Raw genomic sequence first — 60,948 nt, 5'->3', positions numbered from 1 at the left:
TCACACTCAGAATCTCATTCCCCTCAACCGGCCAGTCCATAAAATAAACTCTAATCAGATCATGTCCTGCACCTACTTTTAGGATAATGTCTGCAGTCATCATAAAATCATTCCTACAGCACACCTTTGTGTCCACTCATCTGCTCGGGCACAACAGTTTAATATTAATTCTCTTATCAGCTGTATGGAGGCCTATTGGTCAGTCAACCATAGGATAATGGAATCTTGTTTTATAGCCAATGGTTGGTAACAGATCTGTGATGAACTTATTTACCCTACTTGAATGAAAATGAAACCAAAGCTGATGTTCCTTATGTATGAACATGTAGGGGATAAGAGGAAAGAGTGCACCTTCTTCTTTTGAAGCCGGAGAGTGGAGTTAAAAAGTGCACTTTGGGTCTGTCCGAGAAGTTAACATTTTCTAAGATATATTTCCATAACCGAATAAAATAACTTTCCTCACAGAAAAATGGAGGGCCCACAGTTTTGTTTAGAGACACATTTTGGTGTCAAGTTTGGTTCCAGGTGCCTAAAGAATTATTTAGAATTATTCAAACACTAAAAATTACATGTAGAGCTAGTACATTTTGTAAAGGATCTGCAAACGTAAAAAAGAAAATCCCCCTCCGCTGAAACTGCATAGTGCCCCTTTAAGCTTGGAAAACTAAGGTGTCTGTCCTTTCCTTTGCAGGCTTTCAGTATGGCTGAGAGGACACTGGAGCCGACCTCCGTCAGCATCCCCATGGAGGAGACCAAACTCCCTGGTGGAGCGCCTCCGGAGGCCCCGCTGCTCACCCACTTGAAGAAGGTGGAGAACCACATCACTGACGCCCAGCGCTTCTCCCACCTCCCACGCCGCTCTGCTGTGGACCTGGAGTTCAATGATCTCTCCTACACCATCCGCGAGGGCCACTGGTGGAGAAGGAGAGGTACTGCACACTCAGTTCACATAATAGTAGCAACCATGATGGATGAGCAAGCCAGCGCCACCCATGGTGATCAATATCCCAAGTGCAGAAATATAACAGCGGAGAATTTCAAAGCCTTGGTGACATTTAAGAAAAATATTGTTTCCTCAGGGTTAGTTTGTCTCCCTCACCTCGCTCTGTTGTTCTGACATGTGTATAGCCCAGCCCAGACCGCACACACACACCCACACCCACACACACAGACTTCCACCATGTCGTACACCAAGCTGTGTTCCTGTGAGCATTGCTGCGCTCAGCAGAGTTTAGACATAGTGAATAATTTACACTCACAGGTTGGCACACTGCTTGCCTCTCTTTTCCCTGCGTTGTCTGACAGTAGGCGGTGGCAGTGAGTCCGGCCCTCGATTGATCGGCTCAAGACAAATGAACAGCGTTTAAAACTCAAAACCCTTAGCTTGTCAGCTAAACCACCCTCTGTAAACCCAGTCTCTTGTTATGTTCAGTAATATTTAGCAGGGTGAGGTTGACACAGACTTCAGAGGAATCCTTTGTTTACATTCTCCCCATTGGAAAGGCCCTACATGACGCACTGCAGGTTGCATTGGGTTATTTAGTCTCTTGTCTAATATTGATGTGCATTATGAAAGCCTGTCAGAGGAGTGTTTGTTGTTCCTTTGTGAAGCCTAAATGCATGGAGAGTATCCATGGCGGGGATCACGGTTGGAAAGAGGAACAGCCAGGGACTCCTTGAGGAGTGGTCAGTAAACCAGCTTTTGTTTGTTCACTGGTGCACCACCATGCACGTGTAGGCTCATCTAAATCAACCTGTGGTTTCTGCTTTTCTTTATTTTGTCTCTTCAGGGCGCTTGCTTCCGCTAAGCAAGCTGATGAGGAGTGAACAGGAAGTGTCTCAGCTTTAAGTAATGAAGCGGGGCCTTTCATAAAGTGGCTCGCACATAATATTAAACAGAATATGGCTCCTAAACCTGCAACTTTGCTCTCTTTCCAATCTCACCTCCCGTCACATACATCCTATACGCCCTTATAACCTCTCCAATAACCTCTGCCCCTCACATAAAATATCAAGCCACACCCAACTTCATCATCAGTGTGCTGCCTTTATTTGACATGTGCTATATTTCATTCTTGGAGGGGCTTGGTGGTGTGTGTGTGTGTGTGTGTGTGTGTGTGTGTGTGTCTTGTTTAACAAGCTAAGCGCCGAGCTCTCTGCAGTCCCTGTCTGCCTGATCAAAGCTGTGAAACAGGTGTAATCACAAAGAGCTTAAGGCGGTTGTTCTGCCGTGTGCTTTTGTACTCAGTGATTAGTTGTTCTTAGAAAATGGCTAAGGCACACCATTTAAAGTGGTGTCTGCTGAATTTAAAGAGCAGGTAGAGAGGAGAGAAAGGAAGGAGGAGAGAAGGGAAGGAGGATGATGAGCAGCATGAACCATGAGGCTCGGACATGTGACGTAATTTCTTAATAACCGAGACACTCCCTGTGTTCCAAGTTACATACTGTACTTTTTCTCTTTACAATACTATATACTAAAGCAAGCTGGGTTGCATACTGCGAAATGCAATGGGATGTATTACGGCATCTGGGTATTTTTGGCATACTGCATTTGACACACATGTATTGGGACCTATCCTCAATCTTTTTCTTGCATACTACATAGTATGGAAGCATGGGTATATCGAAAGGCAGGGACACTTCTGAGTCATTTCCTAAAGTGTCCAATGAGATAAGCAAGCGGAGGACACTGTTAGTGCAGTAAATGAAGAGTTGTTTCTTTTAACCCATTGATGACGGCTGCTGCGCGATGCCACATTGGCTCTCCTGCCTGATGCCGCATCGTGCAGCATTATTACTTTATCTAATTTTCATGGCATTCCCAGCATTGAATGCACTGTCATTGGTTCAAATACACATGAGGTGGGTTTTGTTGATTTTTTTAAGACCACGTGACCACCCAAAAGTTGTGTGGTTTGCCGAAAATCATGTCAATCAAAAAAATTAAAAATTAAAAAAATAATAAAAAAAATACGCCAGCTATGTCGGCGACAGAACAGTTAGTGGCGTTTGGTGCGCAGAATCAAGGTCTACTATAGACTACTGACGAAAATCACACAACACATTGCATCTATTTATTAACAATATTTAATAATTTTTTAATTCATCTAATTTTGACGATTTTTAGAAATATTTGTTTGTTTGTAAGCGCTAAGGGAGCGTGTTTAAATAAAACATGTGAACCTTAACTTTTAAATGTATTTTATTTCATGTTTCTATGTGCTACACAGGCTTAGATATTAAGGTTTTGGTAGACTTGACAATTCGTACTATTTTTTCAGAAAACCCTCAGGCATTAAGGACATGCATCCTAGATTGCCATAGTCATCAATGGGTTAATGTAAAGGGGTTCAGGAAGGTTAGGTGATGCAAGAGCTTCCCTCTGTCTGCATTTGCTATTCTCGCCTCGGTGAGGGCAGCCTTTTATCCCTGCTAGGATAACGCTTGTGTCACCTGCTTCCATGTGGAGGGTGTTCTCCTCCTGTGTAGGTGCTCTCCTGGTGAAACACTAGCCCAGCAATGAAAGGGGGGAGGACAGGAAGAGGGGCGGAGGGAGAGAACGGAAATGTGCACAGCACAATGCCTCTGGGTGATTTCAGCTCTGAATTTTGTTGTTTACTGCAATTGTGTCAATTGTGCAATGATACTCTTTTTGTTCTGAGGAAGAGGAGTGATCAGACAAATCACATTTTACACTACATGCTTCTCTTACCAGACTCCTTTTTCAGTGGGAGATATAACTAAGTGCATTTACCTTACAAAATCGATTAATAGATTGACAGACAATCAGTTGGCAGTGGTTTTGTTAATCATTTAAGCCATTGTTCTCAATGCAAAAACATTTCAGTGTTCAAGCTTCAGAAATGTGAAGTTACTTGAAAAAGACCATTTTCAACCAATAACTTACATTAATGCATGAATAATAATATTCTATTGATGTAATAAACAGAGTATTTTAACAGTGTGGTATTAGTATTTTTACTTAAGGAAATTATCTGAATGCCTCCTCTCCCACTGCACCTTTTAAAATGGATCACCACGCACAAAATGTACGACCAAGAAGGAAGGTAATCCATGCTGCTTCTCCATTAACGTTTCTTAATTTTATTGCGGATTGATTGTGAAAATTTATGATACCGTTTAATCAGATTGGAAAAGGAATTCTGTACACACAGCTGACAGTGATGCGTAGCAGCATTTATCCTGCTGTGTTGTAAACTTCACAGTCAGACAAGACATCAGAAAAAAACTGTTATCAAAGCATTGCACTATGTACTGTTTGTCATATGATTGATGGTAGCCATTTATGAGGGGTTTGTCTTAGTAATATGTGTAAAGTTTGATAAAGTGATGTCACTTGAATCAGCAAAGTTTGAAAATGAAAAAAAACTTGCGATGTGTGGAATCAGAAAGAAATAAGTGTAACAGATGTCTGTAGCCCGCAGCCTGCCTTTATCATTAGCATACGGACACAAAAATTCTGAAATAAATAAATGTACAAAATACACTGTATATACAAGAGGGCTGGATGCGCAAGGCTACATTAGCCACAACTAAAACACCCAAAATCTTGACTAAACAATCAAGTTGCATTATTGGTAATGTAGGCAACAGATTTTGACAGAGAAGAAGAATGCATGTAGTGTTGTTTTTGTCAACAAAATGTATGACTAAATATCGTCGTCAACTAACCTTTTTCACGTGACAGTGACGAGACTAGACGAAAATAGTCACAGATAATATTGACTAAGAGAAGACAAAAATGCTCAAGACATTTAGTCGACAGAAACTTGACTAGACTTAAAGAGTTTTAACGTGACTAAGACTAATAAAAACTAAAATTAAAGTTTGACAAAAAGACTAGACTAAAACTAAAATTAAAACAGGCCGCCAAAAACAACACTAGTCTTCCGTGTCTGGAATTGCATGTATTCTTGAGTCTATAAGGTAAAAATAATATAATAAGATAAGATAACCTTGTTTGACTTGTGAAATGGGGGACTTAAAGAACATTTTGATTTTGGCTGTACTATACTAGGTACTTGTACTATATTAACTGGGTTAAATATAATTGCATTACTAAAAAGACTAAAATACAAATGTTATTGACTAAGACTAGACTTAAATGTCATCAGTTTTTGTTGACTAAGACTAGACGAAAATAGTCCCAGATAATTCTGACTAAGAGAAGACTAAAAAGCTCAAGACTTTTAGTCAACTTAAACTTGACTAGACTAAAAAGAGTTTAAACGTGACTAAGACTAATAAAAACTAAAATGACAGTTTGACACAAAGACTGGACTAAAACTAAACTTAAAACAGGCCGCCAAAAACAACACTAAATGCATGTAATAAAAAGAATGATATCTCCTGAAAGATAATGAAAGTAAAAATAGAAAATGTCGATAACAACCTAATAGTAACATTGATTAAGTGTGAGGGTATTTACTGTATTTTCTTCAGCTGATACTATGGAAAGAGAGAATTGAGTTGTCATCTGTGTCTCAGGCTCCAATTGAGGCAAGCTATGAGATGATGCTTGAATCCCAGAGCAAAAACTGTCAGATGCTGTTAAGACGGTGTGTGCGCTTTGTAGTCTGGGGCTGTCATGAGACTGGGAGGGTGATCAGGATATGCTTGCAGCCTCTCACAGATAAGACCATTACTATGCGCGACCTACAGCGCCGGGTTACATCATCAGTATGCACCACATGCCAGAGCAGGGCTGCATCACTGACAGCAGGCTGCTCTGCTGTCTAAAAGTGGAGGCTGTCTGTTGTAACAACACAGACAGGGATGAGGGGGCACTGCCATTAGGCTACTTGACTCATAGAATAAGGGGTTTGAGCTTGAGACAGGAAGAAGCATTGCTGCAGACAGTGGAGAAATCGGTGAAGCGAGGGAGACAGGGGCGACAACATGACAGGATACTCACGGCCCTTTTCAACTTTCCAATTGTCGAAGCTTTCAGAAATTCTGTCAGTTCTAAAACTGGTCGTTTTACTGTTTCCACTGAATACCTCAAACACCACAACGGTTAAGAGATGCATTATTCAAAATACTTGAGCTATCTTTATTAGGAGGACAAACGATTACAGACACTTTAAAAACCACTGATGGGAAATAAGGGCTGTGGTTTTTCTTTTGTCGCCCCTGAGGGCACCTGACAATAACTTCCCATTTCCAGCATTTTTAGTGGAATTTTAGGATTATCATCATATTATTATTGTATTTTTTAAAGTTTGTGGCTGTAGTCTGTTCAGCCTGCTACTACAGATTATTTAAATATATGTGACAACACATTTGCTTGACCACTCATGATCAACAACGCTGCTGGCTCTGCCTGAGTGTCTCGGCTATTCAGATTCTGTAGCCTGTGACTGAGATTAGAATTGCAATCAGCATAACCCTCTGTGAAACAATTAAAGAGTCAGTTAGACTGACAACATGGCTCCATGGGTTCCAAATGCAGAAACGGGTTCTTCGCGAGTGTATGAAGTTGTTACAAAAGATTCATAATTGATCAAGCTGGGGGCACCCTTAGCTCAGTTGGTAGGGCGTCCCCCCCATGGGCCTCGGCCAGCAGCGGACCCGGGTTCGATTCCAGCCCGCAGTCGTTCTCTGCATGTCACTCCCCTCTCTGCCCCATTTCAACTCTGTCTCTACACTATCAATAAAGCATAAGAAATGCCAAAAAAAATATCTTTAAAAAAAAAATGTATCAAGCAGATCAATTCTGATTAAAGAAAAACACTGAATTAAAGATGTAAAATAATTGCATGTCTGCAAAATGGTTAGATCTTATTGTTTTTTGAAGAGCACACATCAGTTGCTTTTGCATGTTCATTTTTTTCTTCAATTTATTTTCACAGGAGTAGCACTTTCAATAAAAACTTTTCTTTCTTGGTCAGGCTACAAAGCGCTCCTCAAGTGTCTGTCGGGAAGATTTAACAGCAAAGAATTGATTGGCATCATGGGGCCTTCTGGAGCTGGGAAATCCACTCTGATGAATATCCTCGCGGGATACAGGTGAGATTTGGAACTGAATGGGCTTTGTGAAGATTTTTTAAAAGCTGATATTCTCTTACGTCTTTGAAAAATATACATGTTTAAATTGAATTTAGAGCTTAGAAAATTGCTACAATATAGTTTAAATAGTTTTTGTTTCTGTTGGGAAACAGGGAGACGGGCATGAAGGGCCAGATCCTGGTAAACGGTCGACCCAGGGACTTGAGGACTTTCAGGAAGATGTCCTGCTATATCATGCAGGATGACATGCTGCTGCCACACCTTACTACGAGGGAGGCCATGATGGTGAGGTCATCTTGAAAGAAACAACAACAAAAAACCACTCACATTAAATCATTAAACCTCAATGTTCAATAGTACTGTGCCGACTTATGTCTGTCTTTCAGGTTTCTGCCAATCTAAAAATGAATGAGAGCTTGCAAGTGAAAAAGGAACTTGTGAGTCTAAATATATTGATTGAATTACACTTATATGTTCACAATTATGTTATGGCTTGGGGATTGTCAGTTATGTGTGTTATCCTGTGCCCACATTCATCCTCTCTTTGTGTCCCAGGTGGAGGAGATACTGACTGCTCTGGGTCTTCTGGACTGTGCTGAGACACGTACCAGCTGTCTCTCCGGGGGCCAGTGTAAAAGACTGGCCATCGCCCTTGAGCTGGTCAACAATCCTCCTGTCATGTTCTTTGACGAGCCAACCAGGTAAGAAATTAGGCCTACTTAATAATTAGTTTGAATCGGCAAAACACATAGGCTACATCCAATATTAAAGGTCACATATTATTCTTATTTGTATAACGTTAATACGGGGACCCATATTGATGTTGAAAAAAACATGAAAAAGTGCATTTTGCATGCAAGGGTACCTTTTTAAAGGTGCAGTGTGTAATACAGTGGCGGCTGGTGAATTTTCTTTTAGGTGGGGCTGACATTTTATAAACCAAAACCATGTAGGGGGGTCTGGGGGGATCCTCCCCCAGAAGATTTTTTTGTGTTTTTCACATACAAATGAAGCATTCTGGTGCATTCTGACAAAATAATAAAGACAAAATAGAACATTTCCTTACAAAGACAAATGGGGCAGGGGAACTAGGTTTTAACTTAATTTATTTGCCTTGTAGAATTCAGCAAGATTAAAAGTGCAAATAACAATTGAGAATTATACACAAGTTAACATTCTCTCTCTCTCTCTGGCGTTAATCGGTATCACACCCAGAAGTACAAGCCTTCAAAGACTGAATAAGAGATAATAAAAGTTGAAATTTAAATCATCAGCAAGTGCTGGGAAACAAGTGATTATGATCACTGATAAAATTAATACATAAACACAAATTGTGACCATATGTCTTGTGTGCGTCACACCACCATAGGTTTGCAGAGAACTAAATATACAATATGCACACTAAAAGCATGATGCAAACTTAGGCAATAGGTGAGGTTCTAGTGTGTTATGAACGTGACAATCGCATAAACAACGTGATAATGGTAAGTCTAGCAGTAATCATATCATACATGCTCAAAGTTTAAAAAAGCACTGCATAATATTTTGAGTTGCACTACTCATAGACTGTAGAAGAGGGAGGGGGGGGGGGGGGAAGCTGCTACTACAACTGCTAATAGGGATGCTAACGGAACATGAGCAGAGAGGTGTGTGTCTCCTGCTCTGACCGCAGCTGAGAGGGACTGGTGCGAAAAGGACCGGGCCGCCGCCTATCAGTGCTCTGTGACGGGGAGGGGCCGGGGAGTCTCCCGCTGCTTGTTGAGAACAGTTAAAAGTGATACTTGCCTTGGCGAAAAAGTCCCAAATAACACCAGAAAAAAGCTAGATTTGTCGCTTGTCGCTGTTTTGAAAAAAAAGTCGCCAGGGGGGTAGAAAAGTCACTAATATAGCGACAAAATCACTAAGTTGGCAACACTGCACGCGACTCCGCGAGCAACCGGTAGTAGATCCGAATGTTGTTGTTTTTGTTGCCAGGTAACCAGTTACAGGGCGCCAATGCCTAGCGCCCCAAACCCTCCGTTAAAACTGAATGGTAATAGAAATTGATAGGGCCACTCTGAGTGAACGAGGGTTTGGGGCGCCGTGAACTGGCGCCCGTAGAAGTCAAATTAGTCAGTTTAGAGCTTGAATTTCGCCATGAAATATAAATACAGTGCCATAATATAAATTCAGTGTGCATTCTTAAGTAAAATTAAATAGTTTAGTTGCCTCAAATTAATAAAAAAATAATAATTTTATTTTTTATTTTGTTTGGGGTCGGAGGAGGGGGGCGGCGCCCCAGCGCCCTCTATGGGCCAGCCGCGCCTGGTGTAATATCTGAATATTTAGTGGCACCTAGTGGTGAAAGTTCTAGCATGCAACACTCCCTGGGTATCCCCTCCCTTCGAATAATATCAAGCAGTGGCCCTTCAAGGACAAGAAAACGAGTTACTAAAGATGTCATTATGCACCATTGCCTCAAGTCTTTCCACAATATCAAGTGATGAGGAGAAGATGTATTTAGTTATTTATTCTATGGTACTTCTTCTTTGTCTTCCGGTGCATTTCCCCAGGACGCCCACCTTAAAAAGGCATATGGCCATTAAAGGTGGGGTACGTGATTTCTGATTGGTCAAAATTAACATGAGCGGTACACTTTGACCAATCAGAGCGAGGCTCCGATTAAAAAAAATAAATAAAAAATACGATTCTCTGTTCTTATGGGACTGTCAACTGTTCAAATCTCTATCCTAACTGCTATTTTCTCCCCAAATTCTCCACCCCAGCTTTAAGTTTGTCCATTCTGTGCTACTGTAGATTCATGGCAATGCAAAATTATGGCCTCCACCTTTTAATTAAAGCGATTATACATGAACTAAACATACTTTTGAATATTATATTCCATTTCTACCAAGTCTGTTCTTAAAAATATCAATAAACTATACACACTGCACCTTTAAATAGAACATATGTCTCTCTGTCTCATTCTGTCTGGTCTTGTGTCCCGTTCCAGTGGTCTGGACAGCTCGTCTTGCTACCAGGTTGTGTCCCTCATGAGGTCTCTGGCTCAGGGAGGACGGACAATCATCTGCACCATCCACCAGCCCAGTGCCAAGCTCTTTGAGATGTTTGATAAGGTAACTTGAGGCCATATAGAGCTGGACCCTCCATTAGCACGCTGTTAAGCCCGCCCCCCCCCCTCCCAAAAAAAAGAAAGAAAGAAAAAAGGTCGGAATGGCGGTAGGCTACTAAAAGGTGTCGGAATGGGGGATTGTCGTAGTGGCGGCATGTCGGAATGGCGGCATGTCGGAAAGGGAGCATGTAACCTTAGCATGATTAATTTCATCCAGCGGACAAAGCAGCGCAGCAGTCGATACCCAGGCCTGTTATTTTGTAGGTTGTTCATATATTATTCAGAGAGTCAGTGTGTTGGAAACTATGTTGATTACTGCGTACCTGTGTCCCTCCACCAGCTGTACATCCTCAGTCAGGGTCAGTGCATATACAAGGGCACAGTCCCTTACCTCATCCCTTATCTGAAGAACCTAGGCCTCCACTGCCCGACGTATCACAACCCTGCTGATTTCAGTAAGTCGTCCAACTCCTTTTAATGAATGAATGTGTCCTTGTGTGTCAATGTGTATGTACTTACTGGCTTGTCCTCTCTGTCCCCAGTCATTGAGGTGGCGTCGGGTGAGTATGGGGATCTGAATCCAAAGCTGTTTGAGGCGGTACAGGGTGGACTGTGCTCCGAGGAAGGCAAGAAGAACTCCAGAGACAAAAATGACTCTTCCTGTCCTTCTCAATTACACAGTGTGAGTGACGCAAGCCCCGACACCTTGATCCACAACCGTATGTCTTACATTTACAGACGTCACATCCTAACATTAAAGCGGGAGTGAGCTATTCTGGAGAACGCTCGTTGTCAAAATCACTTTTTGTCAAAATCTGCGAATATCTCTTCATGATCCACAATGGTAGAGATGGTGGGCACCTTAGATGTAATATTATCCAACACTATAGTTTTACAACTAACACCCTCCTGTCAGGTGCCAGGGATCAAACCAGCGGCCTGATGTTTACTGATCGGCCCCTTTTTCTTTAGGCCATCCTACCACCCAGCATCGTAGCTAGTAACAAGCCTGTTTACAGAATATAGGCTATGTAAAAACACTGGATTTTTTTCTTCCAGCGCACACACAGTATGGACGGGTAGAAGATTATGAGGAGATATTCACTGATTTTGACAAAGTTATTTCGACATCAAGCATTCTCCAGAATTGCTGACTCCACCTAAACGTGACAAAATGCAAGCACTAAAACCAGAGAACACTGAAAATCTTCCTTAAATCCTCTTTTCTCAAATAATTTCCTTAATTAGAATAAATGCATTAATCCAGCAATAACTGAATTTAATTATAAGTGATTCCCCCCGAAACCATTCCTCTCCGCTCCATCGATCCGTCTCCTCAGCCTCTCTCCGGCTTTCTCTCACTCCCTCAATCTCAGTCTCATAAGTCGTTTCCTGATAAAAGTGCCAACAAAATGCTAATACTGCAAATATAAACCACCAACAGCTCACTGTTACACCATTACTCCCGCACGGTGCACCGTGCAGCTTTTCACTTCTACTCCTCAAACATTTGATCAGTTTATTGATTTCCTCTGTTGCCCCTTTTCTATCTTCTTCTGTGTTCGTCGGTGTATGCATCTGTCAGTAACCTTTACCATAGACAAAGAGATGATGGAGTTTTTTTTATTATTCTTGTATTTTCACATCTGCATATTCAGGGTATACTGCATCCCAACTTTAATCTTCCTCGATCATTATTGGAGCTAAAGTGACCTTTTGCATTATCTTCTCATTGTCAACTCAAAATATCTCTTCATCACATGCTCCTGTGTTTGGTTTGATTAGATTGAGTACAAAATGTACATCTATACTGACATCATGCCATTGTTAAGAGAAAGTTAACTGTCCTTTAAACATTAATTTGGAATCATACGCTCAAGTTACGATTAAAAAAAAATCTAATCAAATAAACAATCAGACAATTTGTATAGTTGTACTCTTTAGACCTGTTTAAACCGGATATATTTGCAACATGCAGGACATAGGATGAAAGAGTAAGATTTATGTTGTTTTTTAATGGTTGTCGTGTATGAACGCTTTTTTCTCACGGTCTTCTTCCACAGGGACCAGGGACCCTTGAGAAACATAGCTTTGCCACCAGTTCATTCAACCAGTTCTGCGTCCTCTTCAGAAGAACCTTCACTACGATATGCAGGGACACGGTAAAAAAATATTCCATGAACTAATACTCTGGTTTAATTTGATTCTTGGTATCAGTTCGGGGCATTAGAGTTAAGTTGATGTTTCTTTTCTGTGCCTTCAAGGTGCTGACCCACCTCAGGGTGATGTCCCATCTGTGTATTGGAGTTCTGATTGGCCTACTTTATTTCAAAATTGGAAATGATGCCAGCAAGGTCTTCAACAACACTGGCTTCCTCTTTTTCTCCATGTTGTTCCTCATGTTTGCTGCCCTGATGCCGACCATCCTCACCTGTAAGATGCTAAGTGTAGTGAGGGAATGGAAACATTGATTTGCTGTGTTGTTGTTCTCCTGGTTGAAGTCTTTTTACGCTGCGGTTTTTTCCACAGTTCCTCTGGAGATGTCTGTGTTTTTAAGGGAACATCTCAACTACTGGTACAGCCTGAAGGCCTATTATTTGGCCAAAACCGTGGCTGATATACCGTTCCAGGTATATGTTTGAATGATTGAGCACACAGTGGTTTGGACATGTATAGTCCATAGTGTATATTTCAAATAAAAAACACTACAACATTTCTTTTACAGGTCATCTGTCCAATCATGTACTGTAGTATAGTGTACTGGATGACTGAGCAGCCTGCAGAAGCGAGTCGCTTCCTGCTTTTCATGGCTTTGTCCACATCCACAGCCCTGGTCGCCCAATCCCTAGGTTTGCTTATAGGGGCTGCATCCACGTCTCTGCAGGTAGGAAACCTTAGAGTCCCCCTTGTCTACAAAAAATGTTCTTTAAGATGAGACTACAAGGATTCTTTTATATTTGTGTATATGAGTTTAAGACGTGTTGGTACAAGCTGATTTTGTGACATCTCAACAAGGAAAGCAATCATAGTCCTTTAGGCATCTTATACAAGTGTGATGAGGAAACCTCCAGTGCACAAACACTGAGAATGGGATGTTAAGTGAAGTAAGATACTTGTTTCAGTAGGTACATTTATACTTCTGGATTTTTCAGGGGGGGTTTGAAGTTGTTGAAGTTTTCAAAGTAAAAACGTCTGGGGCTGCGGAGCAGTGTTGGACAGTAACACACTATTTTCTTAGCCACTACCAAAACAGAAGAGAAACAACCCCCGATTACTCCAAAATTATCTTTTTTAGATGGTGTCTGTCTAGTTTTGTTTCGGTAGGGGCACTCCATTTTTCAAGTTACTCTTATGTAAGTGCAACGCTAAATCGGAAGAGTTCTCTTCTAAAGTTAAGGTACAGTGTGTAAAGTGAATTAGAGTTTTTCACAACAGACTTAGTAGAACGGGAATATAATATACTGCATAAGTATGTTTAATTAAGTGTATAATCCCTTGAATATAAATGTTGTTCATTTTATTACTTTAGAACAAGCCTTTTATATCTACGTAGGAGCGGGTCATGCCACTTTGTTGCATGTCCATTTTTCTACAGTAGCACAGAACGGACAAACTTAATGGCCTTAATAATTTTTTTATATAGTTGCTGTCCGCAGGAAATGCACATGTTGGAAGACGAACAAGTACTGAATACACCTTCACCTTATCACTTGATATTGTGGAAAGACTTGAGGCAGTGGTGGATGATGCCATCTTTAGTAACTAGCTTCCTTTCCATGAAGGCGGCCACTGTAAATTCTCCCAATGGGAGGGGTATAGATTATCCAGATTTTTCACCATTAGATGACGGCAAAATACATTATTATTACACACTGCACCTTCAAGTGTCTGCTAACATGATATTTAATTGAACCATTTAAAAAAAAATATTATTAAATACAGCTCATTTGTTCCATAGACGGCAACCTTCGTGGGACCAGTCACAGCCATACCTGTGCTCCTCTTCTCTGGCTTCTTCGTCAATTTTGACACCATTCCCAAATACCTAAAGTGGAGTTCTTATCTTTCCTATGTCAGGTGCTGTCAGCTATAATTCACTTCAAATTTCTAAGAGTCAAGAGTTTTTGTGCAAAATATATTTTTATGATTTCTCTGATCTAAAAAGATGATCTTTAAATGAACATGGTTTCTTTTTAAAAATGTCTGCTTTCAGGTACGGCTTCGAGGGGGTGATACTCTCCATCTATGGTATGAACCGGACGGAGTTGGAGTGTCCCGGCCTGGTTTGCAAGTTCCAAAAGCCAGAGGAGGTCCTGCAGCTGCTGGATGTGGAGGATGCCAAGCTCTATGTGGACTTCATTGTGCTGGGGGTTTTCTTCCTGGTCCTCAGACTGGCTACTTACCTGGTTCTGCGGTATAGAGTCAAGTCACAGCGTTAAAGACGTCCATAGACAACGACTGATGGGTTTGGACGCTTGCCAAATCCGAAGTGTGAGATAGTAAGCAAACATATACAGTATCTCACAAAAGTGAGTACACCCCTCACATTTCTTCAAATATTTCATTATATCTCTTCATGTGACAACACTAAAGAAATGACACTTTGATACAATGTAAAGTAGTCAGTGTACAGCTTGTATAACAGTGTTAATTTACTGTTCCCTCAAATTAACTTGACACACAGCCATCAATGTCTAAAGTGCTGGCAACAAAACTAAGTACACCCCTAAGTGAAAATGTCCAAATTGCACCCAAAGTGTCAATATTTTGTGTGGCCACCAACATTTTCCAGCACTGCCTTAACCCTCTTGGGCATGGAGTTCACCAGAGCTTCACAGGTTGCCACTGGAATCTTCTTCCAATCATTCATGACAACATCACGGTGCTAGTGGATATTAGAGACCTTGCACTCCTCCACCTCCTGTTTGAGGATGCCCAACAGATGCTCAATAGGGTTTAGGTCTGGAGACATGCTTGGCCAGTCCATCACCTTAACCCTCAGCTTCTGTAGCAAGGCAGTGGTCATCTTGGAGGTGTGTTTGGGGTCGTTATCATGTTGCAATACTGCCCTGCAGCCCAGTTTACAAAGGTTGAGTGCACTTGCTCAGGGTCATATTCAGAGGTTGGCTTTGGAAAATAGACCTATGAATACTGCCAGCATTGCTGCAGGTCTTGAAGGGGTGGGGGGTCAACCTGTCAGTGCTCCTCAGACCATACGCAGCAGTCTGCATCATACTGGTCTGCATGGCTGTCGTCCCATTAGGAAGCCTCTTTTAAAGATGATGCAAAAGAAAACCCGCAAACAGTTTGCTGAAGACAAGCAGACTACGGACATGGATTACTGCAACCATGTTCTGTGGTCTGATGAGACCAAGATAAACTTATTTGGTTCAGATGGTCTCAAGTGTATGGGGCGGCAACCAGGTGAGGAGTACAAAGAAAAGTGTGTCTTGCCTATAGTCAAGCATGGTGGGTGGAGTGTCATGGTCTGGGGCTAAATGAGTGCTGCCAGCACTGGGGAACTACAGTTCACTGAATGCCAACATGTACTGTGCCATACTGAAGCAGCGCATGATCCCCTCCCTTCGTAAACCGGGCCGCAGGGCAATATTGCAACATGATAATGACCCCAAACAAACCTCCAAACGACCACTGCCTTGCTAAAAAAGCTGAGGGTAAAGGTAATGGACTGGCCAAGCATGTCTCCAGACCTAAACCCTATTGAGCATATTTGGGGCAGCCTCAAACCGAAGGTGGAGGAGCGTAAGGTCTCTAATATCGACCAGCTCCTTGATGTCGTCATGAATGACTGGAAGAGGATTCCAGTGGCAACCTGTGAAGCTCTGGTGAACTCCATGCCCAAGAGGGTTAAGGCAGTGCTGGAAAAATATAGTGGCCTCACAAAATATTAACACTTTGGGCCCAATTTGGACATTTTCACTAAGGGGTGTACTCACTTTTGTCAAGAGTGCCTATTTGCAGACCCATGGGGGAGTGGAGCTCCACCGGAAATACGCTACCTGCTCCACCGGAAATAAGCTACCTTCTTCTTCGTTTTGGTCCCAAGTGGCCAGGACGGTGGTTAAAAAGTAGATGTTGAGGTAGAAGATGAATGAAGCAACGAAGCTTTGTGTACATCTTCCGAAATCTGTCTCTTTAATTCACAATTATGTAGGCCGATAAAAATATAAACTCTTATAAATAAAACACAAAAAGTGCAAACACATTAAAATACACAACTCATTTTATCAAAATTCACATTAAAAAACACAAATCATTTTATCAAAATGTATAAGAGGTTTATATTTTTATGTGATAGACCTACTTGTGACCGGTAACAAACTGACTTATTTTACTGTCTACTAGCACCATAGCCGGTGGAAACTGTGTCTTGTTATTGTTTGACATTGTTTACAACTTCATTCAGTGAGGGAAGGTGATTCACCGCTAGGTGATCGCCGCCAGTAAAACAATACGAAGAAGAAGAGCTGGGTGATCGCCGCCAGTAAAACAAAACGAAGAAGAAGGTAGCGTATTTCCAGTGGAGCTCCGCTCCACCATGGGTCTGCAAATAGAACCCTCTCACTTTTGTTGCCAGCATTTTATACATTAATGGCTGTGTGTCGAGTTATTTTGAGGGGACAATAAATACAAAAAAAAATACACTGTTATACAAGCTGTACACTGACTACTTTACATTGTATCAAAGTGTCATTTCTTCACTGTAGTCTCTCTCTCTTTCTCTGTCTCTACTTCACACACACACACATACACACACACACACACACACACACACACACACACACACACACACACACACACACACACACACACACACACACACACACACACACGTCCAGCACATAAAATAATCAGAAAGCTGCACCATAACCCACTGTGCAGTACGATATCATCTTTGAAACTGTTTGTTATTCAAGAAAATGTTTAGAGATTGTGGAGTGTTGTTCCTACCCCGGCTCATTACAGTATTTTTCAAAATACCATGACCTTTCACAAACATTGTGTATCTGAACCAAACATAAACAGAATAACCAACAAAGTAAGAGAAAGCATGTGTCCTCCTGAAACTGCGGAATTTGGATCTATACTTATTTGGCTACTCCAAAAAAGCGCCACATACTGTATATTGTGAGCCTCCGGGTTTATGGGGGGCCATAGCCACCTTGGTGCAGAAGTGTCAGACAACTCGAAGCTTCTCAATTCAATGCCTCAAAAGGTAATCCAAGGTCAAAATCGTAAGAAGATATCAAGATGGACGCCTTTTTGCCATCAGAAACATTTGTGCGTTCTTCTGTAGGATCATCTCATCGCTTATCCTCGCCATAATGCCAAACAGAATGGTTTTTCTTAATGAAATACAACCTTTACTAACAGAGTGCCAGTGGATGACTTTCTATCTCCACTGTGGAGCCTTTTGAAGGCCTCCTGCCCTACCATCGATTACAGTAGAACGTTCAGACATGGATGGAAATGCTTGTAAAAATGTCAAGCAGTGAGTGAGTCACAAAGACTGTGACCAGGCCTACTTTTCCTTACTTGTTCTTTGTCACACGCAACTTTTTCTTCCATAACAGAGGAAGCATTCGTCGAACTGGGAGCTAAATGTGAAAGCAAGCATGACTGCAGTTTCCAGCCTGATGCAGAGGGCTGTCATTAAAAGAGAACGGTGTCTTGTGTCAAGTGCAATAGCCTATTCTATGGTTAAAAAGGGATATTTGTCGCTGTTAAGACACAATTGTTTGAACTGCTTGTTTCCCCTCATTGTATGACTCTTAAGCTGCCTATGAAAGGAAATATCCTTTTTTTCCCCTCTTTCTCTCTGCTTTGCTGATATCTGACAGGTGTGTGTGATGTGTGTGAACAATGCTAGATGCTTGAAATGCAAGCTGGGCAGTTTTTGTGTCTGAACTAGAATGATTTGAGTATATTCTGCTTATTTGTTGCACATAGGTTACATCTTATGTCAAGGTACATGCTGGTTCTCTCTCACTCTCTCTCTCTCTTACACATACACATACATATACACACACACACACACACACACACACACACACACACACACACACACACACACACACACACACACACACACACACACACACACACACACAGGTACATCTTCACATAGACAAACACACACATACACACACACATTGACCCTTCCCAATGTCTAGAACATGGTCTAGAAAAGCGTCTCCTTGTCACAGGGCAATGCAAATATTTTCAAATAGACTTGCTAGGAAATATTTCTTACTCAAACTATGCTACTTATTAATCCGTATTAAAATGCATTAAATAATGTGAGTATATAATCAATGATTGTACAGTGAATATGTCATGCTGTAAACAAAATGTACATTTGCACTTTCAATGTATGTTTATTTATTTGTATTTATTTTTATTTTTATATATCTATGTGATGAGCGCTGCTTGAAAGTATAATGGGAAAACAGCAACTGAATGTTGCATGTTCACTTTAGGAATTAAACTTGTGAAATATTGCATTTCAGAGATAAGCATATAGGATTTGATTTCCTCCTCCAAACATAGTATCCTGCCATGTTTGAGGAGATGCAAATCCTTTGCTTTCTGTTAAATGTTTCTTTTAATATCTGGAATGGAGTAAGTCACTGGTGCAGATAAGAAATATTAATAATAAAATAGAAAGAATTAGGAGGGAGAGGGTAACATATCAGTAAGTGACAAGTGCTGGATTAAAGAAGGCAGGGATAGACAACAACCGCCCAATCTATAATCACTGATCTGTTGCACAGAGAGGAGGCTGCAGCCACGGATATTTGGATCTGTCATTAACAGCAATAGTCAACATTGTGATGTTTAATTCTTATACCTCCCATATACTGTGGAATCAGTTTATGCGTTTTATATTAAGAACTTGATTTGACTCATTTTGTTCCAACTATTTTTTTTATTATGTGCAATAACCATCCAAAGGTATTTTAACTCTAACAATTTCATGCAGGGAAAATGTGATGCTACAATCCACTTCTTAAAAAAAAAAAACATTTTGTGCTTCAGTTGCTTCTGTTTAGTAACACATGCTAATTTGGTAGACATGTTTATTCAATGACACAAAAGGATTTAATTAGAGGCAAAGAAGTGGAATAATAATAATAGTTAAATGAACTGTAGATGGGTGTTGGACAAGCTTACGCCGCTGGGCAGATGTTGCAGATGTTTGTAGCAAGGGTAAAGATATCGCAAGTCAGTTTAACTGCAAATACAGCCAACATGTTTAAAACTTCCCTAAATGATTTCATAAGCCACAAGCTTGTAGCAGATCTGCAGGTAGGAATTGGTGTAGTTAAAAAAAATGAAATAAATCTAACTTTGGAAGAGAAACGGTCCCTACCCCGGAAGAAAGCAGGGATAGTTAGCAGTGCAGAAGTCATTAACCTGTCTGGGAAAGTCTCGGCCTTAGGTCTAGAGGCTTGTGGTACCAAAGAAGCAAAACAAATCAACCTTTATTTGCTGTAAATTGTGAAAACAGTGGTTGCACTTATGAGAGGTTATGTTGTCAAATATCAAATAAGAAAGTAATTAAAATGCTACTGGATTTCCCTGATTTCTGAATTTTGAATCCTTCTAAAAGTGTCTTAAGATTTGCTTCCCAGTGTCCCTTCCATGTCAGGAAAGTGATCATTAATGACAGATGTGAATTGGCACCTGTGGAGATACCTAATAATTGACTCATAATGAAATGTTATTGTAAACTGTATCAAGAAGCTCTGTGAGTGCTGATGCAGCTGATGAGCGTTTGTTCAAATCAAAAAGCTATTTTATTTGTCATGTCACTATTTAAACTGTTTGTCATAATAAGCCACCTGACCTTATAGAGCACTCTATCATGCATGGTAAATAATACAGGCTATCCAAACAGAAAGCTGCGGTTGTCTGCTTGAAAATTAGAAGTGGAATGGAGGGCTGTTTGACACAGATTTTTCTTTCCATTTTTGTCTGATATAATTTTTCATTTACATAGAAACGGTTTCTCAACTAAAAAAAATGAAAATGCAAGATCTGTATACTGAACGCTGTTCCAAGGATTATAATAAAGATCATTTATAACCTTTGCCCTCGCTCAGTGGGTTGATTTGCTCAAACACTACCACACTAACCAAACTAAATGTATGGACAATTTGTCCATACATTTACAGTTTGCTTTTTGTTCATACACTTCATGTGAATGAGCTGTGAAACACTGACAACGTATCTTTATTGTGAGCAAATACCTGTACATTTTAACAGCTTTTTCAAATGTTAGCTTTGCTATTGTGGACGGATTGAATCACATGTTTAGAGTAGTATTCTTTAAAGACTGTGTGTGCATATAATTTACAACACCAAAAATCACCTTTTGAAACAGATTTTATAGTAAAAAAGTGACACTGTCCTGATGATTGCCTCATTCTAGAGGTCTGACACAAAACCAACAGACCAACACAAAATCGGTTGTTCTCATATTCCACTTCATGTCTGTTGGTTTGCCTTAGCTAAATCAAAGGTCTAAGAACAGAGGATGTTGACATTTGTACAGATTTTAACAACACTGTGAGGCAAATAAAACATTTTTGTGATAATGGACTGTAAAAATAAAATGTACTTGACATGTTATGCGAGCAGTAATTGTGGGGAAACCCAATTCGAAAATGATGATGAAGTGATTTAAGTGCTTTTACACAAATATAGGCCACATAATAACCTTTGTTCAGTGTGGTAAAGCACTACTAGGCTATACTGTATAAACATAATATATTCATCATAGAGCAGTTGACAAAGGAAAAGGCATTTAGACTTTAACAAATGATTTGCCTCAACCTCACTGCTTTACTCTCACTCTCACCAGAGCAAGATCTAAAAAGACTGGTAATTAGAATGGGTCAGGTTAGAAAATGTGATAACAGACTGTGGCCGTGAGCGACATATGTTTGCATACAGATGAGGTGAAAATATTTTGCAGCCATGGTTACAACAGGAGTATAGGCTGGATTCAGTGTGGAAAAATATAGTTGTCAAAATAAATATTAAATCCTGAATGAACCTATCAACTTCCAACAGCATTCATGCGCTCAGTCTAAGATCCCTTATGGTCTTATCTGTTTGTCTGTGTACAAAGCCCTTATCAATGTTGTCAATGAAAGTCATTTCCAAGGAAAAATTCTGTAAAAAGCCTGTCTCTTTTCTTTCCTTGAGGCTTGATTTGGTTTGTGAAAAGAGGGACCCCTGCTGGCAAGAAATACATACCACTGTTCCATATAGCATTTATTGCATGTTCTGTCATTGCAAGTCATGCAGTCTCGTTGCAGTATTATGCATGATAAAGAATATGCAAAATCTCGACATTATGCTGCTGGCACAAACTATTCTGGTTGTTAATGAGTAGCCTACTGCAGCTTTGCCTTTGAATGCTCTTCAATTGGAAAACCATAATAAGGCCTCAGCACCCTGAGACAGATTAATGATGTCCTATGTGTTAGTAATCCTGATAAAAGTGTTGCACGACTGCTACTTGGCTAACTTTAAAAATCTGCATACTGAGAAAAATAATGCAGTTAGGACATGTATGTATTTGGCTACTCCTGATAGGCCATACTGTATTCTAATGGGCAGGCCTGCCCAGACAAATGACTGGGCCCCTGAAAAGGTCCAGTCATTGGGCCCCTTTTACTCATACTGAACTTGTATCAATGTGGATGATGCACTTATTCCTACATAAACACATACCTGTACACAGGGCAGGTTCTAGCGAGTTAGATCAGGGTGGGCTACTGGAAATAATAGTGGGCAGAGATACTGAAGATGCGAGCGGTAATTTTTTTGCCCTTGCAAGATCTCTGCACCTGCTTTTTGGCACATGTACTGAACATTTACTGTAATTTAAGCTTTTAGACACAGTTCAGTTGTTGATTATACTGCTAAAAAAAGACCTGGATGTACAGAAGAAGGTGAAAATTCCATGCACAATCACCAAATGCTTACCTCATTTGATGCACCGAGTGTTGTTGTTATTGCTCAGAATTCCTCATGGGGGCGACATAAGTTACGCACTATAGCTTTAAGGGTACATTTCTGTTTGGTAAATGTTTTGAACAATGTAATATGTAGTTACCCACGCAGTAAGCCTTAAAAATGTACTGATAAAAAAGACCTGGTCAGCAAAAGCAAATAAGTTAAGACAGCTTACATGTCTTTTGAAAAATACTTTCTTCCGGTTCAGTTTTCCGACTTCCGTCCCCCGCCATCGTCCTACGAGCTTCATCTTGTTGTTTATTTCATCTTTGTTGTAGACCGGCATTTTCCCACAACACCCTGCTCCTGCTCGCACAGATGACGAAAATGGCGGATAACTCATCTTCGGTAGGTTTTCTGAAAATATAATTTTCTTTTAGAGACATTGTTCGGTTTCAGGATGCAAATTGACATATTGTTTTTCTTAAGGTCGAGATTGTGGAGGGCTGTCGCCTCCCCGTTCTTCGTAAAAACCAAGAACACGAGGACGAATGGCGTAAGTATTGTCCGGTTGTTTTTCCCGTGCTAAGCTAGCTGATGCTAAGCAGCGAGCCTCAGCTGTTGTTGAGACGCCACGGCCTCTAGTTAAAGTGCTGTCAACACAACACTCACAGGGGGACACATGTAATGCTTTAACGGGTTGGAGTTTAATCTAGCTGCTTCATGAAGCACTGTTACATCCATTACTATGTTAACTAGCAGACTGGAAGAACTATGATAAAGACAATGAAAAATAAGACATGTTATGAGGAAAGACGAGGCTGGTGTTTACATCTCTGAAACGATTAATTACCGGAGCATTATTATCCTACCACCGCAGCATAACTAACAAAATGCAATTTAAGAAATGCCATTTTCTGTCCATCGACTAATAGAGTAGCTAAATTACGGCAACGTGAAGCTTTTAACCCACAATGTCTATTGACAATTTTAAAGCATGGCGGTAAATCTATAATGTTTAAGCATCAAATCTATTAAAATCCACTACAATATTTATTTATATTCGACTACAATACATTCAAAGTTTTAACTTGACAATGTTTTTTCTTGCAGCATTGGCTGAAATTCTAAGTGTGAAGGAAGTGTCGGCGAGAAAGCTTTTCTATGTTCACTATATTGACTGTAAGTATTGTTGGTTATGCTTTTTTCTCCTTGACACTTGTTACTGTTATAGTCACTTTTATAGGCTAAAAAAATTACATGTCGCAAGGAACATAAGAGAAACTGAGTTTTGCTCATGTTAAAACAAAATTGCTTGTCTTAAAAGTCAACAAGCGTCTGGATGAGTGGGTCACGGGGGACAGGCTGGACATGAAGAAGCTTCAGTTCCCCAAGAAAGAAGCTAAAACGCCCACAAAGAATGGTCTTCCAGGCTCCCGTCCCAGTTCACCAGAGAGAGATGTGGTGAGTGCATGCCATACCACCCAATGTTTATCTCTTAACCCCCTCACAATCTTACTAACTGTCTAATGAATATTACTAATTGTTTGTTGTAGAAGGGATTTGTATTCAGTTGTCACTTCACTATCGACCTGCTGTATGGTGTGTGAACAATAGCCCCTTTTACACAGCCAGTGAAAGCCGGGAATATGCCGGCCTTTCGGCCCTCCCCCCAGCTGTGTAAATGCGACAGTTGCGGAACGAGGGAAGAAAGGTGCGAGTGATCGTTCCGGGAATTTTACTACCTCGGGGGGTAGTAAGATTCCCGACACGATCAGTTCCGCCTCTCTGTTTAAATGCTCCAGCTTGTTGTTGCGGAACAGGGGGGCGTTTGACGTTCCATAGTCTACGTTCTAAACATGCGACCATGTTAGCAGTTGAAGGACGTGTGTTTAACATTAACCACGGCGGCCTGATGTCCCGTAAAAATCACCAAATAAAAGGAACGGTGTATAATCTAGCTGATCATAAGGTCCGTTGCTCAATCCAAACCCCCGCGCTTCATTTTGCAGAGTGTATGAGTCTATTTCTGCCCAGGAGAAGTTGTACTATGGAAAGCTAGGCTAGGCTAAGTAAGGGATAAAGTATAGCGAACGGGTCACTTGCTAGAAATAAAGACCGACAAGCTGAAGCAGGAGCCCGACGCGCAGCGGAGGGCTCTTGTTCAGCTTGAAGGTCGACCTAGTAACGGGGGAATAGTCTGCTCGCCCCGCTAGACTGTCTGCTTCAGCTGACTGAAGGCTCCGGCTCAGCTGTTAGCCACAGAGCTACTGTTTTGCTAACACATTCCGCCGCCGCTATTATTATCCTAAGTCTGAGCGTATATCCACACTTTATTTCTGTCTACAGTAACGTGACTTCACACACTGTGTGTATGTGTATGTCTGATTGGCAGATCGCTGCCCTCACAAAGAGACTCGCTCACAACCAACCTGTCACACACACACACACACACACACACACACACACACACACACAGAGGTGAAGCGGTCGGATTGATTTAGTCAGTTTGGTTAACTGTCCCAGTGATGTTGGACTCAGCGCGTAGCGAGATCAACTGGCACATCGTGGGGACAGTAAAATACGGCCCTCTTACTGCAAGCTCCAGCACTTCTGCTCTCAATTCACCGGCCATTGTTGTTGTTGTAAAGCAGCTGACCGGCGCGGCGCTAAATGTTTACGTCACACCTGACGCTGTTTACAAGCACCTCTTTCATTCCGGAGCGCTGTGTAAAAGGGACTACTGATGCACCAGCAGGCCGGCGTTGCTTGGTTTTGTGTAAATAACACAGAAGCAAGCAAAGCCGGCATATTGGAGTGATGTTGTTCCGTCAATATGCCGCAATCTCTGTGTAAAAGGGGCTAATGACTTGCTAAAATCTGGCACCAGAAAAAACCTCTTTGTTAGCTTTAAGGCTTTTTATTGAGACTTCTTCAGGTCAGATGTTGATTCCCAATGGCTGGGTTAGTTGTTATTAAAGACACTAGTTAGCTTGTGTGAACAGTGAATAACTGAGTATTAACATGAGGGTTATTATCCCCCTATCCTTTTCTGTTCGATTCAGAGGAAGAGTCTAGATCTCAACCAACAATCTACCACACCTCCATCCAGAGGCAAAACTCTCCCCACACCGGTACAACCTGACTCTACCCATTCTATAAATGACTGAGACCATGTTTAAACCTTGGTGTTAACATGCATCTTGTGTGATCATACAGCTATCGGCTCACACTGAACTGCATGGAACTCCAGAAATGAACAACCATGAAACAAAAAAAGAAGACGAGGATCCGGTCGTGCAGATCACGTCTGGCGGTGCTTTAACCAACAGTGTATCCAAGTGTTTGACAGGTGTATGCACCGGACTTGTCAAGCCACGTTTCAGCTTCAAATCTGTCAAGGTAGCCGGCATTCTCTGGTTATTTTTGTTTGTCCCTCATTTAGTGCTTAAGATGAGTTATTCTATGAGCTTTCATTATTTACAGACATAAAATCAAACATCATACCATTTGGCATAATACAGTTGCAACTGATCTGTTGCCCATTGCAGCTTAATAATACCAGGTTTGAATAGAGAGGGTAAAACTTTACATTAAATTAGTTTAACCTGGAGTAAAAAAAAAACACACAAAACATTGCTAAAACGTACTTCTAAGCGATATATATATATATATATACTGTGCGGCAAGTAAAACAAACACAGTCTTTGCTCTTATTAGTGAACAAACAGCAGGTACTATTGAAGGACACTCTAGGAAATACAAGTGATCTTTTAATCATTACATTTGCTTTTATTTTGCAAATTTAACACAAGAGTCTGGTGTAGCTGTAATCACAAAATCTTGTTTGGAAACAAAAAATCTGTGTTTGGTCAGTTTGTTCTAATTTGAAGCTAAATCTCTCAAATGTTTGTTTGCTGCAGAAGAGGAAAGTAGAGGCCATCCCCTTGGCGACTCAGGTTCCCCCGGCCACCCCTGTGCCCTCCCTGCCAAGTTCAGCTGAAGCCTCTCAGGCAGCTGTTTTTCCTGCTGCGAGAGAGACCAACACGTTCAAATCCCGAGAAGACCATGAACAGCTCTCGTCGCTCACAACAACGGTACACAAATTCGCCCTTGGATACTTTAAATGTTTGACCAGAAGTCTTTGATCATTTAAGCCTGACTTCTTATTGTGTAACAACGATAGAACGGCACGGCCCGACGACTCATCCCGTCGCAGCCTGGGAGGAAAAGAAAAGCTAACAATTGTGGAGGAGGAGCTGACGAGGTAATTCATTTTAATATATTTCATTTTTACAGTCGACTTATTCTTTTTTCATTTCAAATGTAAAGCCTATGTCAAAGTCTATGCATTGTTCTGATTTTGAATATGCATGGGTTTATGTTTGATCTCACTGCAAACTAAGATGCATAATACAACATAAGGTAACTTCTAGTAGCATTTTCCATTTCAGCCAATGTGGAGATAATTTAATTTGGTGCACAGCAGCTACACCAATTCTACAACTTATTTATAATATTTATATCTATCTAAGCCCAAATGACTGCAAGCACTGCCTGTTTTAATATGAGCATGATTAAAGTTGTATTGATGGTTTTTGCAGAAATACTTATCAGAAAACAAATTTTAAATTTAGTTTCTCGTATGAATTCTTATTAATCTTTTAATTACTCTTTTCTTAACTCTTAACGAGATAAGTATTGTCAATTGATACTATTAAGTAGTCCTATTTTGTGAATGTGTTTGCAAGTTATGTTTGTGGTTATGCTTTAAGCAGGACATTACAACATCACAACACCCCTGTTGATTGGATATATAGATATATATAAACCTAAAGTTTGAGCCTTATTTGATAGTTTAATCATAAATTTCAGCTTAGCAGAAAATAACCAAATTAGCTATAACATACCAGACAAAATGTGCTTTCATTAGGGTTGGGTACGGAACATGGTAGCTTTCATACATTTTTGGTAGTGTTTAATTTAAATCTGCAGTTGACTTGAGTCTGTTAATATTGGCCTTTTTGTTTCGCTACATTTTGAAATTCAGTCCTGGCTGGGACCAAATTGGAACTGTGTGATGAGAAGTATTTATTTTCATTTTGTTTGAGTAATTTGCAAGGGTATTATGCCAATAACAATCTGTGACTGTTCATTTTAGAGGGTTCGGATTCTCGACTGACTGACCTGTGATCAAGTTAAACCATTGGTCAGTCAGTGACAAACTTTTGCACTGATTTCCAAAATCCCATGTTGTTGTGTCTTTTTCTGCTAGATGATAAAGGTTTTGCAGTATAACAACCCTCCAACCCCAGCCAGTGTCTTTCTACCACCACCACCAGAGGTCTGTTTTATTTCCTGTTATATCCCGTTAATTGTGTGTTTGTTTATATCAGGGGTGTCCAAACTTTTTTCACTGAGGGCCACATACAGAATAATCTACGAAGGGCCGGGCCACTTTGCAAAAATAACACATTTATCAGGACATGTAGCTGCTCTGATGTTTAGTTTCATAGTGTCTTTGTAAATTGTAATCCTTCTTCACGGCAACTGTCACTTTACTTGCACATTAAACAGATACATTCCCCCTCTTGTTAAATGCCATTGATACACCCACTGTTTTCTGCTTTTGCGTCCAATGTCCAGCTGGGTGAAAATAGTAGCCAGCTGAGATCCCGCCCCTCCAAGGAGATTTTAAGTTTTTAAAGTGAAATGCATGAATCTGGTGCACTTTGAGAGGGAAATTAAGGGGCTAAAGCTGAAGAATTGTGTATGGAAAAAAATGGAGACACTGTCAGATGAATTAGAAGCTATTGGAGAAGGACACATGGATTTTCCATAATGATATTAATTTAAAATAAAATATTATGCAGGGTCCTCTGGGATGGGCTTGGTGCTCTTTTTCTTTTATGGGACATATTTCTCTGTAATATAATGAGTGCATTTCAATTATTTAAAAATTAAAAGGGCCATATTACATTATATTTTTTAAATGTGCCATGGGCCAATCAATCAGTTGACACCCCTGCACTAGTGGGTCAACTAAGAAATGCAATTATTTTTTATTTTTTTTCAAAGGGCCATATTACATTATATTTTTTAAATCGGCCGCGGGCCAATAAAAAGCGGGCTAGTTTGGACACCCCTGGTTTAAATTCAGCTGTGGATCCTGCTGCTTACCTTAGGAGCAAAGTTTAAAAACCACCGCAATTGTAAAATTTTCACATTGAAAGACATATTAAAATCTTAGGATACATGAGCTTGGTTTGATCAAATACCTGGGCGTCTAAAGTGTCTAATGTCCACATTGTTTACGGCAGGATTCCCAGGACAGTTCTGACGGCATCCCGACTGCACCACGCATGACGGGCAGTCTGGTGTCTGACCGCAGCCATGACGACATCGTCACCCGGATGAAAAACATCGAGTGTATAGAGCTGGGCCGTCACAGACTAAAGCCCTGGTACTTCTCACCGTACCCACAGGAACTCACCGCACTGCCCATCCTCTACCTCTGTGAATTCTGTCTCAAGTACCTCAAAAGCCTCAAGTGTCTCCAGAGGCATTTGGTAAGAATCATCAGTGTGTCACCGGTTTACGCCCCCTTAATATCTTGCTGCTCAGATTCCTGCACATTGATCTCATCCTTGTGTCTATCATCTCTTGACAGACAAAATGTAATCTAAGACATCCACCGGGCAACGAGATCTACCGCAAAGGCACCATCTCCTTCTTTGAGATTGACGGCAGGAAAAACAAAGTTAGTACTTTTTTCTGTCCTCGTACATTTTTCTTAAACACTATTTTGTTTTTATTTAGTTTTTGATTGAACTGTCTGTTTTTTTTTGTTTTTTTTTTTTCAGAATTATTCCCAGAACCTGTGTTTACTTGCTAAGTGTTTCCTGGACCACAAAACCTTGTATTACGACACAGACCCTTTCCTATTCTACGTCATGACAGAGTATGACTCCAAAGGCTTCCACATAGTGGGTTACTTCTCTAAGGTACACACATTATTACCTACTGGTACAGCTTAAAAACAGTCCTCGTTCTAACCAGGGGTTCCCAAAACTGAATTTGTATTAAAATGTTCTGTATGCAGGAGAAAGAGTCAACAGAAGATTATAACGTTGCTTGCATCCTGACCTTGCCCCCTTACCAGCGGAGAGGTTATGGCAAACTGCTCATTGAGTTCAGTAAGTGTGGCAACAAAAACAGTGTTAAGACGTAAAGTAGATATTTTTACATTCAAGTTCCTTGGAAATGTTCTGTGTTCACCTCACCATCACCTGCTCATTGTGTGTGTGTGTGTGTGTGTGTGTGTGTGTGTGTGTGTGTGTGTGTGTGTGTGTGTGTGTGTGTGTGTGTGTGTGTGTGTGTGTGTGTGTGTGTGTGTGTGTGTGTGTGTGTGTGTGTGTGTGTGTGTGTGTGTGTGTGTGTGTGTGTGTGTGTGTGTGTGTGTGTGTGTGTGTGTGTGTGTGTGTGTGTGTGTGTGTGTCTGTGTCAGGTTACGAGCTGTCCAAGGTAGAAGGGAAGACGGGCACGCCTGAGAAGCCACTTTCTGACCTGGGTCTTTTGTCCTATCGCTCCTACTGGTCCCAGACCATCTTGGAAATTCTCATGGAACTTAAACCTGACAATGGAGAGAGGCCGCAGATTACCATCAAGTATGTGACTGTTGTCATGTTATCTTAATCTTTTAAATTGACTCCCAAAAACTATTTTCAGAGCAGCAGTTTACAGAATGTTTCTTTTCTTTTAACCTCCCAGTGAGATCAGCGAGATCACCAGTGTAAAGAAAGAGGACGTCATTTCAACACTTCAGTACCTCAACCTCATCAACTATTACAAGGTGAGAGAAGAACGCTGTGTCCTTCTTCAACCCTGCCCTTTCTGATTGCATCAGCAAATGCAGCATGGTGGTTTTTGCAGAGTTTCACCCCAAATATTTGAGAATGTTTTAAATGTCACAATAATGGCAATTTGACTAATACATTTAAATGATTGTTCATTTAAAAAATTTATAAAATTCTATTTCTTAACTGCCATCGCTGTTTGATCTTTCTTTTCAGCCCCCACCCCTCAAAAGGCCTTTGTCTTTTGCAAGGCCGTCTTTGTAAATAGGAATTTGTTCTTGATGACGTGCCTGGTTAAATAAAAAAACAAATGTGATTAGCAACATTTGACGCCTAAGTACTGGTATCTAATATAATACACCAATCATATGCAGTCATATAACACTGATGTTACCAGATGTGGATAGTTTACCCCGATGAATCAATTAATTATGCTCTAGAAAATGTAATGTGACATTCTGTCTAAATGTTGACTTTGGTCTGTCTCTTGAATCCAGGGCCAGTACATCCTGACTCTGTCCGAGGACATTGTCGATGGACACGAAAGAGCGATGCAGAAGAGACACTTGCGCATCGATTCAAAATGCCTTCACTTCACACCTAAAGACTGGAGCAAGAGGGGCAAGTGGTAGAATCCCAGTCCTGGTTCAATGAATAACTTGCCAAACCGCCACATAGCAGACTATAAGCAAACAAAGGATCAAATAAAGATTTATTTTTATTTTTTTTTATAATCAAGCTCCATCATCAAGAACAACGGAACCTTTTTGAACCTGGACTCATCTTCACATAACAATGGATATAATTTGTCAGCTTTTATTGTGAATATTGATTTATATTTTGCTTTTTAAAAAAAAAGCTCCAAACCTTGGAGGACAAAAGACTGCTTACATTGACACCGCCAAATAGCACAACAACCCTTCTAGATCCTGTTTAAGAACGACGGTGCATTAAAGTGAAAAAAGGTATCTGCTTAAAGATGGGAAAGAAAGCCTGAAAAGGCAAACCTACAGCTTCCACTTGATAAAAAATCGATAAGTTTGAGTAATACAATGATTTGCCTCATTGTTTGACAAATTCATAATAATGTTAAAAAATAATTATTTGGCTAACATAAACAGAGGTGTGTTTTTGTCTCCTTTCTTTGTATCTGCAACAGTGACTCAATGAGAGATGTATTGTGATTGTGTGAACAGGGAAAAGTTGTAAAGTGTTACTTTTTTCAGACCTAAAGTTATAATGTTGCTCAAGAACCAACTTGGGCGATTGAGATTTGTTATCTTTCTTTTTTTAAATAGCTGGGAGTATTTATTATCTTTGTTTGTGATCATTCAGGTGAACGTTTCTTCCTTTTTTCACATAATCCCCTGTCATGATCATCTGTACAGTGAGACAAATCAATTCCCCAAGTTAAAACACATGTTCCCTGTAACTGTAAATACTGAACCTGATTGTAAAAAAAACCTTAGAAGACAGAAGCCATGTTGAACTGTTAAAGGAATGTAAATTTTGTGTACAGTTGTCTTTTTTTCTTTTCTTTTTATACTTAATGTAAACTAACTGTCTGCACAATATCAACAGGAAAATACGTAAAAGTGATATCTTACTTTCAGTTTGTGTCTTGTGTTTATGTGTCACAAATGATGTTGAAATTATTTAGTATATCTTTAAGTGAAACACAGTTGAGAGTACGATTTGAACGTTTGACATGAAAAACTTGTTAAATGATAAAACATCCTTAAACCCAGGGCTGTACGCTTATTTTTTAGGTGGTAGCACTGGTGCTAGCAAGCAAAAAAATTCAGTAGCACAAAAATAAATTTGGTAGCACACAAAGTAGGCTATGATTGAAAACTTGCATAACCTTAACCCTTGCATTTTGCTCTAATTACCTTTGAGCATGTCATCCTGGTCTCATTTGAGATTCACAATTAATATGATATCCTAGTGTGTGCAGTAATAATTGTAGAAAAATTAATAGGGGTGCACTGATTGCAATTTAGAAAAAATAATCTAACCTGCCAATTGCAATTTTTTGCTGATTCAGAATTATTATAATGTCCTTTGTTAATTAAAACCAAACTTTAAAACATTAAACATAGCCTATTAAATAAATAAGTATACATATTGGTACAATTTAGGATAAATTAAATAGGTTGTTGTGAATGTGTTGGGAGTAGCTTTTCAGTGGCTTATTTAAAACTTTGTTTAAATAGACTAGGCTACTGCTCTCTGCAGCTGAAGGAGTTGCCTTTCAAGCTAGAAAAAAGCGCCAACTTCTTGTTCTTACCGGCTTCAAAATAAAAGTCAACTCACGTTTGGCTAGTAACAGGCTTTTAATGTGAAGGCGCACAGGAAATGTTCTGTTTGTGCACGCGCTAACTTAACTGCGGTGCCGTCTCCTTCCGGTAATTGCCGTTGAAGCCGTGAAGTTTTTATACCTAGAATCCCTGCACGAGCACAGATCCCGAGCACACATCTTTCACCAGCCAAAGTGGAGGGTGGACTCAATAACTTACTTGCCTAAGACTCATTTACCCGCAGTGTTAATGTAGAGCCCTCTAAGCAGTGTTGTGCATCTCTCATCTGTGTTTCAAAGACAGCCTCTCCTCATTATCAACCTGTCGCACGAGTGCTAATAGATTCGTATTCTTCATCGCACGTGATCAATTTCAGTAGCAAATGCGATCAAAACTGTCGCACTGTACAGCCCTGCTTAAACCCCATAAAAGTCTCTAAAAGGTGGGTCTTTAAAAGTAAGTATTTGAAAGCCATATTCAACTGTATGCAAATATCAGTGCTATAACTTCATACAAACAAACTCAGATGAAATCTGTACAATATCCTTCTCACAAATGATATGAATACTAGTCACATATTGAAGCTTTTCCGCAAGTTTGTATAAAAGCGGGGCATCCCTGTACATTTTCTTCACTGCGCGTGCCAAATTGCATTACCTAGCTTCAAACCCTAAAACTTGGTAGAAGGGATGCTTGTTGAAGGGGAAGTTAAATCGCGCAACCTGTGAATTGTGGTTGTATTATAGCTGGTGAGGGATTTGGTACATTTGAACAACCAATGGAAACTTGCAGTGGATCAAATAATAACAAATCTGATAGCCTACGTGGCCAAAGTCATCGTTGCAAGATTTTTTTTATAATGTTAAAGTAAAATTCATCAATCTGGTGCACTTTGAGAAGAAAACTAAGGCTAAATCAACTGTTTCCTATTTAGTAATATTTTCTGGAATAATTTATAGATAATGTATATTTATCTTCCTAAATAAAAAATGTCGGGCCTTCAAAGATCAGGGGCCTATATTGAGCCAGTAAAAAAAATTAAAAAAATATTTTTTTTTTTTGGGTGCATCCCCCCTCTGCCTTGGGCCCCCCAAGCCTGTCCGCAGTCCGACGGCCCTGAACGTAACTGACCATCGTCAGATGCTCATAATTACCGAGTAGAAGTTGAATGCGTCATGGTACAATTCAATGCAGCCTCTGAATGGGCGCATATGTCAGATAGTAATAGCCTATGTGTAAAACACATAGTCACTGTAGTAGTAACGTTCAGTTATAGTTGGCGACTTTTTTCTTTTCTTTTCTTTTCTTTTCTTTTCTTTTCTTTTCTTTTCTTTTCTTTTCTTTTCTTTTCTTTTCTTTTCTTTTCTTTTCTTTTCTTTTCTTTTCTTTTCTTTTCGTTTCTTTTCTTTTCTTTTCGTTTTTTTTTTTTTTTTTTAATAAACTGGCGACTTGATTGAGTGTAGCGCGGCCAGATGACAGCTAACGTAGGCTCCAGCCTGCGCCCCATCAAAGGTAATGTTATGAATGAACAAGTAGTAGGCTAATTGTTTCAGCCTCCCTCTGTAGTTTTACTCTCACCATTCTTAGAAAAAAAGTTTTTGATCCCCTGCTCTGCTGCTGATATCCTACTCCTGACCTCCTTCTCAACTCTTTTCTGGTGCGAGCTTTTTTGGGGGCATCCTCGCCTGCTGGAGTTCGCTCGCGCTCACTTAATTCCAATGAGGAAGAACGAACCGCGGGGTGGACCAAACCATTTTTTAAGAAGGGGCCAAGGGGGTTATTGAAATTATTAAAATTAGAATATTGTATGACTTGTGGCTTTGTTTTAATTCGGAATCATTCGTATGATTATATATTAGTTCACTGTATGCATAATCATTTTGTCATAGATTCTACTGGGGGCTGTGTGGGCCCTAGCTGGCTGTGGGCCCTTATAATCGTCATAACCTTTACCCCCTATACGACGGCCCTGATTATAGGGGAAAACTTATTACGTTTTGGGCTCAACATTGTGTTACATTATCGACCAGAAATTAGGCTACATTTTGTGTTCTTACATGCCTAAAGTGAATGTGCAGCTTGTCAGTGCGCAGGTCTGATGCTGTTTGACCTTCAGCAATGGGAAATCCCGTCCAGTCTCATCACGCCCGTTTTTCTCTCCGCACCTGGCCGAGCCACACCAGCCCCCACAAGGACACTGAGAAATCTCACACCAATCTAATATCCTCCCCACATCACTCACGTGGGAAGTCTAACTGACATTTAGCGCATTTTCTCATCCTGAACTGCTGGCACATTGTCATATCTGGACCCCTGATATCCATTTTTTAAATTTTATTTCTGGGTTCAGATGTGTTCACTCTGATAAAAACTTACATAGAAAATAAACTGCTGCTAAAACCATTTTGATAATAGGTTAGCCTACATTAATTCCATTTTTAGGCTACTTCCAAGGAGGCCTATTCACTGGATTTAGCTTCATAATGTGATATTTGGCAGTATTAGTTATACGATTATTAAATATTCCATAGGTTTGGACTGTTGGTCGAGCAAAGAAAAAAAAATCCCTATCATCTTTGGTTTCACGAAAACTGTAAATAATCGTTAGCTGCAGCCTGAACGCTATCAACTTCCCCATGAGGAATTATGAGTAATTACAACAACACTGTCCGTGAATCTACATTAGGTAGGCCAAGCCTTGCATGGATTTGATACGTTCTCTTCAAAATCATGCTGAAACATTTCTTGGGTGCTTCTTCGGATTTGAGCTCCTGCGCCAGTGTCAGGGGGCGACACTAGTTTGTAAATGCTGCCACATGTAGAAATACAGAGAGTTGTGTGGAGCTGATAGGCTTTATCAACTTTGTGTCAACTGTTTTGGGAATGGCTTGAATGTAACCGACAAATATAAAAAAGTTACGCACTAAAGCTTTAATAAACAATTGTGTGGCTGCAGCCATTGCTGGCTTATATTGTTGGAGGATGTATGTCCATTAATAACTATCCAAAACAAAAAAGCCATCTATGGGAATCATTAATGGAAACAAAGGAATTTTACCTCAAAAGCATGTCGGCACTCTAAGCGTGTCCGCATTCAGGCCCGTTTTACTTGGCTTGGACTGTAAGAATTACATTTGTATTAGGCTATATATTGATCCTGGTGGCCTATTTTCTGTCATTGTTTTTGCAGCATGCGATAAGATGGAATATGTCATGATGAGAGGGTAAAAACTTAAGAAAGACAAATGTGTTCCTAAGCAAAGCTATAAGCAATGGAAGAATCTTTGGAGCAACATTTCCACAAGGTGTCACTGTAGCACCGGTGTTGGTGGGGGCTGTTTCATTAACAAAATGACAGTTTGAGAAGCTCAGGCCATCACAATGCTCCAGCTCTTAAAACTATATTATCTACCATGGATATCAAGTGCAAATTGTGTTAATGACATCGATTTAGGATTTAATCTATGATTTTACCAAGTTAAGAATATGCCCATTTACTTTTTTATTCCAATTACTTCGCTCATTTGCGTGCAATATCTATGAAATCCACCTTGTCCCCTTAGCGATGAATTTAACTTTCTAACCCACCTGTTTGTGAGGTAAAGAATATCATAGAATATAATTTATAATTTTTTTGTGTTCTTGTACAAGTCTCTCTTTAAGTAAAACAAGGCTGGAGTGAAGTGTCGTCCTGATTGAAGAATGGGATTGTTTTTAAGAAAAACTAACCATCAACTGGTGCCTCTGTTTTTTCTTTTTTCTTATCTCCTCAAGACACACACACCCAACCACCAAGGCAGGCTGCTGCTTCACCTCCTCCTCCCCCGCTCCCCCAGCCCCAGAGCAGAGCTACTGACCTGGTAACACACACAGCCATATGGTACGTCCAGGGCCACACTCTGTACAGTAATTAGGGGGAGGGTGATGGACACTTGGACTCTGCTGCAGTGTATGTATAGGCTACTTTAACTGTTAAACCCAAATACAAATGTAAAGTTTTGTTTTGTTGTTGTTGTTAAAGATAAGGCAGTGGCTGGCAGGCAATGAGAATGTTGTAACACTCCTCCTCCTGCGATGTCATTGTTCTTGATTGTTTGTTATGGTCTCGAAACCACACTGAACACGTTTGGGGAGTACACAGAGGTCTCTACAAATAAAGAAGGCTGTCACACACACACACACACACACACACACACACACAGTCATTTTCACCTTTGGCCCGAGTCTGCTTTTGGTGTCTTTATCTGTCCCGCGCAGAAATGTCAGCCCTGGCACAGCAAATAAAATAAAATAAAAAAAGGCTTTAAAAGAAAGCGTTTTTATATTGTGACGATTGCCTCTCTCCATCAATGTGCCAGGGACAAAAAGAAAGACTGAGGAGGAAACGTGGGAGGTGTAACTTATCTTGATACAGCATTGCATCAGCATCTAATCTGCCTCATTTTAGTGGCTATGCGTGTCATGTTATGATTACAGCGAGGATCTCGAGCTCCCCTTGAATCAGCACATTTTTAAAGTCACGGTCCTTGCCACTGTAGCATTTTTCAATTTCATTTTGAGACACTCTGCTGTCCTAAACCTCTCTCCCTTTGACAAGGAGATGAGGAGGTAGGGGGAGGAGAGAGCGAGAGAGGCAGGGTAAAGCTGTGTGTGTGTGTGTGTGTGTGTGTGTGTCTGAGGGGGTTGGCTCTAGTGCGATGTGAATGGAATAGAATCAGCCGCGAGAGGGAGAGAGAGAAAGAGGGAGGGAGGGAGGACGGCACAAATCAACCTGCCTCTTGACTTCCAACCACAGAATAGAGGAGCCAGTATCTAGACACAGAGACACAGAAATCGGACAGTGTGTGTGTGTGTCTCTGTGCGTCTGTCTGTGTGCGTGTGTGCGTGTCGGTTCTCGTTTGCGCCTTATTTTTATTTTTAGAGAGAGAGAGAGAGGAAGAGAACGGCAGACAGGAGGAACTAGAAGGAGGAGGAGGAGAAATAGCCTCACCGTGGAGATAGATAGCAGAAAAATGCTGTCATGGGGAGAGGAGGGGAGGGAGTCGCTACAGAGGAACAGGATGAAACAAGGCAGGGTCGACCATAGCTGAAATGTGGAGGTAAGCCTTTCTTTTCTTTCTTTTTTCTTTCTTTCTTTCTTTCTGTATTGAAATTACAGGGGGGGATTCACATTCCAACCTCGCCACATCCCCCCTCTCTCTCTCTCTCTCTCTCTCTCTCTCTCTCTGATGATAATGCAGATGGATGGAACCTGCACACACCGCGTTATAGGCCACACACACACACACACACACACACACACACACACACACCTTTGTAAAGGCATGCTCTGCTACTCACACAATCAGACCGGAGAGACAATGTATGAGAGAGCAAGAGAGGGGATATGAAATAATGGCTAGGCTATAGGCATGATCATATCCTCCTCATCCAGCAGCAGCAGCAGCATGCCCTCCCGCTTGCCTGTCTTACCCCATTGTTTTGCCTATCAGCTCTTTAAAAATGCATTTTAACCCAGTGAGCCTAAAGGGCAGCCCCGGCACATGCCATTTTTACACGCGACGTTGTAGGTTCGAATCTGGCTCGCAAACCTTTGTCGCATTTCATCCACCAGCCTACCCCCCCACCACCCCAACACACACACACACACACACACACCTCTTCCCCTCCAACCTCTCTCTCCCCTCCTCCTCCTCTACAGATACTATCCCCCCCTTCATCTTTACTGTGTCTCTCCATTGTGCACTCTCAAACGAGGAAGCATTCTCTTTTAAAAAACGGCGTTTTGACTTTGCCAAGGCCTACCGCCGTGGAGTGCTTGCTTGTGTGGCTGCATGCAGGACTCAGAGATGAGGGCAAGGTGTATGGAGGAGGGGATGGGAGGGATGGAGGGAGGGAGGGACACTGAGAGAATGAAAGAGAGAGAGGAACAGAGAGAGAGAAGATGCAGGAACAAAAAGATGAGCAGTATTTTTTTTTTCTAGATGCATATTTTCAAAGACAAAGAAAAAATGGCATCATGCCTGTCTGCGAAATGCAGGGGATTTGTGTGGATGGATTAAAAGAGCATTGCAACACACTACTGCATGCGGGATGTGCCCCAAACAATGATGGAATGGAGAACCACACAACCCGAATTGGGGTGTTGTTTTCAAGGTGGAAGAGAAAATGAGGGATGCGGGAGACCCCCAACCCCTTTCCTCACCACCCCCTGCACTCTGTAATTTAGGACGGGGCTGTGTGTGTGTATGTGTGTGTGTTTGTGTGTGTGGGTGTTTATGAGACGTCAGGGTTTCAGGGGGATGGATACGGCTACTGAAGGGAAAGAAAGACATGGATGGATGGCTGTGCTGTGCTTTGCAGCTTACATAAGCCAGTGCACTTAAAGGACGGGCCATTTAATTTACAATGAGCCGCACGGCTCCGCGTGCAGTGCGGTGTTCACTGTGGTTGGCATTAGCATTTTAAATGATAGAATGCAGTTAGACCTGACAACATGTGTGATGACTGCTGTGACTTGATGGCATTGCTTTTGTGTGTTCCTGGCGAAGCTGGCAGGAGAGGGAGTGATGTTTTTGGTCAGGGTCAACTTTGAATGCAGGCTTGTTAAGCGTGTGGGTGTTTGTGTATGAAAATCCACCTGGTTTTCCCAGCCACTATCGTTACTCTCCGTGCTAGATGATGAGTGTGTCTAAATGAAGTGAACGGTGCTTACAGTATGCAGACTATTCATCCAACTCAGCCTGCTGTCCACTTTTGTCCTGCTGCAATCCACTGCACTGCATTTACAGTACAAATATATATATATATATATCAAAACAGCTAAATTCTCAGTCCAACAGAAGATCTGACAAACTAGCACTATAGCAGTACCCTAATCCAAATGTGTGTATTATTTGATAGATTAGGCACACAGAAAAACATTTCATTTCTAAGCCTATCAAAACAACAATAACTGAAGCCCCCTGTTGTCTATAATTTGCTTTTCTCGCCCTAAAAAAAATGAAATGATTGACTGTTTCCCCGAACAGAACTGAGTCACCAATTGCTCTCTCTCCTGAAGACCTGTTTCCTAGGTCAAACTGGTGGAAGTGCAATCTATTGATGAAGTAGTTAAGCAATTACCGCCAGTTGGTTTTCATTATTTTTCCATAATTGAATCACGTCAAACAATTACATGTATGTCATTTAAACGTGTGGCTGCTATTACCGAGGAGTTACAGCTCTGTATGTGAGTGGTGATGACAGATGAGAGCTGTGTGGATTGGGTCGGCAAACTAGCCATTTCCTATTAAATTGGGTGGCTGTGAAAATACATATTCAAATTGATTCATTCTCGGACTAACTGTCCAAAACCTTGAAATATTTACTCTACTGAAGAAGAAAAAAACGGTCACATTTGAGAAGTTGCAGATAATGTTTGGCAGTTTTTCTTGATAAAGGACGCACTTACTAACATTTAATCAGTGATCAAAATAGTTGAAATCGTTTATTGGCTTATCATTCCAGCTCCAGTTTGGACGCTGTGATAGCCATCATATTAGCACATATTGATATCTGGTCATTTGACAAAGTTCCTGCACAAATGCATTGTGACTGAGTTATTTGACATGTTCAATATGTAAAACATAAAGTAAAATATACAGATCTTCAATGTAAGTGACCAAAATATAGCATACATGCTCTAGGGTTTTGTTCTTCCGTGGGACTGGTACTTATTCCAGTTTGAGTAGGAGGGGAGAGCGGAGTCAGAGGAGACTCTCAAATCGATCGGCCTACTTTTATTTTCTGCACCAAACAAGAGCCGAGGGAGCTTGACTGTGTGTGGACATGTGTGAGTCTTGTTTGGTTGTAATGGTCTAGCAGAGTGGTAATGCCATTAAGATAATCCTAAATGCCTCCTCATTCGCCCTCTATGACAACAGTAGCCTCACCGGCATCAGAGAGCGCCATCAGTGTCGCAAAAATCAAACCATAAATAGATACAAGTAGTTATAGAAGACAAGCTGTTCTTTTTTTTGTTGCCCTAAATGCAGGTGAAGAAGTGAATATCCTTTGTGTGCTTTAACATTGAAAAATTATGATAGTTTGTTAGCAGCGTCGCAGTGATATTGAGTCCCTATCATGGACCATTGTATCCAGGCTGATGCTGTTTTAGTGTCAGGATTACGGCTACACATGCTTTGTCCTGTTTCTGTACAGTCACACTGCGTACTTTGCTATGGTCATCAGTTTTAGCAATTAAGTGGCATTCATACGTGATTCAAATTCATACAGTATGTGAACCAAAAAGTTGAGCCTGTGCAGTATAAGCGAGTTGATTTTGATCGGCTTCTACACTCAGTCATTGAGATATTGAGATTTTAGATGAACAATGTTGGGAGGTTACCAGGCAGATTTGGTTTCGCTCTTAGTCAGCATGGTATCATCCCTCTCGTTTGGAGCCATTTTGCATGGCTACACCCCGGCAGGCTCCCTGTGGGGTGGCTCAGCGAGGCAAGGCAGTTGGACAGGCGGAGTCTTCTCCTCTAGTGGATGGCACGATGCCGGCAGCGTAAGCCACCGGGTTGGATCCTCTTAGCTTGTGTACTCTCTGTTGTCACCTGTCCCCTTGTTGGCCCACTGGTCTAAATGAAAGATCAGCCCTCATTGCTTTTGCCTTAAGGCTCTTGCCCTTGTGTTACCATCTAGTTAGCACGAGTAAGAAAGAGCAGGAATATTTTTTTTTTAAGTGAGGAAATGACTCAATCAGTCGGTGATTGAGTCACCGACTGATTGCGTTGTTGCGTTGTTGCGTTGTTGAGATTAATTAGAAAATGACAAATATTCACTGAGATTTTTTATGATTTTTAGGAGTCAAACCTCAATAGCTAGAGTTTTCTTTTTTCTTTTTAGTCTTTCATTTTAATCTGTCAAAAATGTCCCTGTATGATTTTACAGCAGCCGCTCTCAGCACAAAACAATTATTTTAGATGTTCAAAAGGACACCCAAGTCATTGATCATAGTCATTGATATCCTTTTCAAAACCTGTCAAAAATCAAATGGCTGTGCGAGTGTGAAGTTAAGGATGGACAAATTAATATGATTATTGTGCTTTTTATGGCAAGAGAAAGAGAGAGAATAAGAAATGGAGTCATAGATTTCTGACTACAAAACCCTGATGTAATAGTCCTAAAATATGTGGACACTGCTGGCTTTATGAGACATATTTATGTAAGCATCATTTGTAAACAATACTAACCTATAGGCCTGCATCTGTTATTTTTAGATATGTATGAAATAAACAAATATTTAATAGTAAAGAGAAACACACTGGAGCTTATTGTCCGTAAACGCAATGTCCCCTCAGTTATGTCATACGTACATGTAACCATTAAGTAGTGCAGTGGCCACTTCTCATTGTTCATGTTGCTATTACAGGAGAAGTGCACTCAAGGGTATTCGGAGCCAATGAAAGCAGACCAGGACTAAGCATTTCCGCTCGTGCCATATCACCTTGTTGCCATACTCTGCAGATAGATATCAAAAAGGCAGAAAACATCCCACGCTGAGACGGGTGTAATAAAAATACCCTCATGAAGACTACTCTATTCTTGGGCTAATGCACGGAAAATAAGAGATAAGGAATGTCTTTTTCTTTCTTTTTTTGACTGAAGGGACTCTTTGTTCTGTCACAACTGTGAGGAGGAAGTTGCAACCTCAACTGTTTCATTTACATGTTAAAGGCACGCTAATAAAGAAGTGAGACGAGAAAGCAGCTAGCTAGCGCAGATAAGTTTCAGTGCTGCGTTGCCTGTCTGCCCTTACATGGCCGCACAGCAACCACACCAGAAACTGACTGACAGCTTTGAAATTAATTTCTTCCACACTTCTGTCATTCTGAGTCATATTAATGAATGTCATAATATGTGTCAATGGTATACCTTAGTCAAGTCAAATTAGCACCGGAAAGAATAATAGTGGCTCTAGGCCTAAGATGATAATCGTAATACATTGAGCAGGTGCCTGCGTGAAACCGTTCCATGCAAGTGTAAGCGCTCTCACTAGTAGTTCACACGATGCATAGCAGTCTCCTGGTGATGCACTGTGTTTGTTTTCATTCATACAAATGTGAAGCCACAGACCATAGCCTGTATGCAGATAGCACCACAGAAAAAGCTACAGAAAACAATCTGCTATCTGCATTACCATAGTTAATGCGTTGGCTGCTGGTTTTTATGTAGGTCAGGAGGTGCAGAGTTGCTGGTGCACATGACACAAGGCCACCAGGCAAGAGGAGAGGCTGTAAACTGTAGCAAGTGCTTGTCTGAACTGTGCAGGTGTTCACTGAGCCCGCCCACAGCTGCATCAGTATTGTTTGGATAGTTCAAATGTTTTGGACCTTTTATACATTTTAATCAGCTACTCTAGCTTCAAGGAGAATTTGCAGGTTTTCATGAAAATTATCTGGTGTTTTGAGGTATTTAGTTGTATACAACTTCTCTCATACTATTTATATACAGTGCTGCTTGAAAGTTTGTGGACCCTTTGAGCCTTTTGGAATTTTATTTATTTTAACCATTATTAATAAATTTTTATCAATACCAGTATTTTTTTATATGAAATAACTGATGTTTGTTTATCAATACAGCATTTTTCTTTTCCAGAAATCAATTGTTAAAACAGATAAAACAAATTATTTGACAACTGGGTTCACAACAATTCAAGTTTGTGAACCCTGAGCTGCATTGCTTAAATCGAGCAGGTAAACACAATCAGATGGGCAAAATGTAGTGATGAAATGTAGTGAGAGATCTTTAGGGAAGAAATTGGGTGGCATTAGATAAAACAGAGATCAAACCAGGTCCGTTAAGGCTCACCAAAGTGAACCCATACAGGTCAGACATGCTAAAAGAGAAAACAATCTCTGAGGATCTCAGGAATAGAGTTGTGATGCTGCACATTTGTGTGGGGACAGCTATAAATTAATTTAAAAAAAGTTTGAGCTCCATCGGTCCACCGTGAGGCAAATCATCTACAAATGGAGAGCTTTAAGAGTGACTGAACATCTGCCTAGAAGTAGACTTCCTTCAAAAATATCCATAAAAACAAAAGAAAAAAAATTACCTAATGACTTTATGAGCAACATTTAGAAAGTGGCCTCAAATTCTAACACTTATTTAGGGTAACTAACTATGCGGATAGCTTTTCAGAGATTTGCTCCTATACTGTAAAGATTTTCAGCTGAGAAATGGGGTTTGAGTGTGTGTGGGCATCGGAAGCGCTGCAGCCATTTCATGGGCACTCAGCTACATTTCAGCGGACAATAGGGACAGTGAGGAAGCGTAGGAGGTCATGCGTCTCTTCCTCTGAACGTGGCCAAGGTAGGGTAACAGTTCAGACTGTTGCTATCAAAGCAATACTGGCCAATCTCTTTTCCTCTGCTGCCTCAGAGCTGGCTACACATGATGACGGAGGAGCAACAGTGAACTGGGTCTCAACATAATAGATGCAGTCATGAAGCTGAGGGTCAGTTCCTTTCTCTGTCACATACGCCCACACACACACACCCCCACACACACGCACACACACACACACACACAGGCTTGTCGCAGAGGGACAGCTGCTCTTCCTGTCACTGTGTGGACAGTGTGCCCCATCTTTAAGGCCGTTATAGAGTCAGAAAAAGGGACACAAAGACACACTTGCAGGGCCCTCAATCTGCTCGGCCCGCCGTCACACACAAGGCCTGCCACAAGGTGTATTTTCAGATACACAGGAAGTGACAATGCTCTGCCAGCACACGGTGCTGATGTCATGGCAAATAACATGTCAAACAATAGTGTGAGTTAGGTTAGCTTGCGTTTGCTTTTGCAGAACAGCACGTACTTTATGTTAGAAACAATAGTTCTCTAATATGTATTTTCAGAGCGCATCAGTTGAAGGTTATGCTATTTATTACAAGAGGAAGTTAGGTATTAATATGGACAATACTATGCAAGGAGTTTTTGCTGAGCATACTTCCTCTTTGCATTTAATGGAAGGGGGAAGGGTTCACTGATTATGCACTTGCAATGAGTACAAAATGATACAAAAAAAACAATGTCTGCACGCACTGATTTGTGGAACGTTCTGATTTGCTGCTGCAACCTGACAGTCTTCTACAGTTTTATAACTTGTGTTCTAACAAAGAAAAGGAGTGAAACCAGACCAGACACCACTAAAGTCATAGGCTAGATGACCTCCATCATACTGGTTTACTGTAAGACACGGTGCACAAATAAGGCAGACGCAGCTCTGGTTTGTGTGTGTGTGTGTGTGTCTGTCCCCTATGGTTTGAGAGTGGACAATGGGGAAGCCAACTAATGCATAATTAACATCTTGGTAACCCTTGCCCCCTTTCGCCCAACCTCATTATATATTTATTAGGCTGAAGACTTATTTTCTATTTTTTGAAGGACAGATCTAAAGGAGGACATCTTTCCTTGAAATAAAAATTATTTGATTGAGTAGAGAGATGAGGCTTGATGCTACTCTAGAATCCAGAGCGAGGCTTGACCTCCACACACAACCATAACAACAGTGCTATACAGCAGGACTGATGCAGACAAGGACGGCATTTTACTTACTCTTTTGCCTCCTTTTTTGGGGACCAGGCATTTAACTTTTCCACTAGTCCACATATTTTCCCCTGCAGACTTTATGGAGCTCATCATGCTCCTTCTATAGAGATAGGAAAAGTAGATATGAATGACACTCAGACAATGCATGACACTGTGCACATGACACACCACCAACAACTACTTTTAGTGAAGTAACGTTGTGTCAGCGTTAGGGTTGCAAAGGGGTGGAAAGTTTCCGGTAAATTACCGGAAAGTTTCCGGAAACTTTCCACGGGAACTTTCGCTCGGGAATTTTGGGAATATTCAAAATTGGAAATTATAGGAATTAACTAAATGTCTGTAATTTAAATGATTTTTTTTTCATATCCAAACATAAATCTAAACATATAAACACTATGTTTGGTCATAGGCAGACATCCATGCAAAATAATACAATTAAAAAACATTACATTTGAACAGATTTATTTGTAAAAAGAATTTCCAAGTTTTGATTATTTTATGAACAATCAATAATTTCACTGAACAACAAAAAGATGAATGTTAAATATTACTCATCTGTCTGACCCCACCCATTCAATGAATAAAGTCAAATGCCCCCCATGTGATGGAGGAATGCACAGTGCATGTAGGGGGCATGGCCTCAGTACCCCTGCAGTAGGATGTGCGCTATGTGCAATTTGCCAAGTGTACTTGCATAAAATCTGGTTGTTTTAGTCAAGATTATGCTAAAATATATTGTCCCCAACTATATTTAAAATCACTGTTTAAGCCTCTGTAAGCCTGGTCTAGTAAAAATCAATAAATTATATCAAGTTGGGTGTCTCAAACTTTTTTTAAAAATCTGATTTGAAATTAAATGTTCATAAATATATTAAAACTTAGTTGAAAAAACTGCTTTTTACTGTCTAGAACGTTTGCCAGGACTGAAATAACATAGTTAGGAGAATGTAATGCATTTGGGTTGCTTTAAATTTAGTAAATTCCCGTTTATTCCTGTTAATTCCCAAAATTCCCGTTAATTCCCATAAATTCCCGTTAATTCCCATGGAAAGTTTCCAACTTTGAAAATTCCCGGAATTTTGCAACCCTAGTCAGCGTCAACTTAAAGTGTTTTGAAAAATATTTGTATATATACATTGATATGAATGTTTCTCACAGTGATGGCTGATTTATTATATTTTTTAGATTGTTTAACAAATTCCTCCTTGTCCTGCCACCTTGATAAATATCATATTTTTTTTTATTTGAGCACTCGGTGCCAGCGATGCAGTGCTTATGTGTCTTCGGGGACCAATAGTGTTCAAACTGTTTGAATGAAAAAGAGAGATAAAACACATTACAAAACAACAGAGTGCTGCAGTACCATCCACTTAGCAGCTTCTGGACCTGGCCCAATTCACTGTCCGCAGTGTGCTAAAAAAAGGAGGGGGATCGAGGATGCCTAGAGCAAGTGTTGGGTATTAGAATTAACTCAGTTTTGGAATTATATCCAGCCACATGAACACATATTTACTTACTTAAAAAGCATTGCAGTTTGGTGTCACATATTCAGGAAGCGAAGTCAGGGACGGATGCAACCTGATCTCAAATGTAAGAGGGTTGCATGGGATCAATAACGAAAGGGAGACTCTTTCCCAAAATCAATCACTATTACGAGTTGTTTCAGACCTTGTGGTTAAGAAATTGGAAAGGCAGCTTTTAACTATACGGTCCAGACAGTGACATTTCCAGCAGCTGACCTCCAGACTGTGAAGTGGGACATTCTTTCTGAAACATGTTCACTGGCCTGGTTACATCTTCACTGAAGTGCAGTAACATTCATGCTGGTTTCCCCGTCTTTATGTATCATTTTAATGTCACATGGTAATACAGTCACAGCTGCTTTCCTCTTCTACACCTAGAGGCAGACAGCTTATTTCACCACACAGAGAGACAACAGGCGCATCATTAAGGTGCAAGTCTAACTTGATGTGATGGAGTTGATAAGGCTGCAGCAAGGGAACAACTTTTGTCACTGATCGCATCTAATTGCTGCTAAGCCGTAGAGACAATTTTTGCAGCCGCACCTGAGAAAAAAGACAGATCAAAACTAGATTGTCTTTATCAGGAGACAGTCTTTCTTTCCTCTTTAAGAAACTTCAAACAGCTGCAGCTTTTGCATTAGTAATGATAATAGCACATTGGCTAGAGTTGACCTCAGTCACTGGCAAAAAGCAAAATGCTGTCCATTCATGCTGCAGTGTCTGCCATAGGTGTGGAAGTGAAACGATGACGACACCCATCCTCTAAGGGTTCAAAAGTCACTCATCTCTTCCTGTTTCACAGGACGCAGACTTGCATTGGCGGGTTCAAGAAAAGCACACAAAAAATGGCCCATGACTTCCCCAAAACCGCGTACTTTCAGTAGGGCTCTTCTCTGACTTCAGTTTGTGTCCTGAAAGCGTACGCCTGGACTCACTTTTGCCATCAGTTCAACCAATCATCTACCCTGGGCTGTAAAAGGACTCTCTTAAGTGAACTTGGTATATAAGATCAAAGCCATATTCTCCAAGCAAGAGTATACAAAACAGTGTTATTTCACATTTCCCTTTTTTCAACAGGGGTTGCAGGGCATAGTGGACACTATCATTATACTGGAGCTCAGCACACAATGAAATGGATTTTTTTTTAGCACCAACATAAAGTCTAGTTTATCAAGACCATGTGAGTGCTATACTGGGATCATTACTGTCCACTGGCCGCTAACAGAGTGTTAAGCTCTGAGACGCGGGATTAAACACTGCTGTCTACATGCATTATTGAGTTTCTTCGGGGAGGGAGACCGGCTCTCGTACCGCGAGGGGATCTGAGGAGGGCAGCATCCTCCCAGTGGTCTGTGTGAACGCTCCAAATTGAAAAACAAAAACAAAAAAAACCCTGGAGAGCATGAGCTGCATGGCTGCAGGTCCCTCCTGTGCTGCTCCTGTGGCAGGAGAGAGAAACAAAGACACCGTTTTATTCTGTTAATTATTTAAATTGGTGCAATGCTTGAATAGCACCGCACAGACAACACACTCTGCAGACTATTGGGAATTCAGCCATTGGACCACATGAACACATGCGTGAAAGTTAGTATTCAGTTCATATGAAAGGCAGGAGAATGAATACGTAGTGAGGTTTTGTCTTTACACCCGCCTTGAGACACAGAGGATCATGGAGTTTTTAAGTCATGCCAAAAGGTCGTCAAATCAAAGTATGTGCAGTTCCTCCACAAAGCCATTCAGTAGAAAGTGTTTAACTGGTTCCTTTCCACTTGCACATTGAAGGGTCAGGTTTCAGTTGATTTGGCGGTCGAGCTGTGGGTGTGTTAGGGGTCATGCACGGTTTCCATCAACTGCCGCACTGACCGACTTGGAGAGATGGCTGCAAACCGTAGATGTGTGCAACTGTAACTGTATGGACTATTATGTTGTGGTTAGTTGATGTGTGTTGCTGTGTGATATCCGACATGTATTTCCGTTTTAGTTTTTGGAAATATGCACTAATTATGTCAGAAAATGATGGAAAATACACATGTTAATCTTCTTTAGCTTCAGGCTGTTTTTTTGTAGCCTCGTACAAAACACATTCAAGACTGACAAGTTATGATAGAGTGCCTTCTCCCGGAGACAGTGCTTAAACCAGCGAGATACAGCATCGCCAGAGCAAAAGCCATGCATGTGTACAATCAGAGTACAATTAGTTGAATTGAAAGCTTTAAAAAAAATAGAGCTTCCGGTTGCTGTTTATTGTCTCATGCCTTCATAATATCCTTCAGTTCATTTTTATTGCCACTCAGTCTGCCCTGCCATTAGAAATTGATCCATTTATTATCATGTTTGCGTTTGGTTTTAAGCCAGACCGATAAAGCTTGTGTGCCTGTGCAGCTAGAAATATCCTGGGAAAAAACATGAAGCTGGTTATTAATCATTTATGTGTGTTTTTTTCTTGGATGGAGAGGTAGTTGTTTAGATGATAAAGCTTCACTTCTTCTGTGATGGGAGGATGTACAATGACATTTACCAGGCTAACTCATACAGCAGAAAATATAGTGAGCATAGCAACAACGGTTTCCCAAATACATTGAGCAGAAACTTGAGGGGGCAGGGACAAACACTTCAGTTCCTCTTCACTTTGAACTTCTACATAAGGTGTATCACACACTTCTCTATAGCCGTAGCACAGACAGACAGACAACAGTTGCTCTTTCAAAGGTAGGTCACTGTCAGTGTGGTGGTAATCTGTCTTTTGAACACTTTTATTGGCAAGTTGAGATTTGTTTTGAAAGCGTCGTACATCCCGGTTATCATCATGCAATATGGTAAGAAAATGACTGGATTTTAAATTGCTTCACTCTTTGCCATCGATTACCATTTTCTGTTTCTTGATTCCGATTTAAAGGCAATGTATTCATTGCTCACACGCAACACAACAATTGTATGACTATTTAGCCTAGAAGGTTGCTGGCAGATTGTGTAGCTGTGATTTATGCAAATAAACTAAATGTTATAGTTCCTCTTTAAAACAGGAAATAAAACCCTTACCAATTAAAAACTTTGCAACATTGCAACAACTGACAACATTCATGCCTCAGTTTTATGTAATAATTTGCCCCATTTTTTAAGTTTATTTAGCATATTATACATATTTTGAATACATCTATAATATTTGAGAAAATCTATTAATATTATTACAGGTGTCAAACAGTTCAAAGTGTCTTATAAATATAGTTTGCCGATCTAACTTGGCTGTTAGATAAGACAGAGCCTGCCATGCTTTTGGCACGTGATACTGTATGTGTAGCCTACAATACATTACTGAAATTACAAAAATAAAGATTGAGTCTAAATAAAACTAAAGCTAGCACCACAACAGGGTCGTCCCTATGTTCCCACAGCCCTATGTTCCTGAAATTGGTGATTAGGTTCAGCCATCACAGCTGGGTGGTTAGGATAAGGGGAAAGGGATAGGTTACAATAGGAGCGAGGCTGACACACACACACACACACACACACACACACACACACACACACACACACACACACACACACACAAAAACACAGACATAGTATTCTCTATTATATAGTTAGATTATTTATAAATTTTGGACCATCGGGCTGTGGGACCATCAGGCTATGGGAACATATAGACACCCTCCCACTGCAACAACACATTAGCCATGCTAGCACCACTGTTAGGCTATCCACAGCTGGACTTTAAATGCTAGCATCAGCATGGTTAGCCTTCATGTTCACAAAGACCATGTTCAACGTTGTAGTTCAGTGTGTTAGCATGAGATAGCTGAGAAACATAGATACAAACAGACCCAAACTGACACAAACATCATGGGCTCGTCTGACAAAAGTGTTGGAGCCGTTTCAACAGCTGAGCAGAGTAAACAGGGGTATTGTAAAGCACTGGTGGACCGGATACCACATCGATGATGAAGGTGGCACCAGACCAGTTCCTATGGAAACAAGGACTGATTCATGGGGTTAAGGGGTCTTCAGAAGCTCGGAAATATGTGATTTGTACAAACGTGGTGAGTAATAATGTCCAAGTTCAACTCCGCGTTCTGTGTCAATGCAGAGGACTATATCTGGCACATCCTGGAAGTTCATTTTGTTGTCGGAATAACATGGAAGGCAATCTGTGATTCCAACAAGAAGAAACCTGGCTGCCAATAATATACACTCCTATTTTGAGAGAGCGGAGGAAATTGATTGCTCACACTTTCTGCAGGCATTATGAAGATGATGTCGCACCTAATGAGATAGAGACAAACACCATTTGTTCTCCACATGGGCAATGATGTTGGGGGAAGATTTCAAGGTTCCCAGAAAGGAACATGAGCAGGGTTTTAATGTGGGCAGCCCTGGCACCATCCAGAGAGTACACAGAGGCTGCTCTATGTGAACCAGGGCACGTGTGTCAGATGGGAAACCACACATGGCCGGAAGTGCTTTAAATTGTCAGAGAGAGAGAATTCTGGACCAATCAGAATGTGTTATCATCTTCACTCCATTTCTTTGTCATGTCATTTCCTGTCATTTTGTAGTCCAATTTTACTCATATTGTTCAATTATAGACAACCACAGCTTATTTGTAACATTAGCCATCAATATAAAGATTAAACAGTCACTCCATCTGCATAAACCCAGGGCTAGGGGTCATGGCCTCTGTTGTTTGTGGCAAAGAGATGACCTGAGCAGAAATTTATATTTTCTACAGTTAAACACAAATTACATATGATAATTAGTGTAAGGCTGATTCTGAGTCCATATTTTTCAATTTGGCCATTCCAGCCCAATAAAATACAATTTAAAATGTTTTACAGTCCAACAGAGTCACATTCCTGGCACTGGCACAGAGTGCTTTCAGGCCTCGAAATCGAAACATGTTAAATCAATATATGAAATGTAAATTTTATGATACTTAGATATTGTTGCAATGGAGGACTTTGGACTCATGCACTCTTTGGCCACAAACGTGCATCCTGCCCGTCTCCAGTCATTTAAACCCAGCTTACTGTTCCCTTTTTGTATTTGCATTTATAATAAGGTGGATTTCAAATTTATTTAATTTTATTTTTATAATTGCCCTTTCTCTTTAAATTCTATAAAGAAATGGTCCTTGGGCGGTAAATCAGCTCAGGAGAAGACTACAGAGAAAACTGCGTCCTTTCAACGTATCCATGTTTGCCCATTATGTAGAGACTTAAATACTGCTGCTGAAATATTGATGCATCATAAAGCATCATAAAGCATCATGCGGTTGTTATTCTAATGAAAGTAAGTGAAGCTGGCTTCAGATCAAATGTAACAGTCTATATATAACAAAAGCATTCATACATTTTTAGTGCTCCAACACAAAATCTTGGAAGGCTTTTGTCCGAAATCACTATAATTGACTATAATGAGAAAACAGGAACAGAAGACAATAGGATAGGGAAAGAGATTGAGAGCTTCATTAGACAATGTAAAACAATGTTACAGTGCCTTACATGAGCCTTTGTTCCTGTTTTTGTAGAGCAGACATAATACACTATTACTAAAACACTTGAAAGAAGCTTAAAAATCTGCAGTCAGCAAAACTTCCTGCAACCAACGAGCACCTGCAGTGTCACAGCACGTCTTCTAAATGTACATGTAAACCCCTTGACACACATCACACACAACTGCTTCCGTATTTTGTGAACAGCTTTTTTTAAATTATTTTCATTGCTAAACTTAAACATCTTCTTATACTGTATATTCCCTTACTGCGATGAGATAGAGACAGATACATAGTGTGAGAGCAACCAAGAAGGGGAAACAAAGATTTCTTGTGACTTCCTCACTCTGTAGCATTTGTACACTGTGTGTGTGTGTGTGTGTGTGTGTGTGTGTGTGTGTGTGTGTGTGTGTGTGTGTGTGTGTGTGTGTGTGTGTCTGTGACATTTTTATGGTAGCAGCTCTGCACCACTGCACCTGCTAGTTAGGCTGCAAGCGCGAGAGACGAGGTGCATGTGAAAAAGCTAGACAGGAAGAAGCCTTATAGAGAGCAACAAAATGTTTCGGTTTGAGCTGATTGAAGGCAGTTTGGTCAAAGACCTCAGGGAAAAATGATGACAGAAGCTGGCTGATCTGTACCAGAAACAAACCCACTTTGTTGGTAAGTCGCAGTTAAAAAGCTAAAATGACAGACTGTATTAGGACTGAAAAAAGGGGAAGCATGGTGCTTCATTCTCTTTCAGCACGAAACTGTGGCCTTAAATATCTCTTTACCTTTTCACTGACTAATTTAATTGCTGTTTAAAATTACTATGCCGGTAGTAATTAACAATGATATAGTTATATATTATTTTGAATATTGATGTTGGAGTAAATCAACACAACTATGACTGTTTGTGTTCAAAAAAATGTGTGTGTTTAGAGACAGTTTACACTCACTTCTCTTGTATGTTGGCACACTGTCAGTAAGCCAGGAAGGCCCCCTCCCCTGTGTTAATACTGTCTATTGTGAGCGTGTGCTGGGTGGACGGGGGCGAGCTTTGAGTTTGCTGTGGAACTATTTAGGGAAACTTTGTAACGGAAGGTGTGTGAAGGAAAGAATAATAATGAAAGCAAACAGAAATGAGATGTGCACGGCATCAATCAACAATAAAACAAACGTCAGACCTGCTTTATTGTCTGCATTCAATACTTGTTTATTAAAACCATTCCTCTCCACAAAGTGATTATGTGTACTCACTCACAGGCTACTATTGGCTTAATAGAAATCTGTCAATTAAGATAACAGAAATGTGGGTGACGATAAGAAAGATGAGGTTTAAAAAGACATTTCCTTTTGTTTCTACAGGTGGCCAGTGGACCACATAAAAAAGGAAGCAGCGGGCACTGAAGAGTGCAGACGAATGGATTCCATTTTAGAAAGGTGGATAAAGACATCATAGCCTCTCCTACACAGAGGACAGAGAGTCTGGCTCCAGTGATGGAAGAGGCATCCCCCCACGACCTCAGTACCACCAAAACACACATCTGCTCACCTGGACGGGCACCTGCAACCAGACAGCACTACATATTCTCATCAGTATTCTCCATCTGCACTCTATGAGGACACATTCGCTTATGATCACAAAGCGCTGCTCCCCACAGAGGCACCCATGAGAGCCCAAAGGTTGGAAAAGTTCTCCAATCTTAAGTGGTGTGAATGAGGACTATATATTTGATGCGTTTACACAGAGGTGGTTTTTCATCTTACAGCGCTCCCATTTTACACCAGCACCATAAAGACCAGGACATACATTTAACTGGGCGTGGAAAGGGAGATTGTTGGACTAGAGTCGGTACTCGGGCACCATGCAGTCCGATGACCTGTTCATCCGTAAGTTCCGCCGTCAGAACATGCGGCCACCTATCGCCACTGTCAACTTTGACCCCAAAAGGGAGGCGGGTGTAGTGGAGTGGCCGCCCAGGAGGGAGGCTGACGGAGAGGATGGAGACAGCCTCATTCCCAGCTGTGTGGCCGTGGGCCTGAGGTCTGTGGGCCGGGGCCACATTATGCAGAGGAGCAACAGCGATGTCACCCTGGGGGACTTGGACTCCTCTGGGAAGGCCGGGGGGAAAACAGCCCGGGCGGTCGGTGAGAAAGCGGGTACCGGCGCCCAGGGGGACTCGGGTATGCTGATACACAGGGAATACGGCAGCCTGTCCTCGCTGGAGAGACAGAGTCGAGCCGCGGAGCCGATTATCATCGACGACCAGGGGCCCCTCAGTCCAAACGCCCTTCGCTTCAAAGACCCTTTCCTGCTTTTGGGACTACAGGGTAACCCTCCGCAGCCTGATGGATTCTTTCGTGGACTGTCCCTTTCTGCGGGGGACTCCCCGAAACCCGCCAAGCCGCCCAAGCCCGAAGGTCTCAGTAAAAAGAGCAAACCTTCTCCCCCTCAGATCCCCCAACCGGGTCCGTATGACAACCTGGGAGGTGGGGCCTGGGTGAGGAACTTTGCCCACTACGACGTGCAGAGCATCCTGTTCGACCTGACCGATGCGGCCACCAACAGAGACAGCATCGGACGGAAGAAGAACATCACCTCCGGAGCTTCGGCGGCCTCCCAGCTGCGGCCCCTCTCCCAGGTCACCCCGTCCTCTCCTGCCCAGGGCGGGGGAGGCAACGGGGGCACCGCGGACGACCCCGAGCTGTCCCTAATGCTGGACGAAGGAGACGGTAATGACAACGAGCTCCTGCTATCATGCCCACATTTCCGTAACGAGACGGGGGGAGAAGAGCAGGTGGGTCTGGGGCGCTCCCAGGGCAGAAGGGGACCCCTGTCCCTGAGGACCCCCAACGACGCAGTGTCGGTCCTGGAGGAGCCCCGAGAGAGTCACATCCAACAGCAGGGCAAGAGCAACTACTTCATAGAACACGCGGATCTGGGAGCCCATTACTATCGCAAATATTTCTACATGAAAGGTAGGCCTATAATGTGGTTGTTATTTGTTAGGGAGAGGATATTGCAGTTAAGGAGTGAGTTTAAATGAAAATCTGACTTGCTCTATACCTAACTCACCTGACCCAGTGCAATACTCACCATTATGTAACTGTATTGTCATCACACCAGAACACCAGAATTTCTTCGGCATGGACGATCGCCTCGGTCCGGTGGCCATCAGTTTCCGTCGAGAGGAGAAAGAAGGATCCAGCGGAGCCCAGTACAATTATAGAATCATTTTCCGCACCACAGAGGTAAAAATCGGCCTATTTTTGTCTCTCCTCAAAGCTCTACACTCATGTTCAGTGTGCGTGTAAAAATCGATTGGACCCTGGGTGTGATGATGAATGTGAATGGTCTCCTCAGATGAAGACTCTGCGAGGTTCCATCATGGAGGAGTCAGTGCCTTCTGCCGCCCGTCACACCACCCCCAGAGGCCTGTCTCCCAAGAGGCTGCTGGAGTTCATCATGCCTGAGCTCAACCTGCACTGCCTTCGCCTAGCCTCCAACTCCCCCAAGGTCAGGGACACCCTCCTGAAGCTGGATGAACAGGGGGTGAGTAAGGCTGCTACGTGACTGCTGACTCTAGGGACCGCTGTGTGTGTGTATGTGTCAGAAAGCATTTTAGGGTAGTGACAAATAGTAGCAAGAATCTCTCTTAAAAAAAGGCAGATTGGAGTACTAAACAGAGAAGTGCTGTTTGTTGCCATTCTGATGTCTAAACCTGCTGTTCATAGTGATCGGTCAGGCGTGTTTAGATATGGAATTCCAATTATTTTATCTGCTTTACAGTATAGTGTATGTACAGTACATATACTGTACAGTAGATTTATGAATATATTCATATATTTGCAGTATGGATATATTCTTACCTCAATTACTTCTTGTAAATAAGATATACTGTATATAGACTATTGGACTCCGCAGCTTATTTTGTCTGGGGTTACTTTTTGAGATCTAACAGGTTGTGTGCTGTAAAAAGCATGGATATCCTTTCAGTCTGCATTGTCCTACTGTGCTGTGTAATTATTGACAGACAGAAATTGATTTGTGTTTCATCCATTATGTAATTTTTTTTTCCATTTATGATTCATCTGAAAGTGTTGTACTCAAGTTGTTCATTTTATCTGACGATTTGTATCCGCGGCCAAATTCGTCATTTTCTAAGAATGGCATAGTCGTTTCATAATTTTCCTATCACATGAATAGAAACTCCATTCTTATGAGCCTTTGCAGAAGCTGCTAACATTACAACCCACCACCTACACTGGATACAGCAGCCTTCAGATGTTAACTCCTTCAAAAATATAAAATAAAAGTCCTCAGCAGACTGAACTCCGGCATAAAAACTGCAGGGGATTATTTTGGCTAATGATATAATGTATCATGTTGTAGGTGTATAACATTTAATAGCCTTGTTGAGGAAAGGTAGCCGACCAGTAACCATGAGATCGCTGGTTCGATCCCCGGCACCGGACAAGAGTGACAAGAGGGTGATATTATTTGTATAACTAGTGGTGGCTAGTATTGCTACTGTGCCCACCGTCTCTACCATTGTGTCCTTGAGCAAGACACTTAATCCTAAACTGCTCCATGGGTGCCTGAGTGGCTGACCCTGCGCTCTGATCCCCTCTTAAGTGTGGTAGCTTGAGAGGGGATATGCGCAGAACGAATTTCGATGAACCTTGCGCAGATGACAAATAAAGAAGCTGAAACTCATAAGATGGGAAGTCTTGGATCAGAAAATGACACAAATATGCATATTTAACCGCGTCTGTCATTATCATTCTAAAAACTCTATAATTATCCCTCCATCGCATGCAGCTGAATTTCCAGCGGAAGGTTGGGGTGATGTACTGCCGCGCCGGGCAGAGCTCAGAGGAAGACATGTACAACAACGAGAGCTCGGGCCCGGCGTTTGAGGAGTTTCTGGATCTGCTCGGAGAGCGCGTTCGCCTGAAGGGTTGGGAGAAATACAGGGCTCAGCTGGATCACACGAGTGAGCTGAAAACACACACACACACACACACACACACACACACACACACACACACACACACACACACACACACACACACACACACACACACACACACACACACCACACCCAGATCTATTGGCTGGATCTCACCTTGTGGCAGCAGGACCACTATATCGAAAGGGCATCAGTGAAAGCCTAAGATAACATGGCTATCTAGCCACATGTAATCTGAGTAATGCCTGTGAAATAGCATAGTCACTGCTGATTATCTCAGAGCTGTTTTCCCTTCAGTGAGCAGCACAGTACAGCAAATGGGACATGTTTAACCCTGACTGTGTCGGTTCGGGAGTTTATTTCGGAGACGTTGTGACGTGTTTCTGTGTGTGTCTTTTTGCTTTGTGTAGCGGATTCAACGGGGACACATTCCCTCTACACGCGCTACCAGGACTATGAGATTATGTTTCACGTGTCTACTATGCTGCCCTACACAGCCAACAACACACAACAGGTAAAGTGAACCCAATACATTTCCAGAGAGATGCGACACATATGCCTTCTATTCCTTTGCCCTTGAAACATTTTTCCTAGTATCTCTGTATCTCTTGGAGTTCACAATTTCATGAATTTTCTCTAGTACATCAGCTCTATTCCTAAAGAGATTGCCTCGGCCTTGGTACAGCCTTTTTTATTGCCAATCTCTGTTCAGACTGTCATGCTTGGGTAAATGCCATAGAGAAAGGCTTCTGTGCTCCGCAACAAGCATGACATAAAAATCCTGCCCCCCTAGTGTTCACTCCCACCATGAAGGTATTCTCTGTCGCCGCTCAGGCAGCCGTCCTGTACAGATTATGACAGTCCATGGTTTAAGCCTGTTTGCTCTCACAAAGACATTAGACATGATATGCCAATATATATTAAAGGTTTAAATAAAACAAAACATGGCAGTCAGTGACAAAGCCATGAGAGACTTATTGTGTCTGCTGTTCGGTGGCTACAGCTTGGAATTTGGTAGTTTGATTTAAAACATTTAGCTTGTCTTATATTCTCTATTTATATATACCTGTATATATATTTTTTATCTATTTTCAGGTCCGGTCTTATCATTTATTTTAAAGTTAAAATGTTTAACAAGTCATTAAAAGGTTTCCTAATGCAAAAGCGATTAACTTGAAGTTAAGAGACTCTTGATATTATCCAGAATAACAACAGAAAGGCCAGGCTATTTTGAAGAATATGCCTTTTTTATTTATTTTTTTATTTTTAGGCAGTCAGCTCTACCTCAATGTTTATTAATCAGTTGAATTAATGTTTCAATTAATAATTTTAAAGTTTTGAGGGTTTTCTTTTCTAATTCTTTAAGAAACATGGCAACAGCTATTCCTCTGGGATCTGAATTGAGGAAGATGATAAAAAGCATGATAAAAACCATCAAAACAGACATTGGGAAGGATTTTTACCTGCTCTGCCATTGTAGGCGAATAAACATTCACCCATCTGTTGCTCTGTGGGTGCACCGGCAGTGAGACGGGTGTCGGTTTGTAGCGTTCTTTCTTCTGATTGGATACCACTTTTGGGATCCCCGAACAATTTAATTTGCCGATTACATGCAGAGCGGGTGACTGAGAGATCGGAGGTATGAAACGCGCACACTATATGATCACTGTATGAATATAGAGCGATTTAATACTTATATTAACCTAAATATATCGCTCACTTCACCTTTAATACATTTCTCTGTGTCTCTGTTTTGCTTCGTCAGTTGCTGAGGAAGCGACACATCGGTAACGACATTGTGACAATCGTGTTCCAGGAGCCAGGCGCCCTGCCCTTCACCCCAAAGTCCATCCGCTCCCATTTCCAACATGTCTTTATCATCATTCAGGTTCACGAGCCCTGCACCGACCACACCTATTACAGGTCTGACCTTATCCATTCTCTTACACTCTGTTCATAGCAGGCACACCTTTTCATCTCTCAGAAAGCCCTTTTGCCTCCTTTTGCAGTTGGATATTTCTTGAGACAATACATTGAGGGCTAGCCAGCCTATGTGCCATAGGAAATAGTGAACTGAAAATACAGTATGAAAAGATCTTGACATAAAAATAACAAAAATAATTATGAAAAATAAATATGATCATTCATTATATGCATGTAAATCAATATAGAGAGAAGTGATACTGCCACTTACTCTTTCACATGTCTATCTTACATCATAGTAGTTGTGGAGCAGCTCAAGCAGGGGAACACAACCCTTGCACCACTGCAACAACAGCAGTGTAAACATTTGTAATTCCAGAGAGAGGACTACACAATGAAACTCAAGCTGCTGAAAACAAGACACAGATGGAGTGTCTCTGTTGCAGCCTCTCCCTCTCTTAACACCGTCATTCCTCTTTGTTTCCCCTCTCGGTCTCCTCTCAGGGTGGCAGTGACACGCTCTAAAGACATGCCACTGTTTGGCCCGCTGTTCCCCACGGGCGCCCGCTTCCCTCGCTCGCCCGCCTTCAGAGACTTCCTGCTGGCCAAGGCGGTGAACGCTGAGAATGCGGCGGAGAAGTCGGAGAAGTTCCGCTCCATGGCCACGCGCACGAGGCAGGAATACCTGAGGGACCTGGCCGAGAACTACGTCACCACCACGCCCATCGACTCCTCCACCAAGTTCCCCCTGCTCTCCCTGGGAGGCAAACGCAAGGACAAGCTGAAGGGCGCCAAAGGGGCGGAGCTGCACAGCGCCGGGGCTCTGGTGTGGGCCGTCATGGTCAACAGCTGTAACGAGGGGGAAGCCGTGGTGGAGCACAGGCTGCCCTGTCTGCTGGGGGTGTCGGCCGAGTCGGTGGTGCTCATCGAGAGGTGCACGCGCAGGGTGGTGCTCAACTGCTCCTGTCGCGACGTCATCGGCTGGAAGGCGCTGACGGAGGCCAAGGAAGGCGGGCCCTGCCTGGATATCTTCTACGAGCGCGGGGAGTCGGTGTCAATCAGCCCCATGGAGAGCCAGGCGGAGGACATACGAGAGGTGGTGCAGAGGCTAGAGGTGAGTGATTGTTAAATCAAATTAAAACTTTATTTATATAGCACTTTTCATACACAGTGAAGGCAACACAAAGTGCTTTACAGAATAAAACAAAGAGAAAACAATACCAATCCTCCCCCCCCTCCCCCCCTCCCTCCCTCGACCCAATTCACACACAGAGCAACACATTACACTCAGAAATGAAAAACACTTTATACAACAGAACTTCATAAACAGTAAAAGTAAGTAAAAGCATGGATTAGTAGAACAGTAAAAACCGGCAGTGAACAGGGGTCAGTGTCCAGATACATTTTTTTGTTGTTGCAGTGGTTGGCCAAACGTGTAATTTTCAGAATAAAATTTCATCAACTTTTTCATCTGTACACAGCTGGTCACCCGGGGGTGTGAGGCTTTGGAGGTGACGCCGCTGCGTGACGGCGTTGGCCAGCCGGGCTTCCTGATGAACGAGGAGGGCTTTGTGACGGAGCTGCAGAGGTTCTGCTACGCCGAGAGCGGAGGCCTGCAGCTGTGGGCGCGCGTGGTGCGGCTGTGTGGCCACCCGCTGGTCCACCTCTGCCAAGAGGAGAGGACCAGGCTTCTCCGCACCGCGCACAAGATACACATCACCGTCATCCCGCCAGACGAGAACGGCAAGCCTCGCAGGTGGGTTCAGGCTGCGGATAGGGGGAGAAAATGTATTGATTATTTGAAATGAACTTTATTAGGCAGTGTTTTCAGCTGTACGCAGTGTACAGGTTATTGCCTAATAAGTTATTTTTAAAACCCGTGGTGTAGTGGGTAGAGCGCGTATAACATAGGCTCGGTCCTTGTTTCAACCTGTGGACCTTCTCTGCATGTCATCCCCCTTTCTCTCCCCACTTTCACTCTATAATAATAATAATAATAATAATAATAATAATAATAATAATAATAATAATAATAATAATAATAATAAACAAATAATTCACATGAGGTAAGAGAGAGAGATAGAGAGACAAAGAGAACTAACACGGCCACATTTTGGTCAACAGACACAGTGCGAGACATGATAAGGGGCCCATGGGTATAAAGCGTG

The 60,948-nt window shown here is 41.5% G+C and overlaps 3 protein-coding genes across 4 annotated transcripts in view; all 3 read left to right on the top strand.

Annotated features, from left to right (window-relative positions):
• Positions 1 to 700: 700 nt before the first annotated feature.
• abcg4a (ATP-binding cassette, sub-family G (WHITE), member 4a) lies at positions 701 to 14,580 on the top strand (the record flags this gene model as incomplete). The annotated part of the gene is made up of 14 exons (XM_080041715.1): positions 701 to 929; positions 6,912 to 7,029; positions 7,182 to 7,314; positions 7,416 to 7,466; positions 7,585 to 7,730; positions 10,022 to 10,145; positions 10,482 to 10,596; positions 10,684 to 10,827; positions 12,212 to 12,303; positions 12,406 to 12,574; positions 12,671 to 12,771; positions 12,867 to 13,025; positions 14,100 to 14,218; positions 14,355 to 14,580. 14 exons carry the CDS (start codon positions 701 to 703, stop codon positions 14,578 to 14,580), a joined length of 1,926 nt encoding a protein of 641 aa, XP_079897841.1.
• Positions 14,581 to 22,506: 7,926 nt separating this feature from the next.
• Positions 22,507 to 31,620, top strand: LOC307260479 (histone acetyltransferase KAT5-like). 2 transcript variants are annotated; one of them, XM_080040735.1, is made up of 16 exons: positions 22,507 to 22,540; positions 22,622 to 22,688; positions 23,246 to 23,314; positions 23,460 to 23,596; positions 25,198 to 25,266; positions 25,352 to 25,534; positions 26,056 to 26,229; positions 26,319 to 26,399; positions 27,408 to 27,476; positions 28,453 to 28,701; positions 28,803 to 28,892; positions 28,996 to 29,118; positions 29,235 to 29,328; positions 29,640 to 29,799; positions 29,903 to 29,984; positions 30,486 to 31,620. In XM_080040735.1, exons 1-16 carry the CDS (start codon positions 22,511 to 22,513, stop codon positions 30,618 to 30,620), a joined length of 1,812 nt encoding a protein of 603 aa, XP_079896861.1. In that variant the 5' UTR covers positions 22,507 to 22,510; the 3' UTR covers positions 30,621 to 31,620. The 2 variants fall into 2 exon arrangements, with proteins under 2 accessions (XP_079896861.1, XP_079896860.1); XM_080040734.1 differs by having other exon boundaries at positions 28,996 to 29,136.
• Positions 31,621 to 53,307: 21,687 nt separating this feature from the next.
• sipa1 (signal-induced proliferation-associated 1) overlaps positions 53,308 to 60,948 on the top strand; it is a gene marked incomplete at its 3' end in the record, with an annotated part of 13,990 nt that continues 6,349 nt past the window's right edge. The window contains exons 1-8 of the mRNA XM_080041519.1: positions 53,308 to 54,863; positions 55,012 to 55,136; positions 55,249 to 55,437; positions 56,707 to 56,881; positions 57,268 to 57,371; positions 58,623 to 58,780; positions 59,285 to 59,894; positions 60,262 to 60,536. Coding sequence (XP_079897645.1) covers positions 53,750 to 54,863; positions 55,012 to 55,136; positions 55,249 to 55,437; positions 56,707 to 56,881; positions 57,268 to 57,371; positions 58,623 to 58,780; positions 59,285 to 59,894; positions 60,262 to 60,536 — 2,750 coding nt within the window. The 5' untranslated portion in view covers positions 53,308 to 53,749. The remainder of the gene's footprint in view (positions 54,864 to 55,011; positions 55,137 to 55,248; positions 55,438 to 56,706; positions 56,882 to 57,267; positions 57,372 to 58,622; positions 58,781 to 59,284; positions 59,895 to 60,261; positions 60,537 to 60,948) is intronic.

This window comes from Ammodytes marinus (genome assembly GCF_949987685.1).
Source record: "Ammodytes marinus genome assembly, chromosome: 14".
Taxonomy (NCBI): Eukaryota; Metazoa; Chordata; class Actinopteri; order Uranoscopiformes; family Ammodytidae; genus Ammodytes; species Ammodytes marinus.
The sequence above is the reverse complement of the archived record's forward strand: the minus strand, read 5'-3'. Positions and strand labels throughout refer to the sequence as shown.

What these genes read in the sequence shown, in the direction of transcription:
- LOC307260479 (XM_080040734.1), top strand. Translation starts at nt 22,511, where the DNA reads ATGACGAAAATGGCGGATAACTCATCTTCG. An exon ending in TTGACGGCAGGAAAAACAAA is followed by an intron (nt 28,893 to 28,995) that starts GTTAGTACTTTT and finishes TTTTTTTTTCAG; the next exon opens with AATTATTCCCAGAACCTGTG. An exon ending in CAAACTGCTCATTGAGTTCA is followed by an intron (nt 29,329 to 29,639) that starts GTAAGTGTGGCA and finishes TGTCTGTGTCAG; the next exon opens with GTTACGAGCTGTCCAAGGTA.